The following is a 72,089-nucleotide window of genomic DNA, read 5'->3' as shown; positions in this document are numbered from 1 at the left end:
GCTCAAGCTCAACTCAACGAAAGCTCACGAGCTGGCTCAAATAATAGGAACATAATCTATAATTCTATATCAATAAATTGTAACTTATATATATATGAAAAAATATTAAAAAAATAAATTTAATATATTATCTATCTATCAATTATAAATTTTTTATTTATGTCCTACATTAAAATTATATATAAAAAATGACTATAAAATTTTAAACAATTAAAATTATTAATATATTAAATTATTAATACGCATATTCTATATGCATTTAATCTACACTTTTAATATTATATATATAATCGAGCCAGCTCACGAGCTAATAAGCTGAGCTTATCCAAGCTCAAGCTCAGCTCATTTAATTTATGAGCTCAAATCCAAGCTCAAACTTAGCTTATCGAGTTATTAATGAGTCGAGCTCGAGCTAGCTCATGAGCTGGTTTGACTCACTTCTAGCCCTACCTATGAGAATGACGATGCCCAAATGCACGGGTTTGGATTTTCACGCTAGAAATAGAATTTGTCCGTTGTAATTATAGTCCAAACCCAACAATTAAACATCAATCAAATAATAAATTCAATACAAAATAATCGAGAGTAATTCAACCTCAGGTCGTCTTTCTTATGAGTTGCAATGAAATGTACAATTAGTGGCTATGAGAGAAAGCATGGGGGATTGAGAATGAAAGCAAGAGAGCGAGAAATGTAAATAGCAAGGAAGCAAATGATCATGCAAGGAAGTAAAAGGAAAGCAATTAAAGCAATGGAAATGACAATTAAATACTAAAGAGGGCTCTTAGTGAGAATTGGGGAATTTGGGATTCCTATCCTAGTTATGGATCACAAACATGGCAATTGTGTGAAATCAATCCAAATTAGGCAATCCTCCTTAAGAATTAGTCAAAAGCATAATTGATCTCAATCCATAAGTCCTAGTCAACTCACTAATTACTTAGTGAAAGACTAGCGTCAATGGAAACCAAACCAATTAACTATTTTCACACAATGCGGAATGGACATCCACAACTCAATTTCTCCCAAACATCCAATTTCTCAACCAAGAGTATGGAAACTAATCATGCAAGAAATTAAACATCAAAGCAATAAAAGTCAAAGCAATTAAATACAAGGAAAGGAAACTTCAAATGTAAGAAAACATCTTGGCGAGTAATTGAGGGCTAAGATTACCTATCCTAGCCATTGACCACAAACACATGATGATTATGAAGAGTTAATCCTACTTAGTCAACCTTACATCGAAGATAAGTCAAATAGGCATAGTTAATTCTAATCCCTAAGTCCTATGTCAACACTAAGGGGTCACATAGAGTCAAGAGAGACCAAATCAACTAACTACTCTAATATATCAAACAAGAATGGATATCAATGACTCAAGGATCACCAAAGTCAATAATTTCAAGCCAAAAATGTAGAAAAACTAAGTAGAAACTAAGCCAAGCATTTTATCAAATACTTGGTGTGCATGAAAATAAAATAATATTAAATTACAATGAAATAAAATCCAAAATACCAAAAGCAAGAAAATGACAATAACAATTAAAGAAAGCAATAATTGACGTGGAAACATAAATTTGCATTAATTGGAATTAAAATAACAAAAGTGTTCATAATATGAAAAATGCCATAAAAGAGAAAATAACAAAAGAGATGAAAAAGATAAAGACAAGAAAGCATAGAAATATAAATGAAACTACATAAAAACAATAATTAAAGACAGAAATTAACTAAACTTAACCTAATTCTAGAGAGAGGGGGGAGCTTTTCTCTCTAGAAACTAAGAGAAAATATCATAAAAGCTAACCCTAATTGCCCCCTTCATCCTTCTTCAATTTGGCCTTAAATAGCTTCAAAAAATGAGTTGGATTGGATTTTGGGGGCCCAAAAATCACTGCTAGCGAGTTGCAATTAATGAGGTCACGTGCAGGGACCTGTGCGGACGCACAGATGTGTGCGTCCACACACATGCTGAATCATGACTTGTGTGTATGCACAAGTACCTGCACACTTAGACTTATGTCCACCATAGCAAATTGCATATCATTTTGAAGCTCCGGACATTAGCTTTCCAATGCCGCTGAAACTGCCTCATTTGGACCTTTGTAGCTCAAGTTATGACCAATTTAGTACAGAGAGGTCGGGGCTGGCAGCTTTCCAAATCCTTCATTTCTTGAATTCTTCCCTTTTGCATGCTCTTTTCCTCGCTTCTTCAACTCATACTTGCCTTGGAAACCTGAAAATTACTTAACAAATACATCAAGGTATCAAATGTGATTAAAGTGAATAAAAGTGACTAAATTAAACACAAAAGAGCATGTTTTCACTTTCAAGCACAATTTAGGAAGAAATCTCAAAAGCATGCTATTTAGGTGAATAAATGTGGGTTTATGTGATGGAATCCACTCAAATCAAACCAAAATATATCATAAAATATGGATTCATCAATTCTCCCACACTTAAACCAAGCATGTCCCCATGCTAAATCAACCAAAGGAGATGAATGAAGGGGTAATTATTAATGCAACTACCTACATGCATGTAACTATACTAAATGCTATCTATATATATCTACACTATGATTCCTATTGAGTTTGGCAAAAACAAACAAAAGAATCTCAATCAGTCCAAAGTAGGAACTTAGGGCCAAGACAAGAAAAATATAGCAATATGATCAATGTCCAAAGATTGATTTGAAATTTTTAAAATTAAGTTCAACAACTTGCAAAAAGATACAAAATAAGCAATGGAAACATAGAATTGAGCAATTGAAACCCTCACCGGATGTGTTTACACTCTAATCGCTCAGTGTGTAGGGTTTAATCACTCAATTCTCATTTAATCATATTTCTGAAAGATATGCAAGTCATCTAACAATCAACTAATACTTTATGAATGAATGCAAATATCATGAAGACTTCTGTGGGTTGTAATGGGACTTAGGTAAGGGTGGGATTAATATGGTTTAGTAGGCTAATAGATTGAATCTTTGATTAGCTCAAGTATCTCACCTAATCATATATCATCCCATATACATAACAAAACAACCTTACTACCCATTTATTCTCTTTCTCACATTCACTCATGCATACTCTTTCCAATTCAACTACATATGCATCTCTTATTTACATTCTTATTATCATTTCTCTTTCTTTTCTTTTTCTCTTTTTCTTTTTTTTTTCTTTTTTCTTTTCTTTTTTTTTTCTTATTATCAACAAAAAGAGATGCATATGTTTTAACCAATAGATGCATGAGTAGTTACCCATTTTGCCATATTTTCAATGAACACCCAAAGTTAACTAACTACCAATGTTTCCCACAAATTCCCCCCACACTTGATTAACACACACACACTCAAATCCAAGCTAATCAAAGATACAATCAATGGACATAATGGTTTTTCACTTAGGGTGAATGATGTGCTTATAATGAGAACAAAGGAAAATTAAAGGCTCAAAAAGTGGTTTACAAAGATAGATGCAAGGGTTGGCCATATGGGTTAGTGAGCTATACAAAGATGGCCTCAATCATAATAAATGCAATCCAAAACAATAAATATAGGATATATAGATTAAAGCAAATCTAAGATCACAATAAAAAAAAAGGAGTTTACAACACACAAGAACAAAATTTGTGATTGAAAATATGCAACCACACACTTTAAGCTCAAATCTCACTTGGTATTTGTTCAAGCTCTTTTCTATGTTCCATAAAAAGATACTTCAAGCAAGTTTAAAAAATGATTTTCAAATCTAATCAATGGAATGCCCAAAGAGAGATTTCTTGAAAATTCTTTGTTGTTTTACCAAACTTATTTAATCTAACATGCAACATGCAAGTATTTACTACCATAATAGTATAAGCACTAGGGAGATATATACAAACAAACCAAACAAAATAAAATGAAAACAAGAACAAAAATTGCAAAAATTAAAGAAAAAGGAACAACAAGGAAGAATGTTGCAAAGTGTCTAAGAAAAGAATTTTACCCCCCTTGAAGTTAGCGATCCTCCCCCACACTTAAATAATGCACGGTCCTCCGTGCATGCATATAATCCGGGGGTGAAGGACTGAGAGGTTCCACCTTCGGCGGGTGGGCTCCGAGGGTTCCGGTTGCTATATCAACACAAACAACAATCGAGGATAAGTTAGTTGTGTGTGGTGTGATGAAAGGCAATGTGTTTATTCTAAATGTGCACACAATTTAAAACACAGCACATTGATCAGTTAAAAACAGAACCCACACAAGCAAAAGAAATAGCATGTGTCCTCAATCAAGTAGTCCTAGGTTGAAAGTAATAAATAAGTAAAACTTAAGGCATAAACAACCTAGGTAACCACAACTAAAGTGAATTGAGTATAAAATATATTGGATAGTGAGATTGTGCAAGCAAAAGCGTAAAGTGAATAAAAAAAATGGCACAATCAACAATAGCCAATTCCATGATGAAAAGAGACTACTTATTCATCCTTAGGAATAAGAAAATAATCACATGTATAAGGTGCTTGTTAAAAAAAGGTGACAAGTCTTGATAAGAATCAAGTCAAGTCAACTCAAAAAAATGCAAAGCATTAACAAGGAACAAATACCTTGTTATGTGATTATATTCACTTAAGAACCATGATGACTAAGTAGTTCAACTCAATTCACTAAAGTAAAAGTGCACAATTCATAATGCCAAACAAGGATAAAGTCTAATTCATATGGTAGCTACAATATATGAATCAAACTCACAATTTATCTAGGCAAATAAATGAAACCTTAATGCTCAGTGCACATATTCATCAACAATTAAACCAAAATTCAAACAAGAAGCAATCAAAATCAACATCAATCAAACACTTACAATTTATTTAATCAAGAATAATTAAACTAAAACAAATATAATAACTAAAATGAAAATAAAATGCAATGGAAAGCAACTAGAATGAGTAGAAGAGACGGCAAAAGTAAGAGAAGAGAGGGGTGGAAGAGAGAAGAAGAGAAGAAGTAGAGAAAAGAGAAGAAAAGAGTGTAGAGGTGAGAAAACAGGGATGTGCGTATGATAGCAAGAATTGTTGTCGGTCTAGAATTCCTCCTGTAGAAATTAGAACTTCGTTGTAAGCATAGCTCCAAACCAACAAACAACTCTCACATCAAATTAAAAATATGGTTTTGTTACAAGTGCAAACCCCAATAAGAATTAACCAAAGTATTTGGACTCCGGGTCGTCTCCCTAGGAAATAATGTAGTGCTCAATTATTGGCTATGGAAGGGTAAAGGGGGGTTTTGGTTCATGAGATGGCAAGAAAGTAAATCAAGCAAGTGAATAAAGAGAGCAAAATAGAGAACTCTTGGCTAAGACTTAGGTAATTGAGATCACCATCCTTGTCAACAAATCGAACATTGATAATTATGAGAGGCCAACCTATTAATTCTACTTCCCGAAAGCTTTAAGTATGTAACATTTACTCCTAAGCTTGAAGTATGTCAAATAGATTTGATCACATCAACCCTTAAGTCCTAACCTACCTACTAATTAACTTAGTAGTAGGTTAGCGTCAATGGGTATCAAATTAATTACCATGGGTTCTCAATTCACCAATTCCATCATACCCAGTAACTCAAGTTTACCCAATTCCCTTGGCTTAGACCAAGAGTTGACAAAACTACTCAAGAACTAAAGAGAACATTTCATCAAACACATAGAGTGCAATAAAAGTAAACATCATAATTTTGCCAAAATAATAAAATCTAACAACTACTAAACGCAAGAAAAGTAAGATCACGACCCAATTCATCAATTAAAGAAACATCAACATCAAAATTGCATTAAATGTAAACCAAATCTAACATGAGTTCATCATCACAAAAGAGAGCATAATGAGAAATTAGCATCACAATTAAGGGAATCAAGATGTAGGGGTGAGAAATTATAAAAGAAACAAGATGAATCAAGTAATTGAACATGAATCCAAGATAATCTAACCTAATCCTAACCTAATTCTAGAGAGAAGAGGGAGCTTCTCTCTCTAGAAAACTAACTAAAGGCTCATGTTGGGTAAACTAATTGCTCCCCCTTTGCTTGGACTTCAATTCTGCATGAAATACACTCAGAAACAAGTTGGATTTGGGCTTGGACAGCTCAGAAATCGCCCCCAGCGTTTTGCCTTTAAGTGGGCCATGTAAGAGTACCGGCGCGTGCGCGCCATTTGCACGTGCGCGTCGATTGGTAAATTCTCCATCCGCGCGGAAGCGGCATGTACGCATGCGCGTCTATGGGCGAGACCACTTTTGTGCGTGCGCGCCTTGTGCGCGTGCGCGTCCTTCGATGCATTCCCAATCTTTGTTTCTTCATGCATTCTCCCTTTTTTATGCTTTTCTACTCATTTCTTCCATCCAATACTTGCCTTATAAATCTGAAATCACTCAACACACATATCAAGGCATCGAATGGAATTAAAGTGGATCAAAATTACCAATTTAAGGCCTAAAAAGCATATTTTTTTACGTTTAAGCAAAATTCAAGGGAGAATTACAAAATTATGCTATTTCATTGAATAAATGTGGGAAAAAGTGGTAAAATCCCTCAAAATAAGCACAAGATAAATCACGAAATCGGAGTTTATCTGCGTACGCACAGGTACGTGTGCGTACGCACACGAGGCTGAAAAGGAAGGTGTGCGAGCACACACTCTATGCGAGCGCTCTTGGCAGAAGAGGTAGTAAGAAGTGTGCATGCGTACAAGTGTGTGCACACGCACAGAAGAAGTTTTTTTTTTTTGGGAAGGATCATGTGTGTGCGCGCACAAGAGCGTAAGGGGCAGGGGTTCACGCGCACATACTGTGCCAACGCTGCCACTAGAGTGGTTGCAGGTTGGCGTGCGGACGCACATGTCTGTGCGGCCGCACAAGAAGTGCGAAAAAGGGTATGTGTGCGTACGCACGAGGGGGTGCGCACGCCAGGTCGCAGAAAGCAGGGGAACGCGCGTGCACAAGGCGTGCTGGCGCTATGAACAGAGGGCAAAATCATGTGTGTGCGTTCGCACAGGTCAGTGCGCACGCACAAGAAGCAGAAAATAGCTGTTTTGTGCGCACGCACAAGTACGTGCGTACGCACAGATGCCCTGTTTTGCAAAAATTTTTCTTCAAAATTCTAAGGTACCAAGCCTTAGTTCAATCAAAACCAAACACCAAAATATGCAAGAACCCATAAATTCATGATCCAAACCAAAATTAACTTACAAATTTCAAAAGTAAACTAATTCTAAGCTAACCGATCAAACAAACATGCAATAAATCAAAATATATACAAAAAGAGAAGAGTTAGAACAATGTTACCAAGCACTTTTATTTAATGTCTTTAAGTTAGACAATTGGGAGAGCCCTTGCTATGGTGGCTTGTGCTTGACTTCCCCACCAATGCTAGAATGTCCAATGTCCTCCGGGATCCCAATCCTAACAAAAGACAACCAAAAAGCAAGCTATTTACATATTAACATATATACAATAGCCACTAACTTTATACCATTGCAACTCCCCGGCAGCGGCGCCAAATTTGACGACGCCCAAATGCACGAGTTTGGATTTTCACACTAGAAATAGAATTTGTCCGTTGTAAGTATAGTCCAAACCCAACAATTGAACATCAATCAAATAATAAATTCAATACAAAATAATCGAGAGTAATTCAATCTCGGGTCATCTTCCCTAGGAGTTGCAATGAAATGTAGAATTAGTGGCTATGAGAGAAAGCATGGGGGATTGGGAATGAAAGCAAGAGAGCAAGAAATGTAAATAGCAAGGAAGCAAATGATCATGCAAGGAAGTAAAAGGAAAGAAATTAAAGCAATGGAAATGACAATTAAATACTAAAGAGGGCTCTTAGTGAGAATTGTGAAATTTGGGATTCCTATCCTAGTTATGGACCACAAACATGGAAATTGTGTGAAATCAATCCAAATTAGTCAATCCTCATTGAGAATTAGTCAAAAGCATAATTGATCTCAATCCATAAGTCCTAGTCAACTCACTAATTACTTAGTGAAAGACTAGCATCAATAGAAACCAAACCAATTAACTATTCTCACACAATGCGGAATGGACATCCACAACTCAATTCTTCCCAAACATCTAATTTCTTAACCAAGAGTGTGGAAACTAATCATGCAAGAAATTAAACATCAAAGCAATAAAAGTCAAAGTAATTAAATGCAAGGAAAGGAAACTTCAAATGCAAGAAAACATCTTGGCAAGTAATTGAGGGCTAAGGTTACCTATCCTAGCCATTGACCACAAACACATGATGATTATGAAGAGTTAATCCTACTTAGTCAACCTTACATCGAAGATAAGTCAAATAGGCATAGTTAATTCCAATCCCTAAGTCCTATGTCAACACTAAGGGGTCACATAGAGTCAAGGAAGACCAAATCAACTAACTACTCTAATATATCAAACAAGAATGGACATGACTCAAGGATCACCAAAGTCAACAATTTCAAGCCAAGAGTGTAGAAAAACTAAGTAGAAACTAAGTCAAGCATTTTATCAAACACTTGGTGTGCATGAAAATAAAATAATATTAAATTGTAATGAAATAAAATCCAAAATACCAAAAGCAAGAAAATGACAATAACAATTAAAGAAAGCAATAATTGACATGGAAACATAAATTTGCATTAATTGGAATTAAAATAACAAAAGTGTTCAAAACATGAAAAATACCATGAAAGAGAAAATAACAAAAGAGATGAAGAAGATAAAGACAAGAAAGCATAGAAACATAAATGAAACTACATAAAAACAATAATTAAAGACAGAAATTAAGAAGAAATTAACTAAACCTAACCTAATTCTAGAGAGAAAGGGGAGCTTCTCTCTCTAGAAACTAAGAGAAAACATCATAAAAGCTAACCCTAATTGCCTCTCCCCCCCTTATCCTTCTTCAATTTGGCCTTAAATAGCTTCAAAAAATGAGTTGAATTGGGTTTTGGGGGCCCAAAAATCACTACCAACGAGTTACAATTAATGAGGTCACGTGCAGGGACCTGTGCGGACGCACAGATGTGTGCGTCCGCACACATGCTGAATCCTGACTTGTGCGTACGCACACTTAGACTTATGTCCACCATAGCAAATTGCATATCATTTTGAAGCCCCGGACGTTAGCTTTCCAATGCCACTGAAACTGCCTCATTTGAACCTTTGTAGCTCAAGTTATGACCAATTTAGTACAGAGAGGTCAGGGTTGGCAGCTTTCCAAATCCTTCATTTCTTGAATTCTTCCCTTTTGCATGCTCTTTTTCTCACTTCTTCAACCCATACTTGCCTTGGAAACCTAAAAATAATTTAACAAATACATCAAGGTACCAAATGGGATTAAAGTGAATAAAATTGACTAAATTAAGTACAAAAGAGCATGTTTTCACTTTCAAGCACAATGTAGGAAGAAATCTCAAAAGCATGCTATTTAGGTGAATAAATGTGGGTTTATGTGATGGAATCCACTCAAATCAAACCAAAATATATCGTAAAATATGGATTCATCAGAGAACTAGCTCTGAAACAAAATTAAAGCCTACGATACAATGGGGAAGTAGTAAAATAGGAGTTCAAACAAAGAGATCTGGTCTTATGATGTAACGATATTAGCCCCTGCCCCGGGGAAGGCAAGCTAGCTCCCAACTAGGAAGGACCATACCGAGTCAAAGCCGTGATCAGAAAAGGAGCGTACAAATTAGAATGGCTTAACAGTACAGAGCAACCAAGGTCAGGGAACACCGCGAACATATGATGCTACTATCCTTCAGCAAACCACTCGTACTTGGTAACTTGGTATTTTTATTGTATTTTTAAGTCTAGCATTTTTTTCTTAAAAGGCACTCTTTCCTATCCAAAATAGCGGGAGATTTTAACAAGTCCCTCACATTGTAAACATTCTTCATTCCAATAAAAGTTTCTCATTGTTCTTACAAGTAAATCCAAAACAATAAGCGAAACTCGGCAAACGGCCATCCCAGGGATTGATCACCCCTGAGGGCAACAAAACAGATATTCAAAATTAATGACTAAAATATTAAAATGGCCCACCAAGAGAGCCAAGTCAAATACAAACGGCCCACACAAGCAAAAATAGCAGTTTATACAATGCCGAACACACGGCCACATAACTTGGAAAAAAAATGGAAAACAAGAAAGCTAATCTAGATTCATGATTTTTCTATCCTTAACAGTCCGAAAAGCCTCCAAGATGGACAAGTCCACATCGGGAGCCAACACCTGGACCTGAGCCTTCAGAGCTTTCTTGGTTGCCGAAATGGTGTTCTTAGCATCAAAAAGCAAGCCTTCTTAATCTTTTTCAACTACGCAACCTCCGCCCTCAAGGAGTCTACCTTAGAACGAGAGGGCATAGCGAGTTTCTCCACTTTGGCAGCCTGTTGTTGTGTCTTGACCACCTTAGACATGAGCTCAGTCACCTGATCTGACAAATGCTGGATCTCCAAGCCAGCATCATCGGCCTCCTTTGCAGCCTTCAACCTAGCAGCCTTGACCTCGTCCAGCTGCTTCTTCAGCTTGGCAACCCCTTCCTGAGACTAGCAAAACTTGCCATCTAAAAGAAGCACATGAGATAGCATCAACTCCACCTTTCGAACAATAGTAAGGGATCGAAGGAGAGCGTGATACACAGACTTGGCTTGGCCCGAGAGATCGCAATACTGGAAAAGTTCTTAGTTCCTGGCATTAGGTGCTGGTCAATGAAAGCAGGGCCATTGAAACCATGATCTATCACGGAAGGGACAATTGCTTCCTTTCCGATGTTCTCCCCGCTACTCCCTCAGCCGGCCTTTTCTGTTTCTTATCCGGCTCAGGAATGGGGATCTCCTCGACTTCGTCATCCCCCTTAGCCACCTTGGCAATAGTGACTTTCTAAGAGACCATCTACGAACTAGGATGGGAAGCCTTCTGAGGATTAGAAGGAGACGCCTCATCACTACCATCTCCCGAGCTGTGAAGGAAAGCAACCTTCAGCCAAGAAAGAGTAGTTTCCCCACCAGTCATCCCAATTGTAAAACACAAATGAAAACACGTAAGTTAAAAGCTCAGGAATTTAACACTACAAAGAGAAACAATGCAGTAATAAAAGACCTATCAAAATGGGATCTACCTGCCCCTTATCCCCATGACATCCCAAGGATTCAGAGGCCTATCTCCGAAGATCGCCAACAAAACGTTGACTATGTCTTTGTTCTCAGGAGATAATCTTTCATAGGTTCTCGAGAGACGCTCCCCTTCCAATGTCATCCAAAAAGGGTGATGACCCCGTGCAAGGCAAACATTGAAATACTCCTCCTTGAAGCCGTGAAAGGAATATTCAAACAACCCAAAAACTTGGCGGCTTGGTTAAGCACGGAATGAAAAAGGATATCGCACCCGCAATTTTGTGAACATGGGTTGATGAACGGATTTTTGACGGTTTAGAATTTTACAATAAATTTTCGTTGCTAGTATAGTTTCTAAACCAACAAAGAATCCTTTCATACAAATAATTATTTGTCACAAGCGACAAACCCCTATAAAAATAATAACCGAAGTATTCAAACCTCGGGTCGTCTCTCAAGGAATTGCAGGAAAGTGTACTTATAATTGGTTATGAGATTGTATCTTTTTGGGGTTTTAAATAAGGAATAAGAAAAGTAAATTGCAAGAATTAAACTAATAGCTACTAAAGCTCTTGGCAAGGTATGAGAATTAGAAGTCCTATCCTAGCTATCCTTATCAATTGTGACATCAATTGTCTATTGCTCCCACTTAGTTAACCTCTAACTATGATGGAAAGTCAAGTGGATGAATCAATTTGATTTCTCAAGTCCTAGTCAACTCCTAAGGAAAGACTAGCTTTAGAGGGATCCAAATCAACTAGTAACTTTCAATTATCAATCAACAAAGGAGTTTGATAACTCAAGAGTCTCCAATTACTCAACCAAAGCCAAGAGGAGAGAAATCTACACTAAAATCCAATCAAGCATTCTATCAAACACTTGGAAGGCATAACATAAAAACATAGAAAACTAGCAAGGAATATTAAATCCAAACAACAAATTACAAACATCAATGACTCAAAAATAATAGAAGAAGTAATAAATATGAAATACCTCAAATTGCATTAAATAGAAAACTGGGTCCAAAACCAGCCCAAAATCGCCCCCAGCGTCTTCTGTAATTTCTTCACGTGGCGCATGTCACGCGTGCACGTGGGTCACGCGTACGCGTCACTTGGCAAAAATCCTTGTCACGCGTACGCGTCAGTCATGCGTACGCGTCGTCCACACGTACGCGTCGCTGCCAGCTTCTCTAAACTTCATTTTCTCGCGTTCCTTCCACTTTTGCATGTTTCCTTTCCATCCTCTAAGTCATTACTGCCCTATAAAGCCTGAAAACACTTAACACACAGATCACGACATCGAATGGTAATAAAGGGTAATTAAAATTGATAGTTTAAAGGTCCAGGAAACATGTTTTCAACTATATCACAAAATTGGGAAGGATTTGTAAAATCATGCAAATTGTATGAATAAGTGTGCAAAGACTTGATAAAAACCACTCAATTTAGCACAAGATAAACCATAAAATAGTAGTTTATCATGGGTTCATAAACCCACATCCAATCGGTAACTCGCCGGGGAGGGGAGTTCGAGTTAATATAACAAACCTGCTTATTCTCCTTGGAAAGCACCAATTCATACTGTGCTCCGCCTCACTGCCCCCGCATTTTGTGTCGCCGTCGTACAACTTTTGAAGATCCTCCTCCATCATCCAAGAAGCTGATACATCAGATATAACCTAACGATAACGATTAAAAATTCCCCCGCCGAAAAAATAGGTACCCTAGCACCCTGGTCGGGCCTCTTCCTCGTGATACCTATAATAAAAAGGGGACCACTGTTAGCCCACTCCTCGAAAACTCAAATCATGTAGAAATCCTATAACCAACTCACTATACTCTAACTATGCTAAAGCAGTGGCACCCTCCACCTACTACTATCGCTAGACTCTTAGATAGTGGGACTCCCTTATCTCAAGATAAGATAACTTACGCCATCTATAAAAGAAGAGCTCAACTGCTCTCCCAAGTATGATCACCTTTCACTCTAAACACTTACCCCCTATTTCTCTAGATCTCTGACTTGGGCGTTGGAGTACCTTTGTAGGTTCCACCCAATTTTGCTATCTTTTCGAATTAATTAGGGATGGAAATGGGAAGGGGAAGGATGCCTCCATACTCCACGTCCCCGCCCTGATCCCCGCCATGGGGATAATCATCTCCATCCCCATTGCATGCGTTCCCCATATTTTCCACGGGCCCCATTCCCCATCTCCCTATATTTAATATTCATATGAAAATTATAGTAAAAAATATAAAAACAAAAAACAAACTAAAAAATACTATTATAAACACACAAACATATTTTATCCAAGATTATAAGTCCAAAAATACAACATAGCAAATTATAGTCCATAAAATAAATCTTAAAATACAACTTCCATTCTAAAAAAAGGCAATAAAGTAAAGTCTTTAACATCAAGCATTCTTTTATTGTCAGCATACAACTTCCAACAAACATCTCCATGTTCTCTGTTAAAATAACACAAACATAAATATAAATATGTTAACATACATCATAAACAAGAATTTTACACATTAAATAAAAATTTGACATAATAAAAAAATAATTACCTAAATTAGAAAATCCCCCATATCCATCTGATAGTCCCAAAGAATTGATATTTTTGACCCTGATTTACCTATATTATATCAATCAACAAATTACGAGAGTTAAATTTAACATGAGATTAAACTTTAATACCAGATAAAAATTTGAGTTATTAGTACTTTTACCTGAAGAGTGTATCCAATGCTAAGTGCAAATTAACGCCTCAACAAGTTCATAATGTAATTTATTGCAATGTGGATGTAAAACTCGACCACCGGTACTAAAAGCGGACTCGGAGGCAACAGTAGAAATGGGAATGGCCAAAAAATCTCTTGCAATCTTTTGTAAGGTTGGGTATTTCACTCCAATGTTTTTCCAATAGCCTAAAATGTCAAATTTTTCAAATTTGTTTAATCTACCATAACACTCTCTTCCAAATAGAAATCCAACTCAGTTTTTGCAACACAATCTTCATATGTATCGATAAACCACTATTTTATGATATATTTTAGACTGAATCGAGTGGGTTTTGTCAACTATCCTCATACTTATTCATGTAAATTGCAGGTTTTTCATTTCCTTCCCAATCTTATGCTATGATTGAAAGCATGCTTCCTAGGCCTTAAAAGTGTTGAATCTTAATTCTCCTTTGTTACCATTCGATGCTATGATGTGTTTGTGAAGTATTTTTAAGTTTACAGGGCATGAATGGCTTAAAGGATGAAGATGATGCATGTCAAAGTGGAAGGAACACAAGAAACTAAAGAGCTGAGAAGCGAGGAGCGACGCGGACGCATGGCTGACACGTGCACGTGACTTGGAGCGTCTTACAGTGACGCGTACGCGTGACTGAGCGTCACGTGCTGCACTTAACAGAACTCGCTGGGGCGATTTTTGGGCTAATTTGGACCCAGTTTCAATCCCGAAAACACAGACTAGAGGCATGGGTGGAGCTGAGACTGGACACACTTCAATTTTCACTTTAGTTTAGTTTTAGTTTTGAATTCTGGAGAGAAAAACACTACTTCTCCTAGGGTTTATGATGTTCTTAGTTTTTTTTTTGAATTGGATCTAGAGAGAGCTACTACTACCTTCAATTAGAGTCATCATTCTTATAGTTTTCTTCTCCATTACTTCTATTACTTTTGTTTTTCCATGTGATTGCTCTGAATTCATGTTTGGATCTTGTTATTTTTTAATCTATTAATGCATTGAATTATTTTTACACAATTTTAGTACTTGTTTGAGTATGCTTAATTATTGTGCATGCCATTTTTTATTTAACTGATTTTTCACAATTATCATGTCTTTTATTTACTCCTATTATATTTTATAAAAATGGCATTCATGTTAATGGAGTAGATATTCCAACTTGGCTTAGGGGTTGATTAATTAGGGTCTCTTGAGTTATGATACTCAAGTATTAATCTTTATTAGACATTGTTGGCTAGCTCACTTCTCACCAACTCTAGTCATTCCCCATGGAGTGATTAAGACTTGTGAGCTAGAGTTAGTGAAGCCACTTGACTTTCCTTCAGTTGTTAGAGGATAACTAAGTGAGAGCAATGAACCTTTATGATTGTACTTGGAAAAGACAATAAGGATAGAAACTCCAATTTTCTCCCCTAACTAAGGCTTTTTATTTCAAATACATAGCACCTCTTGTTATTCATTCATTACTTTAATTTCTGGTTATTCATTTTTCCGTTCTCAACCTCAAAAATATCCAGAAAATTTCTGACCAACAATTTACATCATTGTGCCAACTCTTTGGGAAAACGACCCGGGATTCTACTCCCGATTATTTATTTTTAATTGTGACATATTCTAAATTGATAGTGGAATTTTCGTCGGTTAAGACTGTACTTGCAATGCCACTTTTATCAAAGATTCTTAACCGGCATTTTTTCACCCATCAATTTTTGGCGCCGTTGCCGGGGAGTTGCATATGTGTGCTAAATTATTGGTTGGTGTAAATATATTTATATTTACATAATTGCATTCTTTTTATTTTTATTTGTGTGCTTTTTATTTATTTTTCTTAGTATATTTTATTACCATGAGCTATATGTTTCTTTCATTGAATGACGCGTTCATTACCGGATCCGAGCCTAGCCGCATTTAATCCTGAAATTAAAAAGATTATTTCACGTATTAGGCGAGCTCGGCATCAGTTAGCCTCTGAGGGTGGTGAAGGAGTTTCATCCAATTCACCAGTCTTATCTGAGGTTGAGTCTGAAGCGTCATTTGAGGAAGAAACTAACTCCTCTCCTACTAATTCCATTGACGTCTCTTCTGTTGATTTAGGTGCATATACTATGGCAGCTCCAAGGAGAATTACTCTCAAGGAAGCAGGAGCTCCGGATTTTACACTACAACCATATTGATGAGCGGATAATTTATACGCTTTTTGGCATTGTTTTTAGTATGTTTTTAGTAGGATCTAGTTACTTTTAGGGATGTTTTCATTAGTTTTTATGTTAAATTCACATTTCTGGACTTTACTATGAGTTTGTGTATTTTTCTGTGATTTCAGGTATTTTCTGGCTGAAATTGAGGGACTTGAGCAGAAATCAGATTCAGAGGTTGAAGAAGGACTGCTGATGCTGTTGGATTCTGACCTCCCTGCACTCAAAATGGATTTTCTGGAGCTACAGAACTCAAAATGGCGCGCTTCCAATTGCGTTGGAAAGTAGACATCCAGGGCTTTCCAGCAATATATAATAATCCATACTTTGGCCAAGTTTAGATGACGCAAACTGGCGTTCAACGCCAGCTCTCTGCCCAAATCTGGCGTCCAGCGCCAGAAAAGGAGCCAAAACCAGAGTTGAACGCCCAAACTGGCACAAAAGCTGGCGTTCAACTCCAGAAAGGACCTCTACACGTGCAACACTCAAGCTCAGCCCAAGCACACACCTAGTGGGCCCCAGAAGTGGATTTATGCATCAACTACTTACTTCTGTAAACCCTAGTAGCTAGATTATTATAAATAGGACCTTTCACTATTGTATTAGACGTCTTTTTGACCATCCTTGGATTATCTTTTGATCTATTGATCACGTTTTGGGGGCTGGCCATCTCGGCCATGCCTGGACCTTTCACTTGTGTATTTTCAACGGTAGAGTTTCTACACTCCATAGATTAAGGTGTGGAGCTCTGCTGTTCCTCAAAGATTAATGCAAAGTACTACTGTTTTCTATTCAATTCATCTTGTTTCACTTCTAAGATATTCATTCGCACTTCAACCTGAATGTGATGAACGTGACAATCATCATCATTCCCTATGAACGCGTGCCTGACAACCACTCCCGTTCTACCTTCGACTGAATGAGTATCTCTTAGATCCCTTAATCAGAATATTCGTGGCGTAAGCTAGAATGATGGCGGCATTCAAGAGAATCCGGAAGGTCTAAACCTTGTCTGTGGTATTCCGAGTAGGATTCAATGAATGAATGACTGTGACGAGCTCCAAACTCGCGATTGCGGGGCGTTAGTGACAGATGCAAAAGGATAGTAAATCCTATTCCAGCATGATCGAGATCCGACAGATGAATAGCCGTGCCGTGACAGGGTGCGTTGACCATTTTCACTGAGAGGATAAGATGAAGCCATTGACAAGGGTGATGCCTCCAGACGATTAGCCGTGCCGTGACAGGGCATTGGATCATTTTCCCGAGAGATGACCGAAAGTAGCCATTGACAGTGGTGATGTATCACATAAAGCCAGTCATGGAAAGGAGTAAGACTGATTGGATGAAGATAGCAGGAAAGCAGAGGTTCAGAGGAACGAAAGCATCTCCATTCGCTTATCTGAAATTCTCACCAATGAATTACATAAGTATTTCTATCCCTATTCTATTAATTATTATTCGAAAACACCATTATCAATTTATATCTGCCTAACTGAGATTTGCAAGGTGACCATAGCTTGCTTCATACCAACAATTTCCGTGGGATTCGACCCTTACTCACGTAAGGTATTACTTGGACGACCCAGTGCACTTGCTGGTCAGTTACACGGAGTTGTGAACTGTGGTTTTGGCATCATGTTTTTGGCGCCATTTCCAGGGAAAGAAAGAGCAATGAACTTTACATAACTAAAGTGTAATCACGATTCCGCGTACCAAGTTTTTGGCGCCGTTGCCGGGGATTGTTCGAGTATGGACAATTGACGGTTCATCCTGTTGCTCAGATTAGGTAATTTTCTTTTTATTTTATTTTCAAAAATTTTTAAAAAATATTTCTAAAATTTTCTCACCTGTTTTCGAAAAAAAAAATTATTCAAAATTTTTAAGAATGAATTCTAGTGTTTCATGGAGCATGTGAAGCCTGGCTGGCTGTAAAGCCATGTCTAAATTCTTTTGGACTGAGGCTTCCAACCATCAGCTGTTATACGACTGTAAGGTATGTCAGGCATGTCATGTCTGAATTACATGCTGAAGCTTGGCTGGCCATTGGCCATGTCTAGTGTTTTGGACCGGAGCTTTCATTGAAAGCTTGGCTGGCTAGTGAGCCATGTCTAATTCCTGGACTGAAGCTTTAGACTAACAATGCAAGATTCCTGGAATTCATATTAAAAATTTTGGAATCCTTATTTTCCTTTTTCAATTAATTTTCGAAAAAAACCAAAAAAAATTAGAAAATCATAAAAATCAAAAATATTTTTCTATTTCTTGTTTGAGTCTTGAGTCATATCATAAGTTTGGTGTCACTAGCATATGCATCTTGCATTTTTCGAAAATTCATGCATTCATAGTGTTCATCATGATCTTCAAGTTGTTCTTGGTAAGTCTTCTTGTTTGATCTTGATGATTTCATGTTTTGTGTCTTTTCTTGTTTTTCATATGCATTCTTGAATTCTTAGTGTCTAAGCATTAAAGAATTCTAAGTTTGGTGTCTTGCATGTTTTCTTTGCATTAAAAATTTTTCAAAATTATGTTCTTGATGTTCATCATGTTCTTCATAGTGTTCTTGGTGTTCATCTTGACATTCATAGTGTTCTTGCATGCATTCCTTGTTTTGATTCAAAAATAAAAGAGAAAAACATGAAAATGATGTTTTTAATTTTTCTCTCTCATCATAAAAATTCAAAACTCAAAAAAATATCTTTCCCTTTTTTCTCTCTTAAAATCTCGAAAATTAGATTTGACTTTTTCAAAAATTTTTAAAATCTAGTTGTTTCTTATGAGTCAAATCAAATTTTCAATTTGAAAATCTTATTTTTTTCAAAATCTTTTCCAAAAATCAAAGCTTTTTCAAATTTCTTAGTTATTTTCGAAAATTCCAAAAATATTTTTCAAAAATCTTTTTCTTATTTTTATATCACATTTGCGAAAATAACATCATCAATTAATGTTTTGATTCAAAAATTTCAAGTTTGTTACTTGCTTGTTAAGAAAGATTCAAACTTTAAGTTCTAGAATCATATCTTGTGATTTCTTGTGAATCAAGTCATTAATTGAGATTTTAAAAATCAAATCTTTTTCAAAAAACTAATTTCAATCATATCTTTTCAAAAATATCTTCTTATCTTATCTTTTCCAAAAATTTGATTTCAAAATATCTTTTCTAACTTCTTATCTTCTTATCTTTTCAAAATTGATTTTCAAATTTGTTTCAACTAACTAACTAACTTTTTGTTTGTTTCTTATCTTTTTCAAAACCACCTAACCAACTCTCTCTCTCTAATTTTCGAAAATATCTTCCCCCTTTTTCAAAATTTCTTTTTTTTATTTAATTGATTATTTTAACTTTTGATTTTAAACTTTTCAAAAAAAATTACTAACCTTTTTCAAAAATTATTTTCAAAAATCCTCTCCCTCTCTCATCTTATTCTATTTAATTATTCATCTACTAACATCTCTTCCTCACATCACTCACCAAATTCAAACCCCGTCTTCTATCTGTGTTCGAATTTTTTCTTCTCTTCTTCTACTAACAATAAGGAACCTCTTTACTGTGACATAGAGGATTCCTCTTCTTTTCTTTTTCTCTTCTCTTTCTTATGAGCAGGGATAAAGAAAAAGGCATTCTTGTTGAAGCTGATCCAGAACCTGAAATGACTCTGAAGAGAAAACTAAGAGAAGTTAAATTACAACAATCCAGAGACAACCTTATTGAAAATTTCGAACAAGTAAAGGAGATGGCAGCCGAACCCAACAACAATAATGCAAGGAGGATGCTTGGTGACCTTACTGCACCTAATTCCAATTTACATGGAAGAAGCATCTCCATTCCGGCTATTGGAGCAAACAATTTTGAACTGAAACCTCAATTAGTTTCTCTAATGCAGCAGAACTGCAGGTTTTATGGACTTCCATCTGAAGATCCCTTTCAGTTCTTAACTGAATTCTTGCAGACTGTGATACTGTTAAGACTAATGGAGTAGATCCTGAAGTCTACAGGCTCATGCTTTTCCCTTTTGCTGTAAGAGACAGAGCTAGAATCTGGTTGGACTCTCAACCCAGAGATAGCCTGAACTCTTGGGATAAGCTGGTCACGGCTTTCTTAGCCAAGTTCTTTCCTCCTCAAAAGATGAGCAAGCTTAGAGTGGATGTTCAAACCTTCAGACAGAAAGAAGGTGAATCCCTCTATGAAGCTTGGGAAAGATACAAGCAGCTGACCAAAAAATGTCCTTCTGACATGCTTTCAGAATGGACCATCCTGGATATATTATATGATGGTTTATCTGAGCTATCAAAGATGTCATTGGATACTTCTGCAGGTGGATCCATTCACCTAAAGAAAACGCCTGCAGAAGCTCAAGAACTCATTGACATGGTTGCTAATAACCAGTTTATGTACACTTCTGAGAGGAATCCTGTGAGTAATGGGACGCCTATGAAGAAGGGAGTTCTTGAGATTGATACTCTGAATGCCATATTGGCTCAGAACAAAATATTGACTCAGCAAGTCAATATGATTTCTCAGAGTCTGAATGGAATGCAAGCTGCATCCAACAGTACTCAAGAGGCTTCTTATGAAGAAGAAGCTTATGATCTTGAGAACCCTGCAATAGCAGAGGTGAATTACTTAGGTGAACCTTATGGAAACACCTATAACTCATCATGGAGAAATCATCCAAATTTCTCAGGGAAGGATCAAAAGCCTCAACAAGGCTTTAATAATGGTGGAAGAAACAGGTTTAGCAATAGCAAGCCTTTTCCATCATCCACTCAGCAACAGACAGAGAATTCTGAGCAGAACCCATCTAGCTTAGCAAACTTAGTCTCTGATCTATCTAAGGCCACTGTGAGTTTCATGAATGAAACAAGGTCTTCCATTAGAAATTTGGAAGCACAAGTGGGCCAGCTGAGTAAAAGGATCACTGAAATCCCTCCTAGTACTCTCCCAAGCAATACAGAAGAGAATCCAAAAGGAGAGTGCAAGGCCATTGACATAAGCACCATGGCCGAACCTGTAAGGGAAGGAGAGGACATGAATCCCAAGGAGGAAGACCTCCTGGGACATCCAGTGATCAATAAAGAGCTTCCCTCTGAGGAACCAAAAGAATCTGAGACTCATCTAGAGACCATAGAAATTCCATTGAACCTCCTTATGCCATTCATGAGCTCTGATGAGTATTCCTCTTCTGAAGAGAATGAGGATGTTACTGAAGAGCAAACTGCCAAGTTTCTTGGTGCAATCATGAAGCTGAATGCCAAATTATTTGGCATTGATACTTTGGAAGATGAACCTCCCTTGTTCACTAATGAACTAAGTGATCTGGATCAACTGACATTGCCTCAGAAGAAACAGGATCCTGGAAAGTTCATAATACCTTGTACTATAGGCACCATGATCTTTAAGGCTCTGTGTGACCTTGGTTCAGGGATAAACCTCATGCCCCTCTCTGTAATGGAGAAACTGGGAATCTATGAGGTGCAAGCTGCTAAAATCTCATTAGAGATGACAGACAACTCAAGAAAACAGGCTTATGGACAAGTAGAGGACGTGTTAGTAACGGTTGAAGGCCTTTACATCCCTGCTGATTTCATAGTCCTGGATACTGGAAAGGAAAAGGATGAATCCATCATCCTAGGAAGACCTTTCCTAGCCACAGCAAGAGCTGTGATTAATGTGGACAGAGGAGAATTGATCCTTCAAATAAATGAGGACAACCTTGTGTTTACAACTCAAGGATCTCTCTCTGCATCCATGGGGAGGAAGCAGAAAAAGCTTCTCTCAAAACAGAGTCAACTAGAGCCCCCACAGTCAAACTCTAAATTTGGTGTTGGGAGGCCACAACCAAACTCTAAGTTTGGTGTTGAACTCCCATATCCAAACTCTAAGTTTGGTGTTGGGGAGTTTCAACAATGCTCTGAACATCTGTGAGGCTCCATGAGAGCCCACTGTCAAGCTATTGACATTAAAGAAGCGCTTGTTGGGAGGCAACCCAATGTTTATCTAATTTTTATTTTCATTGTTTTTCATGTTTTATTAGGTTCATGATCATGTGGAGTCACAAAATAAATATAAAAATTGAAAACAGAATAAAAAACAGCAGAAGAAAAATCACACCCTGGAGGAAGCACCTGCCTGGCGTTCAACACCAGAACAGAGCATGGTTCTGGCGCTGAACGCCCAAAATGGGCAGTGTCTGGGCGCTGAACGCCCAGAACAAGCATGGTTCTGGCGTTCAACGCCAGAAATAGCCAACAAATGGGCGTTGAACGCCCAAAATGGGCACCAACCTGGCGCTGAACGCCCAGAGTTGTGTGCAAGGGCATTTTACATGCCTAATTTGGTGCAAGGTTGTAAATGCCTTGACACCTCAGGATCTGTGGACCCCACAGGATCATCTCAGGATCTGTGAATCTCACAGGATCCCCACCCACCTCACCCTCTCTCTCCATTCATGATCATCCCTTCTGTTTTCCATTCACCACTCACATCCATACACACATCCCTCCATCTCCTCCATATCTTCTTCTTCTTATTCTATTCTTTCTTCTTTTGCTCGAGGGCGAGCAACATTCTAAGTTTGGTGTGGTAAAAGCATAAGCTTTTTGTTTTTCCATAACCATTAATGGCACCTAAGGCCAGAGACCCCTCTAGAAAGAGGAAAGGGAAGACAAAAGCTTCCATCAAGGGTCTATAGCTCAGTGGTAGAATATTTGACTGCAAATCAAGAGATCCCTGAGATACCTCAGGGGATACATTTTCTTCCACACAATTATTGGAAGCAACTAAGGGTGGAACATCAAGAGCACTCCATCATCCTTCATGAAATCAGAGAAGATCTAAAAGCAATGAAGGAGGAGCAACAAAGGCAAGGAAGAGACATAGAAGAGCTCAAGGACATCATTGGTTCCTCAAGAAGGAAACGCCACCATCACTAAGGTGGATTCATTCCTTGTTCTTAATTCTTCTGTTTTTCGTTTTCTATGCTATGTGCTTATCTGTGTTTGTGTCTTCATTACATGATCATTAGTAGTTAGTAACTTTGTCTTAAAGTTATGAATGTCCTATGAATCCATCACCTCTCTTAAATGAAAAATATTTTAATTCAAAAGACTAAGAAGTACATGAGTTTTGAATTTATCCTTGAACTTAGTTTAATTATATTGATGTGGTGACAATGCTTCTTGTTTTCTAAATGTATGCTTGAACAGTGCATATGTCTTTTGAAGTTGTTGTTTAATAATGTTAAATATGTTGGCTCTTGAAAGAATGATGACTAGGAGACATGTTATTTGATAATCTGAAAAATCATAAAAATGATTCTTGAAGCAAGAAAAAGCAGCAAAGAACAAAGCTTGCAGAAAAAAAAGAAAAAAAAATAAAGGCGAAAAAAAATAGAAAGAAAAAGAAAAAGCAAAGAGCAAAAAGCCAATAACCCTTAAAACCAAAAGGCAAGGGCAAATAAAAAGGATCCCAAGGCTTTGAGCATCAGTGGGTAGGAGGGCCTAAAGGAATAAAATCCTGGCCTAAGCGGCTAAACCAAGCTGTCCCTAACCATGTGCTTGTGGCGTGTAGGTGTCAAGTGAAAACTTGAGACTGAGCGGTTAAAGTCAAGGTCCAAAGCATAAAAAGAGTGTGCTTAAGAACCCTGGACACCTCTAATTGGGGACTTTAGCAAAGCTGAGTCACAATCTGAAAAGGTTCACCCAATTATGTGTCTGTGGCATTTATGTATCCGGTGGTAATACTGGAAAACAAAGTGCTTAGGGCCACGGCCAAGACTCATAAAGAAGCTGTGTTCAAGAATCATCATACTGAACAAGGAGAATCAATAACACTATCTGAACTCTGAGTTCCTATAGATGCCAATCATTCTGAACCTCAATGGATAAAGTGAGATGCCAAAACTATTCAAGAGGCAAAAAGCTATAAGTCCCGCTCATTTGATTGGAGCTATGTTTCATTGATAGTTTGGAATTTATAGTATATTCTCTTCTTTTTATCCTATTTGATTTTCAGTTGCTTGGGGACAAGCAACAATTTAAGTTTGGTGTTGTGATGAGCGGATAATTTATACGCTTTTTGGCATTGTTTTTAGTATGTTTTTAGTAGGATCTAGTTACTTTTAGGGATGTTTTCATTAGTTTTTATGTTAAATTCATATTTCTGGACTTTACTATGAGTTTGTGTGTTTTTCTGTGATTTCAGGTATTTTCTGGCTGAAATTGATGGACTTGAGCAGAAATCAGATTCAGAGGTTGAAGAAGGACTGGTGATGCTGTTGGATTCTGACCTCCCTGCACTCAAAATAGATTTTCTGGAGCTACAGAACTCAAAATGGTGCGCTTCCAATTGCGTTGGAAAGTAGACATCCAGGGCTTTCCATCAATATATAATAGTCCATACTTTGGCCAAGTTTAGACGACGCAAACTGGCGTTCAACGCCAGCTCTCTGCCCAAATCTGGCGTCCAGCGCCAGAAAAGGAGCCAAAACTAGAGTTGAACGCCCAAACTGGCACAAAAGCTGGCGTTCAACTCCAGAAAGGACCTCTACACGTGAAACACTCAAGCTTAGCCCAAGCACACACCTAGTGGGTCCCAGAAGTGGATTTATGCATCAACTACTTACTTCTGTAAACCCTAGTAGCTAGATTATTATAAATAGGACCTTTCACTATTGTATTAGACGTCTTTTTGACCATCCTTGGATTATCTTTTGATCTATTGATCACGTTTTGGGGGCTGGCCATCTCGGCCATGCCTGGACCTTTCACTTATGTATTTTCAATGGTAGAGTTTCTACACTCCATAGATTAAGGTGTGGAGCTCTGCTGTTCCTCAAAGATTAATGCAAAGTACTACTATTTTCTATTCAATTCATCTTGTTTCACTTCTAAGATATTCATTCGCACTTCAACCTGAATGTGATGAACGTGACAATCATCATCATTCCCTATGAACGCGTGCCTGACAACCGCTCCCGTTCTACCTTCGACTGAATGAGTATCTCTTAGATCCCTTAATCAGAATCTTCGTGGCGTAAGCTAGAATGATGGCAGCATTCAAGAGAATCCAGAAGGTCTAAACCTTGTCTGTGTTATTCCGAGTAGGATTCAATGAATGAATGACTGTGACGAGCTCCAAACTCGCGATTGCAGGGCGTTAGTGACAGACGCAAAAGGATAGTAAATCCTATTCCAGCATGATCGAGAACCGACAGATGAATAGCCGTGCCGTGACAGGGTGCGTTGACCATTTTCACTGAGAGGATGAGATGAAGCCATTGACAAGGGTGATGCCTCCAGACGATTAGCCGTGCCGTGACAGGGCATTGGATCATTTTCCCGAGAGATGACCGAAAGTAGCGATTGACAGTGGTGATGTATCACATAAAGCCAGCCATGGAAAGGAGTAAGACTGATTGGATGAAGATAGCAGGAAAGCAGAGGTTCAGAGGAACGAAAGCATCTCCATTCGCTTATCTGAAATTCTCACCAATGAATTACATAACTATTTCTATCCCTATTCTATTAATTATTATTCGAAAACACCATTATCAATTTATATCTGCCTAACTGAGATTTGCAAGGTGACCATAGCTTGCTTCATACCAACAATCTCCGTGGGATTCGACCCTTACTCACGTAAGGTATTACTTGGACGACCCAGTGCACTTGCTGGTCAGTTACACGGAGTTGTGAACCGTGGTTTTGGCATCATGTTTTTGGCGCCATTTCCAGGGAAAGAAAAAGCAATGAACTTTACATAACTAAAGTGTAATCACAATTCCGCGTACCACATATCAAGCGCGTCATCCGAATTTGACTGCTGATTTGAACTGAAGACCGCATTGATTAATCTATTGCCTAAATTCCATGGTTTACCTGCTCAAGAGCCTATCAAGCATCTTAGAGATTTTCAGACAACTTGTTCAACTACTAGGCGGCATGGTGCGGACGAGACTGCCGTGTGGTTATATGCCTTCCCATTTTCTCTTGAGGAAAAGGCAAAGGAGTGGTTCTACACTCAACCCGAAGCTGTGGTTACTAATTGGAATTTGCTCATAAGGGAATTCTTGGACAAATTCTTTCCAGCAGAGGTTACAGATAAATTGAGGAAGGAAATTTCCTGCATCATTTAAGGTGAATCGAAGACTCTCTATGAGTATTGGAAACGCTTCAGGAATCTCCTTGACTCGTGTCCCCATCACATGATTGACCAGTTGGTGTTAATTAGCTACTTCTGCCAAGGCATGAAGCCTCAAGACAAGACTCTCTTGGATGCTGCAAGTAATGGTTCTTTGACAAAGTACAAGATGGCGACGGAGGCATGGCAACTCATCACCGATCTAACTGAGTCAACCCGACATGCAGGACAAAGGAATAATCATCCCAAGACTATTGCGAAAGTTTCTTCCAGTAGTGAGACCGCGGCTCTCACCAAGACTTTGGAAGAGATGACCAACATACTCAAGCAACTCCAACTCAATCAACAACAACCTCCGCATCCTCCACAACAACAATGTCAACAGTTAGTCCCTTAGAGAGTATGTGAGATTTGCGCTTGCTATTCCCACTATACTGATGAATGTCCACAACTCCAAGAGGACAACACCTTGGTGGCTACCAATGTTTACTACAACCGTCCGAATCAAGGGTACTATCAACAAGGCGGTAACTATAATCAAGGTGGTAACTACAATCAAGGTTGGCAAGACAACCCAACCAAGAATGGAGAGACAATTCCAACCAAGGATGGAGAGACAACCACAACCAATGAGGTAGAGACAATGGTAGAAATCAAAGGTGGAATAATAACTATCAACAAAACCCTCCTTACCAATAACAAAATCAAGGCCAAAGTTACCGACCACCTCACCAAAGGCAAGCTCAAGCACCTCAACTCAACCAACCATAAGCCCCCCAAATCACATACCCTCCTCCTTCCTCCAACCAAGATGAAACACTTCACTATATTCTTCAAGGACAAAAAGAGCTTCAAACTTCACTCACCTCTAGCCTCACCGGTCTTACCTCCACTCTACAAGCCCTTATATCCCGTATGGAACCACCCTCTACCTCCACTACTCAACCCCCAAGCTCCAGTACACTCCCTTCTTAACCTTTATCCAATCCCAAGAGTGGAATCAATGCCATCACTTTGAGGTCCGGCACTACATTGCAAGAGAGGAGTCCCACGGAGCCAAGCTTAAATGAAGCCACTCAAGATGAAGAGATTGTTGAGGTAGAAGATGTGGAAGATGAAGATGATGTACAAGAGGCATTTGAAGAAGAAGTTGCTCAACCAAGGGATGGAGTTTCTAAGGAAGATAATGTGTTGAAAGAAGTCATTCCTATTCCTTTTCCACACCTTGCTAGGAGGGCTAAAAAGTAAGTGGAGCTAGATCCCAAGATGGTGGAGATCTTCAAAAAAGTTGAGGTAACTATTTCCCTTTTTGATGTTATTTGCCAAGTTCCTAAATATGTTAAGTTTCTAAAGGATTTGTGCATGCATAAGGAAAAGATCAATGATTTAGAAACTATTTCTTTGGGTAGCTCGATTTCTGCTTTAATGGGTGCTATACCGGAGAAATGTGGTGATCCCGGTCCTTGTATGGTTACTTGCACTATAGGGGGTGTACAGTTTGTTGATTGCATGTGTGATTTAGGTGCATGTGTTAGTATTATGCCACTATTTGTTTATGATGCTTTGAAGCTTCCACCGTTAAGAAGGTCGGCAGCTCGTTTTGTTTTGGCGGATAAGAGCATAATCTCAGTAGTTGGAATTGCGGAAGACGTCCTGGTGAGCATTAAAGGGTTGATTTTTCCTATTGACTTCTACATTCTAGAGATGCCCCCTAATGACTCAGGAAGACCATCATCCATCTTGCTTGGAAGGCCATTTTTGAAGACTTCTCAGTTTAAATTGGATGCCTTCTCGGGTACATATTCATTTGAGATTGATGGAAGAGCAGTGAGCTTCAACCTTGATAAAGCTATGAAGCACCCACCGGAAGACCACTCTATCTTCCAGTGTGATATTATTGATGAGACTGTGGCTGAAGTTCACTAAGAGGCAGTTGATGAGAAGAACATGACTCAAGGTGCAAGTGTGGGGAAGCCATCTGAGTATACTGAAGAGACCTTGCCACCTCCAGTAGTTTCGGATGATCAAGTGCCAAGCCATGAGCTGAACATGGAGTTAAAGCCCCTTCCACCTCGCCTCAAGTATGCTTATCTAGAAGACAATCGAAAGCTCCCGGTGATTATTTCAAAGGAACTTACTTCCCAACAAGAGGAGCGACTGCTGAATATGCTGAGAAGAAACAAGAAAGCTATTGGGTGGAGTTTGGCGGACATAGTAGGTATAAGTCCTCAGATTTGTGAGCACTGCATCTTTCTAGAGGAGGGAGCAAAGCCTATTCATCAACCTCAAAGGCGGTTGAACCCCACAATTCTGGAGGTTGTGAAGAAGGAAGTGACCCGACTGCTTGAAGCCGACATTATCTATCCAATCTCGGATAGCGAGTGGGTTAGCCCAGTACAAGTGGTTCCGAAGAATTCCGGCAACACAATAGTGAAGAATGAGAATGAGGAACTCATGGCTACAAGGGTGCAGAATTCCTGGAGAGTGTGCAATGACTACAGGTGCTTGAACTTGGCCACTCACAAGGATCACTATCCATTACCTTTCATCGATCAAATGTTTGATCGCCTATCAAGTAAATCGCATTATTATTTTCTAGATGGTTATACTGGTTATTTTCATATCCACATTGCTCCAGAAGATCAGGAGAAAATAACTTTTATATTCCCCTTTGGAACGTATGCATATAAGAGAATGCCTTTTGGCTTATGTAATGCACTGGCTACGTTTCAAAGGTGCATAATGAGTATTTTCTCAGATCTTTTTTAGCATTGTATGGAAATATTTATGGATGACTTTAGTGTATATGGTTATTTCTTTGACCTTTGCTTGGATAATCTGTCTAGAGTTTTAGAAAGATGTGCTAGTTCAAACCTTGTGCTTAATCTTGAAAAATGTCATTTTATGGTAAAGCAAGGTATTGTTCTAGGCCATGTTGTTTCTAATACTGGTATATCTATTGATCCAACAAAGGTTAATGTTATTTCTGGTTTACCTTATCCCTCCTCTGTGAGAGAAGTCCGTTCTTTTCTTGGTCATGCAGGTTTCTATCGGCGTTTTATCAAGGACTTCAGTAGGGTTGCATTACCCTTGTCCCGTCTGATGCAGAAAGATGTGGAGTTTGACTTGAGTGAAGACTGCATGGAAGTATTTGACAAGCTAAAGATTGCCTTGACCCAAGCTCCTATTGTGAGAAGGCCTGATTCGAGTAAGCCATTCGAGATCATGTCCGATGCATCTAACTATGCGGTAGGAGCGACGTTGTCTCAGCATGAAGGTAAGGATCCTTATATTATTGCTTATGCTTCTAAAACTCTATATGGAGCCCAGTCTAATTATACTATCACTGAAAAGGAACTTTTAGCCATCATTTTTACTTTGGATAAATTATGAGCTTATTTACTTGGAACTAAAATGGTAGTATATTCAGACCATGCAGTTTTAAAATACTTGCTAGCTAAGAAAGAGTCTAAACCAAAGTTAATCCGTTGGATATTGTTATTGCAAGAGTTTGATTTAGAGATCAAAGATAGGAGTGGTTCCCAAAATTTGGTAGCGGACCACTTGAGTCACCTATAACATATTAAAAGTGACTCCACTCCTATTAATGATGCATTTCCATTTGATAGCTTGCAAGTAATATCTGAGGTGGTTCCTTGGTATGCACCCATAGCTAATTATTTGGTTATTCGTACCTTTCCTCCTAATTTTTCTAAGCATCAAAAGGACAAGCTTAAAAGCGAGTCCAAGTATTACATATGGGATGACCCATATTTGTGGAGATGTGATGCTGACTAAATAATTAGGTGTGTTTCACAATCCAAAATCCAGTCAATTTTAGAGGCCTGCCACTCTTCTGAGAGTGATGGACACTTTGGTCCTTAAAGAACTGCAAGAAAAAATTTAGATTGTGGATTTTGGTGGCCCACACTTTTTAAGGATGCTAGTATTTTCTGTGACTCTTGCCACCAATGCCAAAGGTTTGGAAATATATCCAAGAGGTATGAGATGCCCCAACAACTAATGTTGTTTTGTGAAATTTTTTATGTTTGTGGTATTAACTTCATTGGTCCATTTCCAAACTCGAATGATTTCTTATACATTCTGTTAGATGTTGATTATGTTTCTAAATGGGTTGAAGTAATTCCTACCCGTGCTGATGATGCTAACGTTGTTGTTTTTTTATTAGGAATAATATTATTTGTTGCTTTGGATCACCATGAGCAATTGTGAGTAATCAAGGCTCTCATTTTTGTAACAGAAGAATGACAGGTTTGTTGAAAAAACATGGGATTATTCACAAGGTGGCGATGACTTACCATCCCCAAACAAATGGCCAAGCCGAGGTGTCTAATAGAGAGATTAAGCGCATACTGGAAAAGATTGTTAAACCTCATCGGAGGGATTGGAGTACTAGACTTGCAGATGTGCTATGGGCTTACTGGACAGCTTACAAGACACCCATCGGCATGAGTCCATTCTGCCTAATCTACGAAAAGGCTTGTCACCTACCGGTAGAAGTGGAACATAAAGCTTATTGGGCTGTGAAGGAATGCAACTCAGGATTAGGAGGAGCCGGAATTGAAAGAAAGCTGTAACTGGAGAAATTGGAGTGCCTTCGACTGGAAGCGTATAAGAACTCAAGACTCTACAAAGAAAAGGTGAAAGAGGTACATGACAAGAATATCAAGAGAAGAGAGTTTAGAGCTGGGGATCAAGTTTTTCTCTATAACTTAAGGTTGAGGTTAATGTCGGGCAAGCTAAGGTCAAGGTGGGATGGACCCTACATGGTGGAGATGGGGGAACCATATGGAGTTATCCACCTAAGTCACCCCTCAAATCCAACCTTCTTCAAAGTCAATGGCCATCGTTTGAAGCTGTATCACGGTGCGAAAGTGAAGAACAATAAGGAGTTAGAGATCTTCCTCTTGAAGGATCCAACAAAGGATGAGGACTGAGCCTGTGGACCGTCCAACTTAAGGACGTTAAAGAAAAGTGCTTGGTGAGAGACAACCCACCATGTTTTGATCTTCTTTTTTATTGGTTCTAGTTTATTTATGTCTGTGTTAGTTTTCACATCTGCATGTTTACCTTCATTTTGAGTTATTTTTATAAAAAAAAAAAAACAAAGAACCTTCCACGCGTGCGCATGGATGACGCGCATGCGTGAGATCGCAGACAGGCCCCATGCAAAAATGGTGCTTGAATGACGCATCCTCACAGCCAAACAGAAAGTTGTGCTAGGGCCGTGCGGGAAAGGGGCAAAGGGCACAGGCACGAGTCACGCGTATGCGTGGCCTACGCCTACGCGTCAACACCTATTTTCAATTTGTGCTGTATTTGTGTTGGGACAATGCCACAGCACGACTTGGATAGAGAATTGTGCCAGGTTCGTGCTAAAGAGGTGCCAGGCGCGCGACGCTTCCCACGCGTAAGCGTGGCCGACGCGTACGCATCCCCCCGTCCCCAAAATTTGTGCTTATGTGATGCTGGAACTGTGCCTCTCGCATGGCTCGAACAGTGAGTTGTGTCGAGCCCATGCGAGTAATGTGCTAAACGCGCAACTTCACCTCACACGTACGCGTGGGTGACGCGTGCGCGTCACTGTCGTTTTTTTACGATCCACGTGTACGTGTAGACGACGCTTACGCGTCACTACCCGATTTTAAAATCCCGTCACGGAGACCTAGTCTGCACCGTTATTCCCCCTCCCCCTTCTTTTGTTTCCTTCTTTTCTCCTCAATTCCTTCTTTGTTCTTTCTTCTTCCCTACTCACTATTCTTCCTCCCCTTTTTCCGGCAGACCTCCACCGGCGACTACCGTTCTTCGGCGTTCTTTTTTCTACTATTCTTCTTTCTTTCCCATATTCTTTCATTACTTTCACTTACCACTACTTCTTCTTGCATTTTAGGTTTCATTCTTCTATCATTATCTTCTCTATTTTTATTTAATTTAGTTACATCTAATTAAGTTATTTTTCTTTTTGTTGCACTTTAAGTTCTTATTTCTTGCTTAATCGTAGTTATTTTCTTTTCAATTTATTGTATGTTTGCAATTGGTGTTGGATCACTATTCCATTTATAAACTCATTGGATTTATTGGTGCTACTTGCTCTATTGAATATAATTTTTTTTAAGGGTGTTATATGTTGGTGCTGTCAACTTGCTTGTTGAATTATACAATGCACACTAAATGTTTGTGAAAAAGTTCCAATGAACCCTTATTTTAAAATTGCTTTTATTCTTGCATTCTTTGCTACTTTTTCACTACACCTATCTTATAAATGCATTCTTCACTATACTTACAAGCTTCTTTACAATTCTCCTCTTCCCTCTTTTTCAGTATGACAACCGCGAAAGGAAAGGAGAAATCTTCTAAGAAAATAATTTTTAAAAGGCAAGCACCAAAGTCACCCACAAATCAGCAGCCTTCTAAAAAAATCGAAAGTGGATATCCGCATTGATGAGTTAGACAAGAAGATTCCTGCTAAGGATACAGCGTGATTTGCCAACCGCTATTGTGAAAGGATGCATGCTAATATTATGGAGCAGAACCTCCACTGTGAGCACCTCCTCTTTGTACTGGATCACTTAATACAATATGTGGAGGATAGAATAAAGAAGAGACGTTGGGGATTCTTGAACCGAGATTCAATTGAAGTCAACTTGTCTTGGATCGACGAATTTTATGCTAACTACCACTCTCTGACCCTTGACTCAATCTACATGCATTGGAAGTAAGTTCCTATTTCAGAAGACGCTCTTCACCGAGTGCTTGGCATCTCACCGAATCCGGAAGGGTTGGATGCATTCCAAGAAGTGGAAATTTTTCACAAAGGTTATACTTTCGATTGGGACCCCGTCCTTAAGGCCATTGCTAAGCCCGGAAGCACTTGGATTTATGGACAAAGCAAGGTTAACCCAAAGGGGCTTTCAGCTAATTGTTTGACTGATGAGGCTCGTCTATGGCAACAGATCATGTCCCACTATGTCTGGCCGAGCACTCATGAGTCCTCTATCACCGGGGATATGGCCGTGCTTGTATGGTGCATTTTAACTGAGAAGCCGCTTAACATCCCTAGACTCCTCTGCCGGGCCATGGGCCGCGTTCATACAGTTGGTAACATTACCTTCCCAACCTTGGTCACTGTACTAGCATCTACGGCTGGCGTTCCATACGAAGCAGATGACGTAAAGAGTAAAATCCCCTTAGCGGATGAACTGGTTCCCCATGGAAAGTGGATCATGCCACAAGTGCCATCCAAGAGCCTTAATGACGGCCCGTCTTTGGAGGCCCCACCTTCATCAACACCCCATGAACCACCACCATCTAATAACCAGTTGCTCCTTGAAATCCTAGAGAAGATAGACCAGCAAAGATGGCGGATTGAGCAAATTGAGCGCCGCAACAAGCGTCGCTACAACTACTTGAAGGAGCTCATTAGTTCTACTCACCCACCTCCAGAGGACCCCGACACCTCGGACTCTACTTCCATTAATGGCGATGCGAGCGATCAAGCTATGGACACGGAGGCGCCACTGTCCCCACATCATTTGGCCATTGGAAGTGGCGATCCCGGGCACACCTTGCGGATCACTGACGGCACGGAGGACCGTGCCAAGTATTAAGTGTGGGGAGGTCGGTAACTGACTTCCGAAGGTAACGACTCTCTCTCAACACTAATATTTTAATTTTCCTTTGTTAGATAGGATAACTTGCATGATAGTTAGTTGCTTGCATTTAGGTACTACTTAGTTGAAGTGATAATTTCTTTTTTAAGACACTGCTTTGCAGTATTTCACTAATTTATTTGAATTCATATTTTTTTGAACTTGCCTGAAGAAATTTAATTTGGAACATGGTTTTAGAGCTTGAACACACAAAATCAGTGAGATTGGACCTAATTGATTGGTTGTATCTATCAACTAATGTTTTTTTTGTTCTCTCTAAAATTGTGATCTTTGTCTTGCTTGATTCTATATTTCCATTGTTTGATGTATGCATATACTTATATGATTGAGGCCTTGTTTCACTTAGCTCACATACCCATATGGCCTTACCCTCTCATTTTCCTTGCAAACCAATGTTGAGCCATTTTACCTCGTTTATTTTTATTTTAGCACATCATTAGCTCTAAGCGGAAAACAATAAATGTCCTTAATTTGAATCCTTGATTAGCTTAGACTAGTGAGGTGTACATGAATTAAGTGCGGAGAAATTGAATTGGGGAATATATGTTTAGGAAATTGGGTATTTTTATATTCTTATATGAAAATGTGAAAACAGTTGGGCACTTGTTCATGCATCTAACACTCTAATCATATGCACTACCTCCTTTATGCATATCAAAAAAAAAAAAGAAAAGAAAAAAAATAAAAAAAGAGAAAAAAAAGAGGAGGAGGCAATAAAAAGGGGACAAAATGCCCTGAGTGAAATAATTAAATTAATACATATGATTTGTATTCAAAAGACATCAAGGTGCATGGATTTGTGGAAACATAGTTAATGGGTGGCTAGGCTTTGCATTGTGATAATATGGAATGTCTTAAGTTAGGTGGAAAGTTTAGGTTAATCAAGAATTCAGATTTTAGTCCACTTAACCAAATACATTCCTACCTTGAACCTAACCCCATTACAACCCTTGAAAATAACTCTTGATAGGTGTATTTGTGCATTAAATTATGTCGATTGGTAGAAGAAAAGCAAGATTAGTAGAGAGCCGAGAGAATCAATCCTCAAACACTTGAGTGATTAGAGTGTATACACTTCTAGCGAATGTTCGAGGCTCGATTCTTTGTTCCTGGCTTTCATGAGCTTTCTTCTTGCAAGTTTACTTGTACTTTATTTTGAGATTTAAATGAGTGGAATCTAGTTATATTTGTTCATGGAGAATTTGTTTGCTTTAAACTAAGTAGGTAGAAGTATTTTAGCATGTAGTTGCATCCATATAGATAAGTTGCAATGCATAAGTCTCACTTTTTTCCCCTTCACTCTTGTGGTTCCCTTGAGCTTAGCATGAGGACATGCTAATGTTTAAGTGTGGGGAGATTTGATAAACCACTATTTTATGATATATTTTGGACTGAATTGAGTGGGTTTTGTCAACTATTCTCACACTTATTCATGTAAATTGCATGCTTTTCATTTCCTTCCTAATCTTATGCTATGATTGAAAACATCCTTCCTAGGCCTTAAAAGTGTTGAATCTTAATTCTCCTTTGTTACCATTTGATGTCGTGATGTGTTTGTGAAGTGTTTTCAGGTTTACAGGGCATGAATGGCTTAAAGGATGAAGATGAGGCATGTCAAAGTGGAAGGAACACAAGAAACTAAAGAGCTGAGAAGCGAGAAGCGACGCGCACGCATGGCTGACGCGTGCGCGTGATTTGGAGCATTTTACAGCGACGCGTACGGGTGACTAACACGTACGCGTGACCAGCGCAGAAGTTCAGCGACGCGTACGTGTGACAGAGCGTCACGTGCTGCACTTAACAGAACTCGCTGGGGATGATTTATATGCTGATTTGGACCCAGTTTCAAGCCCGAAAACACAGACTAGAGGCAAGAGTGGAGCTGAGACTGGACACACTTCAATTTTCACTTTAGTTTAGTTTTAGTTTTGAATTCTAGAGAGAGAAACACTACTTCTCCTAGGGTTTATGATGTTCTTAGTTTTTTTTAATTGGATCTAGAGAGAGCTGCTACTACCTTCAATTGGAGTCATCATTCTTACAGTTTTCTTCTCCATTACTTCTATTACTTTTGTTTTTCCATTTGATTGCTTTGAATTCATGTTTGGATCTTGTTATTTTTGAATCTATTAATGCATTGAATTATTTTTACACTTAATTTATTACTTGTTTGAGTATGCTTAATTATTGTGCGTGCCATTTTTTATTTAACTGATTTTTCACAATTATCATGTCTTTTATTTACTCTTATTATATTTTTATGAAAATGGCATTCATGTTAATGGAGTAGACATTCCAACTTGGCTTAGGTGTTGATTAATTGGGGTCCCTTGAGTTGTGATACTCAAGTATTAATCTTAATTGGACATTGCTGGCTAGCTCACTTCTCACCAACTCTAGTCATTCCCCATGGAGTTATTAGGACTTGTGAGTTAGAGTTAGTGAAGCCACTTGACTTTCCTTCAGTTGTTATAGGATAACTAAGTGGGAGCAATGAACTTTTATGATTGTACTTGGGAAAGACAACAAGGATAGAAACTTCAATTTTCTCCCCTAACCAAGGCCTTTTATTTCAAATACATAGCACCTCTTGTTATTCATTCGTCGCTTTAATTTCTGGTTATTCATTTTTCCGTTCTCAACCTCAAAAATATCCAGAAAATTCCTGACCAATAATTTATATCATTGTGCCAACTCTTTGGGAAAACGACCCGAGATTCTACTCCCTGTTATTTATTTTTAATTGTGACATATTCTAAATTGATAGTGGAATTTTCGTCGGTTAAGACTATACTCGCAACGCCACTTTTATCAGAGATTCTTAACCGGCATTTTTCCACCCATCATGTACCTTCCACAAATTGCAATTAAATAGAACTAAATTTTCTCTTTGAAGATCCATCATCATCTCCAACATTCAAAGTAGAAGTTGAACTATCATCATTTGGAGCTCTTCTTTTAACCCTAGTCTTGAGTTAATATTCACATACTAATTCTTCCATCATTTTCTTGACCTTGCTCAATTGAAACTCACTTTGAGATCCATATATTTTAGGAAAAAAAACTTCAACAGCTTCATCTTATATCTAAGGTCTAAGATAGCTCCCACAGCCATAACTTCATTAATTTGATCCCAATACTTTTCAAACTTACTAATCATATTTGTTGTCATTCTATGAATCATGTCATTAGAACTAACCAGCCATTCATTTAATGTCAATCTCATTTCACACACCTTAGGAAAGTATAAATTTGTGGTTGGATATAAAGTGCCAGAAAATAATTCAGTCACACTATAAAAGAATTCTAATTTATCAACAAGTTCATTTGCCATTTTCCACTCATCATCAAATGGTACATATTTATACAGAGATTTACGGTGTCTTAAACGCTCAAAAACTTCTCTATATGGTAATGCAGAAGCAAGCATCAAATAAGTTGAATTCCATCTAGTTCTACAATCAAGTGCAAGCTTTTTCCTATAATTAATATTCAATTGCCTACAAGTTTCTTCAAATTTTTCTTCCCTCTTCTGTGTTGCAACCCAAAACAAAACACTCTCTCTGATTTTTTCAATGGAAACATATATTACATTCATGCCATCTTCCACAATCAAATTAACAATGTGAGCACAACAACGCATGTGAAAAAATTTTTCTCTCTTAATAAAGTTTGATGGTGAAATCTTATCAAGTACAAGATGAATCATGGCATCATTTGTATTACAATTATCAACCATTAAAGTTAAAAATTTTCTATCTATATTCCAATCATACAAGAAATTCACCAAAACATCACTAAGAACCTCAGCATTATGGGGTGCAGGCACGTATGCAAACCTAAAGTAATGTAAATATAATAAACACTCATGACATTATTAATTCAAATATATAAAAGATACAAAAAGCACAAATGAATTAGAATAATATCACACAAGCCGACTTTGCAAGTTCCAATCATCATCAATAAAGTGAGCCGTAATCACCATATAGCCTTTGTTTTGACAATTGGCACTCCATATGTCAGTAGTAATAGCAATGCGGCTTGAATTTTTTTTCCAAAAATTTTAGAAGCTTTGCCTTTTCAGCTTCATATATCTTCTCAACATCACTTCTCAATGTATTTCTTGTATAAAATTTGAAGAAAGATTGAGTCTCATCCATAAACTCATGAAAACCCACTTGCTCAACAAATCACATAGAGTGTTCGTCCCTAATAACCCATTTTGTAAGTGCTCGTCGTGCTGCCTCTCGACTAAATGTGAAGCTTCCAACCAAAAGTGAATCTGTTGGCCTTCCCGTTCCTGTCGAACCTGATGATTGCTGCACTATTTTTAATATTGATTGCTTTGGTCCCCTAACAGTGCGAATCAGGAAAATTTTAATGTGATCATGCAAGTGCTTAGTTCCTTGCTTCGTGTCACCTCCAATCTTTCTTTTGCAATATTTACATATTGCCTTCCACTTTCCATTTATTTGCTCCATCCTAAAATGTTTCCAAGCCTCAGAAGTTAATCCTTTTTTGTTAGGAGTGTTTTGCACGCTTTGGCTAACTTCTTGTCCTCCCTCTTGTGTTTTTTCTTGTCCTTCCTCTTGTGTTTCTTGAACATGTGCTTCAATAATTACTTGACCCTCATCATCTTGAGTTGGTTCTGTCTCATTATTATTTTTAATAGGAGTCGAGATAAAACTATCCATCCTATACAGTAAGATTTAATATAGAAACACTAAATTAAAAATCAATACATAAATAATAAATCACAGAATCAACTCAGAACAAGCAAATTGAACCCAATAACTCAGAATCATGCAATCAGATATTAACAAAATGAATCACAAAATCAACTCAAAACAAGCCAAAATAAATTAAACCCATCAGCTCAGAATCAACTCAGAATTATTAATAAATTAAATTACAAAATCAACTCAACAAGTAAAAATAAATTAACAAAATCAGTACATGCAGAAATAAATTAACAAAATCAGTACAAGCAAAAATAAATTAACAAAATCAGTACAAGAAAAAATAAATTAACAAAATCATAAATAAATTAACAAAATCAGTACAAGCAAAAATAAATTAACAACATCAGAAGAAGCAAACTCAAATTAACAAGATCAGTAAACAAACTCAGTAACTCAGAACTACATAATCAGAGTTTTCAACTCAAATTGAATCACAGAATCAACTCAAAACAAGCAAAATAAGTACATGCAGAAAATCAGAAATTAACTAAACCCTAACCAAATCTAGCAACTCAGAATCACAGAAATTATAATTAACAAAATCAAACCCTAACTATTTCATAATTATAAACCCTATATGTCTAATTGCTTCAGATACATAGAAGGAGAGAAAATCTAACGTGAAGTTAAGTTGATGGGAAGGAGGAAGAGGACTGGAAGGGGGACAACCGGTGGCTGTTGCAGCGTCAATAGCGATGCTCTCCAGTAGACGACGAGCAGGGAAGAGATGGTGGAGCAGTAGGATGCAACGCGGTGAGCAGCGAAGAGATGGAAGCAAACACGTAGACGGAGGAGTGGAGAGGGGAAGGATGCCGCACCTGAAGAAAGAGAACAAGCGGTGGCGAGTGGCGCAGGAGTGGCCGGTGGCAAGAGTGGCGACCGACGAGGGTGAATGGTGATGTGGGAGTTCTACCGTTTGAACAAAGTTGGGGGTTGGAAATAGAGAGTAGAGTAGTAAATGGCTTAGCAAAGTGAAAGGGAAGAATGAGATACTAAATAATAGGGTTAGGATTTTTTAATGGGTGAAATTTCTAAAACACCCCCTATATTAGTAATAAAGTAAAGGTATTTAAGTAAGTTCAAAAATTCGGGGAATTATCGGGGATGGGGCAGGGATCCCCGCTCGGGTCCCCGCGCTTGTCTCGGAGAAATTTTGCTCTCCATCCCATCGCATGGAAAAAATTTTCCATCATTGGGTCCCATTCAGGGCGGTTCCCGTGGAGATCCCCGCCTCCTGAAAATTTTTGACACCCCTAGAACCAACGAGTACCCGATCTACCTTCATCAAGAACAAGCAACTCTCTAAACCTTCAGGTATCGTCCTGTACAAATGTTTGTTACAACGTTGCAATAACAACATTATAATGTTTATTTAATGGATTTAATAAATTATACAAGTGATAATATTTTACTGATCTTTGTATCATTTCATAAATTGTATCTAATGCAAGCTTCAATTTTAAATTATTTTGTAGAAGTCAAAAATGATACCCAAAATTAATCCATTAGAATTGCTCTAAAATCTCCATTATCACAAATTAAGGGGCATAAAATTAAAAGCACTGAATACATGGACAAAGTTTTTTTCGTCAAATAGATAAATAGATAAATAGTCAGAACAGAAGAGAAATGTTAGAAAGCTAGCGTAATTTATTATTTTTTATTAATAATTAACTATTAATATTTAAAAGTATAGGCTAAAAGTATGTTATTGAATTATTAAATTAAAATAATTAAATTGATGACTAAATTAACAAAAAATAATAAACTCTGCTAGTTCTTGAGCTTTTCTCATGCCAAAATGCTGCCAATAATTGAATATATTCGAAATAACACACTAAGACAGAGGAACAATATATCAAGGTGGAGTAGTGGCAAAAATTATTACTTTTTTTTTTGGGTCACATTAATATTGTTTGGTCCTGTTTTTAAAATATATTTTTAATTTTTTGAAATGTTGTTTTAAGAGCTTTTTAAGAAGTAAAAAAATATTTTTTTTTCTTCTAAAAGTTGTTTTATCACTCTAATTTATCAAAAAACTATTTCTGTTCACTGCAAAATAAAGAGATTATTATATTATCGTCCATTTTATTTTTGGTTCTTTAAAAAATGTTTTTCGTTTTTGCTGAAAATACTGGCCCTTCACTTGTAACACCTGCTGCATATGTCTATGCGAGGTTTTTTATCACTATTACTCTATTTTTATTATTAAATTTATATTTTACTTTGTGTGTCATATGATATCACATTTTTAGTTCCATTTTTTTCATATCACTTGATTTTGTCTTTATATAACTTGTTATATCTTTTGTGTTTCTTCATGTACGACATTCATGTTTGTTTGGCTTTTGTTTTATGTTTTTGCGTAAAAAAATTATATTTTTTGAGTTATTTATCTAAATTCTATAGTTTTAAAATAAATATTTTTGTAATTAAAAAATTAAATATAAAATAATTTATTTATAAATTATTTTTAATATAAATTTTATATCTTAAATTTTTTATTTAAAAATTTTTAATTAAGTTGTTTATCTAAACTCACCTAATTAATTTGAGTTGAAAATAAATTTAACTTTTAAGAATGAAAAAAAAAAATCATAAAACACTCTTATTATTTTCCCTCTGAGTTTAACTTAGACCCGCTCAATGTAATAAACTAATAATAGATTGGAAGAGTTTTAAGTGTACCGAAAATACCGATATTTCAGTTGTTTTAACCGTTGATTTAAATTACAAAAAATATATATAATATATATTAATTGAAATTAACGGTTAAAATAACTGGAACATCGGTGTTTCCAATATATTTAAAATTTTTTCTAATAGATTTAATTTGTAATAGTTCAAGTAGTAGACACTCTCCATTTTGAAAAGGATGAAAAAAAATTGTTAACTAAACATCAATTAAAAATGAACTATCGTAGAAATAATAATAATAATAATAATAATAATAATAATAATAATAATAATAATAATAATAATAATAATAGTTAAAGAACGATTTTGATTCCTAAGATATAAGTCAAAAGATTTTTCCGTCTTTAACTTTTTTTATACAAAATTATCTATAAAATTTAACATAGTTTTAAAATCGTCATTTTATTTAATTTTAAATTTTATTATCAAATTACCCTTAACTAAAAAAATTATAAAATAAAAAAAAGAAAGAACGGATGAGAGAGAAGAAAATCGCGCGAGGGGGGAGGGAAGAAGAAGGAGGAGAAAGGGAAGGTAAGAAAAAAAAGGGGAAAGGGAGGGTGGCGACGATGTCGACAAAAGAGGACGGATGTCAACACCAGCAGATAGGCGAGGAGGACGTTTGCCACGTTGTCGTTTTGCTCATCCTCCTCGCTAGCTCGTCGGTCTCTGCTGTTCCTCGTCGCTCGTCGCTGCTCCTCGTCGTTCGCCACTGCTTTGCATTCTCGTCGCTGGATCTCGCCGCTACTTCTCTTTCTCGTTAGCTCGCGGCTGTTTCTCGCTGCTCGTCGCATGTCACCGCTGTTCCTCGTCGCTCGCCGCTGGGCTCCAATTCTGTTTTTGATTAAGTTGATTATTCTGCTTTTATTTTTAATTTTGTTAATTAAGTTGATTATTCTGCTTCTGTTTCTTTTGTTAATTGCATTGTTAGATTTGTTGATTTGTTGATTTTGTTAATCACATCGTTGTTGTTGACTTTGATTCTATTCTGATTGATTCTATTGTTCTTTTGTTTTGGTTTTGCTTATGATTTTATTCCATTCTTCTATTTCTGATATTTGTTAGTTGAAATTCTATTTTCATTTTGTGATATTTGTTAGTTGAAATTTTGTTAAAAATAGTTAAAAAAAAAAGAAAAAAAAAGGAAGAGATGCTGCTGTGATAGAGAAGAAGAAGAACTGGGTATTGTGGTGAAGAATGAGAATGATATTTTAGTCCGAAAAACAATTTTAAAACTACGTTAAACCTTAGAGACGATTTTATATACAAAAAAATATTAAAGACAAAAAAAAATTTTGATCTATATTTTAAAAACCAAAATCGTACTTATTCCTATATATATATATGAATATAAATAACTGTTAAGCCTACACGTGAATAATTAATTAAATCGGATATGATAAAATTCAAATCCAGCTCATTTTATAAAGAGATTAAATTCATGATCCGATAATTATATATTAGGTGATCATATTACGGTAATGCTAGAAAAATAAAAAAATCGTCAAAACTTGTCTTATATATTAATAAAGGCATGCATGCATATTTTTTGATATTTTCTTATCTTTTCTCTTATTTATTAGTATATATGATTGTATTTAGAAATGAGATTAAAATTAAGAGACAGATATTAATAGGCAAAAATTGAGAAATATAAATTAAAATATAAAAATTAAATTAAATTTATATTTTATGTTTAGTGTAAAATATACGGAATAAATTATTTTTTCATATTATATTTAGTTTATATATTTAGTTTAAAATAAATATAGAAGTGGAAGAGATAGATTATAATTTAAAAAAATTAAATAAAGTACTTTTTTTTAATATTATTAAAATTTTAAATTTTGACCTTAAAAATTTGACTTCTTCTATTTTTTTTCTTTTTGAAAGTACCGAAACAATTAAAATTTTATATTTTGAAACTGGAATTTTATCAGGAAACACATACTATACTCAATACCAACAGTTGACGAATGAAAATTAAACAAGAAACCACACACAAGCTAACTTGACTCTTTCCAAGCAAACAAATACAAGTCTTACCCGTAACATATAATAAAATTCATATAGCAGTGCCTATAAAAGAATCTATACAGCTACAGCGTGGAATAATTAAACATTGCCGCGTTTTATTTTCAGAAGAGAAGACATGGCTCAAGAATTTATCATAGTAGCTGTTTCCATGTTTGGTGTTTTCATCATTCTAGCATTTATATCCACTCTCTTGTATCGTTGCCACAGCCACAGCGATGATGGCGGTGATGAAGAAGGTGGTGGTGATATTGGTGAGGGTGGTGGTGAAGATGGTGGTGATGATGGTGGTAGTGGGGGTGGAGGTGATGATCAACATCATCATCATCATCACAACCATCATACACATGACCAAGGTGGTCATCATCATCATCATCATCACAACCATCATACACATGGCCAAGGTGGTCATCATCATCATCATCATCACCATGCACACCATCATGTTGCTGGTGATTTTGGACACCACGGTGGCGGCCATCATCATATATCTTATATGTAATGTGAATGATGCGAGGAATGCTGTTTTCATGTATAGAAGTTGTATCTGTTTTTTATATTAATATATTTCATCTTTTAAGTGTATGGTGCAAATTAAATTTAATTATTTTCTAATACCTCAGGCTATATGAAAGGTATCAGGCTTCAGAAGCAGAGTTTAAAGGAAGAAGGGTATAAATGAGGGTTTGAGAAGGATGAGGTGAGTCTTGAATCTCATTATGCAGCAAAATGAAAAACTGAAGCTGTGTTACAAAAGGGGTGACTAACTACTTAACCGTGAGAACCTTCTAGCACATGGTTTAACTGACTTAACAACTTAACAGCTGGCACATGCTGTAACTAACTAGAGACTAATCTTAGCTTGCTTCTAGGAGCTTCTGCAAGTACACAGAGAAATTGAAAGAGAGAGGCTAGAAATAGAAAGAGGGCTGGCTTGGACTCTTGCTGGGCCTGATGGCTTCTGTCTTCATACACATGGTCTCTAACATTATCTCTAGTTTCCTTTGCTTCTGCTTTTCAACAGAAAAAGAACACTGTTATCTTACATCATCTCTATGTTCCTTCGTTTTTCATTCTGCTGCTGCTGATCTTGACTAGTGTTGTTGGCTTTCTTGACAAATGCTTGTTGGTCATGAATGTTGAGCTTGTCTCGAAGATTAAGAAAGGCTTCTGAGGGTATGGCTTTAGTGAGGATATCTGCTACCTGTATGGTGCCTGGGATGTGGCTTACTTGAATTTGCTTGCTGTTAACATGATTTCGGACAAAGTGGAGGTCTATTTCGAAATGCTTGGATTTGGAGTGAAGGATAGGGTTCGCTGCTAGGAGCACAGCGCTCAAATTGTCACAGTAAATCAGGGGTACTTCAGGGGTAGGTAACATCAATTCAATCATCAAGTTTTTGATCCAGACTAGCTCAGCCACAGTGTCTGCCATACTTCTGTACTCAGCTTCAGTGCTAGATCTGGCCACAGCTGTTTGTTTCCTTGAGGCCCAAGAGATTAGGTTGGAGCCAAGAAATATACAGTAACCACTAGTTGATTTTCTATCATCTGGATCTCCAGCCCAGTCAGAGTCACTATAGGCAACAATCTTCATAGCTGTGCTCTGATCAACGTTTCTCTTCATGTGCAGGCCATAGCTAGCAGTGCCACTTAAGTATCTCAGGACTCGTTTCACCATTCTCCAGTGAGAGTCCAATGGAGATTGAACAAATTGTGCTAATTTGTTAACACAGTAACAGATTTCAGGTCTTGTGATGGTTAAGTACTGTAAGCTTCCAATGACAGATCTGTAAAGACTTGGATCATTGAAGCTTGCTCCCCCAAGAGCTGTGATCTTGGTTGTGGAAGGGAGTGGAGTGTTACATGCTGCACAGCCTGCCATACCAGCTTTCTTCAAGAGCTCACCAATGTACTTCTGTTGGGTAAGTACTAAGCCTCCATCTATTGTCTTAGTTACTTGTATCCCCAGGAAGTAGTTCAGGTCACCTAGGTCTTTGAGGGCAAACTTCAAATTTAGCTGCTGTATTATTTCCCTGACAGTCTCAGCTGATTCACCAGTTACAATTATATCATCTACATATACAAGGATGTAGGTTTTGACATTTTTATCATTCCTAATAAACACTGCTACATCTGACTTTGTGGCTGTGAATCTAAGTTCCTTGAGGCCATTAGCAAGTTTATGATACCACTCCCTTGGAGCTTGTTTCAGTCCATAGAGAGCTTTGGTGAGCTTACACACTGTTGAAGGATCTCCTTGTTCATAGCCTTGAGGCTGCTTCATGTACACTTCCTCTACCAGATCACCATGTAGGAAGGCATTGTTGACATCTAACTGCCTAATTGTCCATGATCTTGATAGAGCAATTGACAATAGCACTCTTATAGAAGTAGGCTTCACTACTGGACTATAGGTTTCTGAGAAATCAGACCCTGGCTTCTGAGCAAACCCCTGAGCAACTAGTCTTGCTTTGTGCTTTTGCAGGGAGCCATCTGCATTGTACTTTAACCTGAAGACCCACTTGCTTCCAATGGCCTCTCTTTTTGGGGGAAGTTTTACCAGCTCCCAGGTTTTATTTTTCATCAATGCTTCATATTCAAGATCCATAGCAGCCTTCCATTCAGGTATTTTGAGAGCATGTTTGACACTTCTTGGTTCAACACTTGCCAAGAAGAGTTTTGGTTTGACAATTCCAGCTTTGCCTCTTGTTATCATAGGGTGAAGGTTTTGTGTAGGTATTGTGGGATGTGGTTCAGGTTCACAACTAGGGGGGACAACTTCAATGTCACTGATAGGGATAGGGACTGGTGTTGATGATTCTGCTATGGGGCCTTGCTGGTTATGATGGTTGGGTGAAGAACTTAGTGATTGAAGAGTGCTGTCATTTGCAGGTTCTTGTTGATTGCTTGAGGATTGGTTCTGATAGGAGGGATGGCTGTTTTCAGGTGAGTTTGATAACAACTTTGGTAAAACTGGAATTGTAGGCAGTGAGAGTTCAGTTGCTGAAGCTGGTTGGTTAGCTCTGAAGGTATTTTGCTTGAAAGGAAACTGATCTTCGAAGAAGACTACATTGGGAGTTAGGATAACTTTGCCTTGTTGAGTAAGGCACTTATATCCTTTATGTACTGATCCATAGCCAATAAAGGTGCAGGGAGAGGATCTGAAGTCTAGTTTGTGCCTATTGTATGGTCGCTGGTGTGGGAAACAAAGGCAACCAAACACACGCAGGTTTTCATAGGAAGGCCTTCTTCCAAACAGCTTCTCTGCAGGGGATACACCACCTAGAACCGGTGTTGGGAGGATATTGATGAGCTTTGTAGCAGTACAAAAAGCTTCTCCCCAAAATTTGATAGGCATGGAGGCTCCAGCTAGAAGGGTGAGTCCCATCTCCACAACATGCCTGTGTTTTCTCTCTGCTGACCCATTTTGCTGATGAACATGTGGGCAGGAGAATCGATGCAGCACTCCTTTTTCCTGCAATTTCTTTGATAGACTAATGTACTCAGCAGCATTGTCACTCTGTAACATCTTGAGTTTAGTGTTTAGTTGCAATTCAGCTGTTTGTTGGAAATTTTCAAAAACTGTTTTTAATTGAGCTCTAGATTTGATTAGATAAAGCCAAGTATATTTAGAAAAGGCATCAATAAAATTGACAAAATACCAATTTCCATTACGATCTGACACAGGAGCAGGCCCCCAAATGTCTGAATACACAAGTTCTAGCGGGTGTGTATACAATGTTTGTGAAGAAGGAAATGGTAGTTGGTGAGACTTTCCAATGCAACAAGCTGAGCAGTTTATTTTCTCAGGTAAGACAGCAATATTACAGGCTTTCAAGATTTTTGAAATAGCTAAATGGTTGGCATGTCCTAATCTAGCATGCCATATTACAAATTTATTTGTGTTTCTTAAAGAAGAGGTATAGGCGGCTGGAGTTGTTTGTAGGTTGTGTAGATTGATAAATCTATAGAGACCTTTGTTTACAGTGCCTTGAAGCACTACCTCCCCTGTGTCTTTAGCCTTTATACAACACCTATCATCATGGAATTCAAAGAAAACTTGATTGTCACAACATAATTGATGCACACTCATCAAATTCTTTGTAATCTCAGGCACACATAACAGTTTTCTCAAGTGCAAAAGTCTAGAGCTCAAGTTAGTTTTGAAACATGAATTTCCAACAAAAGAAATCTGCAAACCTGTACCATTGCCGATCACAACTTCCTCTTTGCCACAGTATTCTTCTTTCTCCATCAGGTTCTTTGCATCATGTGTCATGTGGTGTGTTGCCCCTGAATCAGGATACCAGCTGAGATCTTGCACCATTGCTGGTGTTGCTGTTAAGTTGCAGAAGTTTGCCGCAGGCTGAGTCACTTGGCTGTTGTTGTTGTTATAGGCTTCAGTTCCATAATCCTCTTCATCATACCTGTACCAACAGGTTCTTGCAGTGTGGCCAATTTTGTTGCATAGCTGACACTGTGGCCTACTATTATTTTCCCTTGAGTTGTACATTCTTTGGCCTCTGCTGTATTGACCTCTTCCATTTGCAAATTGTCTATCATCATTATTGTTGAACTGTCCACTATTTGCTCCTTCTTGCATTTGTCTTCCTACAGCATAACCTCTGCCTCCTCTGAATGATCGACCTCCTCTTCCTCTGAATCCACCTCTGAAGCCTCTTCTTGCTTGATAGTTCTGATCATAGTTTCTGAATTGTGCTATATTAGCTTGCATAAGTGCCTCAGGTTTTCGAAATTTTTCAAGCATGCTCTCATGAGCAAGCAATACTGCCTCCAACTCTGCCACTGTAATGCTTTCAGATCTAGCAAGCACTGATGTATATACCGAAGAGTATTCCTCAGTTAATCCATGCAAGATTGCATTGACATGATCAGCTTCTTTTACTGATTCACCTACAGAAGCCAGCGCATCAATTGTGCTCTTGATCATCAGAACATACTCTGTTACTGAACCTCCAATTTGAAGAGTGCTAAGCTTATTTTTCAACTGCATCACCTTAGCTTTGATCTGTGAGGAGAAGTGATCTTCCAATCTTTTCCACACTTGATGTGTAAACGTGCAACCTACTATTCTTGTGGTGAAAGGTTTGCTCATTGAAGCCAATAACCAGGATTTAAGGAGTGAATCTTGTCGTTTCCATTGTTGATAAGCTGGATTGATTGTTGTATCTGTGCTGTTTTCTGAAGCTATGAACTGTTGAGGGATTCCTCTCCCTGTGATGTGACTGAGCATATCATTTCCTTCTATGGTTGCAATTGCTTGATCCTTCCACTGCAAGAAGTTGTCCTCTTCCAGCTTCATGGAAATCGGTGTTGCAACGAAGCTTTGTGCCATTGTTGAACAGCTCTTAGTTACTTGTGCTTTGTGAACGTAGTGAAGCCAGAAGCTCTGATACCATGAAAGGTATCAGGCTTCAGAAGCAGAGTTCAAAGGAAGAAGGGTATAGATGAGGGTTTGAGAAGGATGAGGTGAGTCTTGAATCTCATTATGCAGCAAAATGAAAAACTGAAGCTGTGTTACAAAAGGGGTGACTAACTACTTAACCGTGAGAACCTTCTAGCACATGGTTTAACTGACTTAACAACTTAACAGCTGGCACATGCTGTAACTAACTAGAGACTAATCTTAGCTTGCTTCTAGGAGCTTCTGCAAGTACACAGAGAAATTGAAAGAGAGAGGCTAGAAATAGAAAGAGGGCTGGCTTGGACTCTTGCTGGGCCTGATGGCTTCTGTCTTCATACACATGGTCTCTAACACTATATTTAAAAATATTATTTATATATTAAAATTAATTATTAAATTAATTATTATATATTTTAATATAGATACATGTATATTTTAATTTATTTTTAATATTTATTTTATATTTTAATATATATTCTATATTAATAATTAATATTAATGTACAATCCAATATGATTGTATGTTGTATTATATTATTAGTGAATATGTTAATTTAAAAGTTATTATTTTTAATCATTATTTTTAATTATTAATTTAATTTTTTTAATTTAATAATTTAATAATATATTTTAACTTATATTTTTAAATATTAATAATTAACTATCAATAAAAACAATAAATTTTTTGACGGCGGTCTAGCATTTCTCTTGTAATTATTTTCTCTTGTCAATTTTCATTTTGAACGCATACTATACGTACTGTAGTACTCTAAAATGAAACGCACACGGATAACATTTTCTACACAAATATTTCATCAGAGAGAAAATATACAAGTTTAGAAGTTGAGAAAATATTTAATTTAGTCTCTGGAATTATATACTCAAGTGTTAATTTAATTTTTGAAGTTTTAATTGTCTCAATTTAATCTTTAAACTTTTCAATTGTTTTTGTGATGAAAACCATTGCAGAAACTAACATAATTAAAATTAAAAAAGTTTAAGGATTAAATTAAGACAATTGAAACCAAGAAGCAATAGCTCAAATGACATAGTCTCTCCATACTTAATTAAGAGGTTGCGGGTTCGAGTTTCCATATCTTTGACAAAAAAAATTTAAAACAATTAAAATTTTAAAGACTAAATTAAAATTTATAATTTTAGAGACTAAACTGAATATTTTCTCTCCTATCAATCTTAAAGCGGTGTTATTTAATATTTTTTTATATATATTTGATATAGCTCTAAGATTATTTGTTTTGGAGTAATCAAAAGGTACAATAAAAAGAATTAGACGATTAGCAATTAGTCAATTACACAAAATAAGAAAGGTTTATTTTTTTTCTCAATTAATTATTAATATTTAAAAATATAAAATAAAATATATTATTAAATTATTAAACTAAAAAAATTAAGTTAATAGTTAATAAAAATATCTTCAATAAATTATTTTTAGAATAGTATCACTTTTGATACTTTCAATAAATAAATTAATTTAGAATTAAAATTTATATTAAAGTTAATTTATGAAATGAAACCGGTGACACTTTAAAAATATAATATCATCTTGATGAAAAATTAATAAAATTTTACCACTCGTATAATTATGTTGATGAAATAATTTAAAATAATATAAAATTTCAATTGAACTGATTCTAAACATTGGAGGAATAAATTTCACTTTTAGTTTTAAATTATTATTTATGATATATGGCTCTACAAATATTTTATAGGATCCAAAATAGAATAAAATTAGAACTAATATTAAAAATATTCTAAATAATAGACAAAAATAATAAATTTTAATAATTTCTTAATATTTTTTATAAAATAATTAAAAAGTCGTCACTAATTTATTATAATTTGCTACCGTCTAATAACAAATGATTTCATCGTTAATTATCGTTCTGCCTATAATATAAAAATGAAAGTATTAAATCAAAATTTGATAAATTATTTTATCATTCTAAAAATTTTAACATTTTATACAATTTTCCCATAATTGACTGAAATTATTGAATTGTTAAATTTGTTTTCAAATATAATAACTTCAAACCTGAGGTTGTTGGCCACAACCCACAAGATAGCTTCGAATTAGCATCAAACTTAATTGCGGCAGAATTTTTCGTGGGTAAGATTTTGATTTGTTAGCTTCGCATTACCATCTTAACAAATTATATATCTGTCAATATTACAATATGAATTAATTTTAGACTAAATCACGCCAAAAAACACTTTCAAAAAATTTAGACATCGAACAAAAATACATTTAAAAGATCAAAACAACAAAAACAACTCAAGAGATTTAAAAATATGATAAAAAATAATAAAAAATATTATTTTTTATAAATAACAAATAACTATAAATTTAATTTTAATGCAACATCAGTATAAAATAGTTTTACACGTATATTTCATTACGTAATATAATATCAAATAAAATAACTATTTTTTATATTGATCGCGTGATTGGTCATCTAAATGAATGGATGTAATTATATGACTGTATAAAATACTTTACACTATCAATATATCAAAGTTAAACTCAATAACTATTGGATTTGACAAACTTTTGATCTGAATTTTTGTAAAAATATTTAAATTTAATTTTAATACACAATCATTATAAACTTTTAAACATATATCTAATTATATAATACAAATTAGTAAAAATAATTATTTTTTATATTAATTGCAGGAATAAACATGCATGATATATCTATAAAAAAAATCTAAAAAATTAATTAGAGTATCAATCAACTCCTGTCAATTACATTGGACTGCAACAAAAAGACCCGATAACACATAAAAATACCCCTAAATCTAATCCTAAAATTGAAAAAAAAAACCACACATGCAACGCTTGTTCCTCTCTCACTCCTACTCGTGTCACTTTTTGTCTTCCTCTCCCACCACAACACCTTCCATCGCGATTCATAGTGCCGCCAACCATTGCCATCTCTCCGTTGCGATGTGCAGCGCCTTCGACCACCGTGGATCCCTCCTCGCGTTGCACATCTCCATCGAACACCGTAGATCCCTCTGTCCGATGTTCTGCAGCTCCTTCTCTCGCGTCGCGCCACCGAGCTAACAACCATATCGCGCGCTCCCTCCTCACATCTCACGATTCGCAGTGCCACTATCATCGCAGCGCCCCTCCGTCCCGATGTACCACGGCTCCCTCTCTCGCATCACGCCACCCAGTCGACCACCACGACTCCCTCCTCGAGTCGTACATTTCCGTCGATTTGCAGTGCATTCTTGTTTTTTTTTGTTTTTTTTAATTGTTTTTTCAATGTTTCTTTCCAATTAAATGGATGTTTTTATTACATGATTTTAGATGTTTCTTTTCGAAATTCTTTTTATGTATTAAATAAATTTTTTTACAGGGTATCGAATGTTTTTTTCTGAGTAAATAGATGATTTTTTTATGTAGAATACTAGATGTTTTCTTCTTATATTTTAAAGAAAATTCCACTCTCCTCCCTACGAGATATTAAAATGACACTCCACTCTCCTCTATTTTATAAATGTACATTTTTCTCCCTTCTAACTTTTAAAAAACCTCCTCTTTAATCCATTTTAAATTTTTTGTGTTAACTAATGTTAACTTTATCCATTTTTTAAGAAAAAATAAATTATTTTTTAAAAAAATACCCATTAGCAAAAATTTTATTTTTTATCATTAAATTTTGCTTACCAAAATATTCTTTAATAAATTATTCTTTTATTGATTAAATTGTATTTTTTAAAATTTAATAATTATATTTATTTTAAATATCCTTCAATAATTTTTAATTATTAAATTATAATTTTACTAAAATTTTTGTTAACAATTTTTTTTATATTTTACTATTAATTTTTCGATATCTATATATATTATTTTAACATTAAATAAATAATTTTAGTAAGATTATTTTTCAATATCAAAATATATTAATTGTTATATATATATTAACAGTGGTAAGATTTTTTTATTTGATGTTAAAATAATATATATTGATATCAAAAAATTAATAGTAAAATATAAAAATAATTGTTAACAAAAATTTTGGTAAAATCACAATTTAATAATTAAAAAATTATTAACGGGTAGGTATCTTAGAAAAAAATAATTTAATTATTAATTTTTATAAAAGTATTTTAATAAAAATACAATTTAATCAATAAAAAAATAATTTATTAAAGAGTATTTTAGTAAACAAAATTTAATAATAAAAAATAAATTTTTTGTTAATGGGTATTTTTTAAAAGAAAATTATTTTTTCTTAAAAAATGAATAAAGTTAATATTAGTTAACATAAAAAAATTAAAATGGATTAAAGAGGAGGTTTTTTAAAAGTTAGAAGGGAGAAAAATGTACATTTATAAAATAAAAGGAAGAAACATGTCATTTTAGCATCTCGCAGAAAAAAAAGAGTGAAATTTTCTCTATATTTTATAATGTTTCTTTTCAAGAGGAGGATGGCGGCCCACATTTTTTAAAATTAATTTTTTTTTAAATTTAAAAGTTGGCTAAGTTAACTGATACCCAATTAGTTACCTAGTGAAATTATTATAAAAATAGAGATTATTAAATTACAATGTGAAAATTAATATATCAAAATTACACTTATTTAAGAATTATTTAAAATGGGTATAAAAAATCAGATAAAACATTTGTCCATTCACCAAATGACGAAAAATTCCCTTAACACAAACAAGAGGGAGAGGAACCAATTAATAGCTATTAGATCTACATCAAATTGAACTGAGACGTACAATTTAGGGCAAATCATGATAATAAGTTAAGGGGAGTAAAAATTTTCGCAAATCAGCCAAATTAAAAATTGGTTCATGAATTTACCAAGAGGCATTTCTATATAGTTTGAATCTACTTAATTTGAACTGCGTTTTCATGTAATTTGAATAATCCTATTCGAATTACACACATCCACACACTCACTAATTCGAACTAACCTGATTTGAATTACACCCACACTAATTCGAATCAGGGTGATTCGAATTACTCACACACACGTGCACATAGTAATTCGAATTGGGCAGATTCGAATTACTCAGTTAAAAAAAATTATTAAAAAAATATTAAACATTTATATTTCGTGAGTAATAATTTAAAAATTAAAAAATATATATTTTATTTCATACATTAAAAAAAAGCTAACAAAATATTTAATTACGAGATTTCTTTAAAATATTAATGAGCTATCAATTTGAATTCCATACAATACTCTTTTACCCATTTTTAATAGCTCATGAATATTTTTTAATAAATTTTTTTAATAAATTTATTTAAATTATATGGTGAGATATTACATGATTCGAATTACGCATGGGAAAGTTCGAATCACTCTTATTCGAATTATATGGTGAGCAATTCGAATTCTAAACAATACTCTTCTGCTCATTCTTGATAGCTCATGAATATTTTTTAATAAATTTATTTAAATTATACCACAAAAAAATATTTTATTCTATACAAAATAATTTAAAAAAAATAGCTTAAAAGATGTTAGGAGTACTGTAAACATTTGTAATGTCCTAATGACTTAGGACATTAAAGAAATACTCTACATATTCAATAATAATTTAAAAATTAAAGAAAATATATTTTTATCATGTATTTACCTAAATCACTAGAATATTACATATTTTTATAATACTCATAACATCTTTTAAGCCTTTTTTTTAAAATTATTTTGTATGGAATAAAATATATTTTTTAATTATTTTGTATGGAATAAAATATATTTTTTAATTGTTTTGTATGGAATAAAATATTTTCTTTAATTTTTAAATTATTATTGACTATGTAGAGTATTTTATTTAAAATTTGAGTATATGCATGTATTTACCTAAGTCATTAGAACATTACAAATTTTTATAGTACTCCTAACATTTTTTAAGCCATTTTTTAAATTTATTTTGCATAGAAGAAAATATTTTTTGTAGTATAATTTAAATAAATTTATTAAAAAATTTATTAAAAAATATTCATGAGCTATTAAAAATGGACAAAAGAGTATTATATGGAATTCGAATTGATAACTCATTAATATTTTAAAGAAATCTCGTAATTAAATATTTTGTTAGCTTTTTTTTAATGTATGAAATAAAATATATATTTTTTTAATTTTTAAATTATTAATTTTTTAATAAATTTTTGTAATAAATTTTTTTAAATTATTACTCACGAAATATATATTTTTAAATTTTTTTAATAGTTTTTTTTAACTGAGTAATTCGAATCTGCCCAATTCGAATTACTATGTGCACGTGTGTGTGAATAATTCGAATCACCCTGATTCGAATTAGTGTGGATTCGAATTAGTGGGTGTGTGTAATTCGAATCAGGTGATTCGAATTACATGGAAACGCAGTTCGAATTAGGTAAATTCGAACTATATAGAAATGTGAATTGGTAGATTCATAAACCAATTTTTAATTTGGCTTATTCATGTAATTTTTTTATCCCCTTGACTTAAATAAGTGATTTGCCCTACAATTTAATTATAATTTTGTTTTATATCTTTTCATGCTTACTTTTTCTCTCCCAATTAATTATATTTTATTGTTTTGATATTTAAAAATATTTCTGTTGAGAACTAAGAGTACATCTATTTGTATTTTTATTTTTTATTTGTATTTTTATGTTTTCAATTTTCAAAAATTAATGAAAAAAAATGAAAAAGAAAGTAAAAACAAAAAATATAAACCAAACACACTTTACATTTTTAGGTCATTCACTATTCCAATTACATTATATTTAAGGAATTTTTAAAATAAATAAAATTAATACATTATTTACCTATATATACCATTTCTAAAAAAACAACTTTTTATACCTTATTATACGGTTTGTTCATCATGCAAATGAGATACATATACACCTATATCTCATTTACATGACAAACAAGATAAATAATAAAATTTTGTTATTTATCTCTTCCGGTAATAAAAAATAACATATATATCTTATTTGTACTATAAAAAAATATCCACACTCCTTTCTTGTTTTTACTCGCCTTTCTTTTTTTCTGTGTACAGCCCTTTTTCTTTTTTCTGTTTGTTTGTTATTGCTCCTGTTATTTTTTTTCTTATTTTTTAGAGATTTAGATCTGAGATCCAGTCTAGATCTACAATAATCTTTTAAAGTTGTTCTCTTTATTTTCTTTGTGGTATATTGATATTTTTTATTGATGTTTTAGGTATGGTATTATAGATTTAAGATGAAGATTCAAAAAAAAAAACTTTTCATCCATAAAACTATTTTCAAATTCGAAAAACCTTTAAATTTCTTCGGAGAAGAAGATAAGATATTTTTCTATGTTACAGCACTTTTATTGTAAAATTAAAAATAAAAGAGATTGTGATTTATTTCTGTTTGACTGTTTTTGTCTTATATGATTTTTTGTAATTGAACTTGATACTTCCTCTTAAACCATAATTCAATATAGAGTTTATCTATTTCTTACTTAATTTCAAATCTAATATGTATTCTACAATTTGTAAATGCTACTTAGCTATTTCTTTAAATGATAGTTTTTCTGTCATAAAAAAATGTATATACATATACTAATGATTTGGCTATATATATTGGTTTTTATTTGTTTGATATCATTTTAGTGCTCTTGGCTCCTTTCTTGAGCATACCTCGGTAGTAAAATGGTCTGTTTCGCAAAAATGACATAACATATTGATGGAATGTTGAATTTTGAAAGGAATTAGGGGATTTTGATCTAATACCAATAGAAATTGCTGGTACAAACTCATCCTTATTATTGTTATTTTTGGGTGAAATATGCTGCACCGAATTAGAAGGCCCACCACAATTCTGATCTCGCCAACCTCAGCATATAATTTCATCACTTCTATGTTGGGGTAAAATTTTCACATAAATATCAACATGATAATTTTTCTCAAGCCAAAAAACTCGATATAAGAATCATTAGTTTCTCAGGATTGTTAGGAACAAGTATCTTGAGAATTGCAATTTCTTTTAGACCAAGTCTCTATATTCATCAATATAAGATTTTCAACCTAGCTAGAAATTTCTCGCAAAGAGTGCATATCAGTGTAACACCAACAAATTCAAATGGAATATCACCCTTGCTAGCCATTTGTAAAAAAAAAAAAAATGATAGTGATACTAGTTTATGGTTAATATATATAAATAGAATTTAAAATTTTGTCTAATATGATCTCATTTATACAATAAACAAACAAAATAAAATTGACCATATCTTATTTTTAAATGAGGTAAATATTAGTGGATTTAGGAATTGTCCAAAAGCCCAACTTGTTTGGCAAGCTTTAGGGATCTCCGATCAACCAGTGGATTTGATGAGTTGGTTCTTACATAATAGCAAATAGCGCCCCTATAGATTCTTTTCTGGTCTCTGGTGGATTTGGTGTTCGAGAAATAACGAGATCTTTCATCCTCACGAGTATTGGACCACAGACAAGGTGATTGGTATGGCTTTATCCTTAGAAAAGGAGCTCCAAAATATTTTTGAGTTGCAACGACTATCTATCCCCTCAACCATTAGTGGCTCTTGGATTCCCCCTCAGTGGGTACCTTCAAGATTAATTGTGATGCTAGCTATCCTGACAGTGGTGCTCGAGTTGGTTTTGCTTGTGTTAGCAGAGATTGGAAGGGAAGGTGGCAACGAGGCTGTCTGGGAATAATTGAGAGTCATAGCATTTTGCAAGGAGAGTTGTTTGCTATTTGGAGAGGCTTTCTTTTAGCATGGGACTCGCGACAAAGAGACATTATATGTGAGACAGACTGTGTGGAGGCTTTTACTATTGTCAATAATTTACAAGATTGTTCTGGGTTTATCGATCCTTTGGTGTTAAAAATCCGATATATCATGTCTTGAAAATGGCGTGCTGATCTCCGGTTGATCTTGAGAGATGTAAATACAGTAGCAGACATCATGGCAAAGATGCAATGAGGACTATTTCTCCCCAAGTGGAGCTTCCATTGCCTTGGAAGGAGTTTGAGAGTAGTATTCAGCGGGACTGTCTTTCTTAAGCAGTTTCTTATTTTTTTTTCTCTTAGTTTTTGTTTATTTTTTTAAGTCACAAAAAAAATGAGGTAAATAACAAATTTGTATAGAGTTGAAGGACATACGAGATGAATAATTAAGTTTAAAAATATGGAAAAATCTAGAAACTAGAAACTTTATTAAATTCTGACCAGCATGTAACCAGCAAAAGAAAAGTGAGAAATTCTACACCATTAGATAAAATCTCGCACCATTAAAAACATCATTGATGGCTACTTAATAGCTACAAATCACAAAAGTTGCGGCCCCTTAGCACTCCTCTTTATAATTTCAATTGTAATTCCATTTAGTAGTAAATACTAAATAATATATATTATTCATTACTTGACCTAAAACAAAAGTCAGCCCGCTTAAAAGGGTGGCCTCTATCGCATTACGTCAAAAAGATGCAGCTTATACTTATCTAAAAAATAACTCTCTCCTCGAATCTCTCCAATTATCTCGATCTTCGCTAAAAAATAGACCATAACAAACTCCCAAGATAAAGGGAATGGTTATCCATCAATAAAGATGGAACAAATCCAACAAAGATGGTTATCTATTTGACTAGATATACACTAACACTCCTCAGGTCACGTTCTAATCTACTAAAAACCTGTTTAAAACCCTTGCTAACTTAAACATCGAAGTCTCTTATAAGTACCACCCTAATCTCCTCACAAGGAATTTGGTCAGGCAACAAGCACCTCGACACGAGAACAAGTCGGACGCTGCCTCCTAAGAAGTCTGAACCTCACATTCAGGCCCAAATCAACGTTTCAGGTAACTCTCAAAACACACACACATATAAATAATTAAATATAGGGACGGATCCACTCCTTAGGGTGTGGGGACAAGCGCCCCACTACAATTTAGAATTTTATTGAGTAGTATATAATAATAATATTTATTTGCCCCACTAAATTATTAAATTTGACCCCGCAATAATTTTTTATTCAATTTTTGACACTTGATAGCCAATTTGAGAACTTCATATTAGATGTCCATTATAATGATCAAGTTTCAAATTTAAATAAGATTGATGTTCTTTCTTAGAAATCGACTCGAAAGAATATTATCTATCCATTTGTATTTCTTCTTTTAAAATTAGTTTTAGATTTTTTCATAATAACTACACTAATTAAATGAACTTTTTCAACTGTGAATATCATCAAGAGCTAATTGTATGAAAGTTGAGTTTTAAATAATTGTTTAACGACATATATAAAAAAATATTTTAATTATATTGTTAAGGTTTTAAAATATGAAATATAAAAAATTAAATTTTAAATTATATGTTACTTTTTAAATTACTATTTTAGTATTTTAATTTGTAATTAGATATTTTGAAACTTAATTATATTTTACAATAACAAAATATAATTATAACAACAATTATGTTACGTGTATATAAAATAATTGCTTGTACAGAATAAATCTTAAAATATAAATTTTGAAATACAAAATATATATTAAAAATAAGTTAAATGATATATGTATTTATACACAAATTTATATTAGATAATTTAATAGCTAATTTTTTATGTAAACATATTATTTTTATTATAAAAATTATTATAATGTTATATATATTTTGCCCTCGCTATCAAAATTTTCTGGATCCGTGACTATATATATAGATATTAAAAAATCCTATTTTTTAAAAGCTAGATGGACGTAAAAATAATAAAAAGAATGAAAATGGAAACTAGAGCATAATCAGGATATCTCTATCCATGTCCAAATAACGAAATAATCCAACCAACAACTATCATCTTGAATTTGCTGAAAACCATAAATATACTCATACACACAAACACAAAAAGCATTCATTCATTCATTCATTCATTGATGATGGCTTGGTGCCGTATTCACTTCAATCTTAACCTCTCTTCCCCTTCCGATTCGGCGCTTATTCCTCACACATGTCACTCTCACACTCCATCCTCCTCCTCCTCATCTTCCCTCTTCAGAACTACAACTAGAAAGGCAATTAGTTACTATTCTCAATTCTCATGTCATTCACGTAATTCTTATTCTTATTTAATTTTATTTAAAAAGAGTGAAATAAGCTGCCTTAAAAAAAGAACTTTAATTACTTTAATTTTAATTTTGTTCTTTTGTTGTTGTCATTGATTATCAGTATCTCAATTAACAATTATGCCCCACCGTTTTATTTTTAATTTTTAATATAAATTTAAATTTAAATTGTTGTTATTTATATGCGCCCCTTTTTATTGATGTTTGTTGTTGGTTCCACTCAGATCTCTCTCTCCAGTGCTCAGCGCCGTTCGTGTGTTGCTGTGAGCTCTCACATGACCATGGAGGAGAAGCCTGTCTCTGACAACCGAATGCTCGTTAGTCTTTCTCTTCTTCTCATTCCGGAATTCTTTTATTTATTGCTTTTTTAATTTTTCTTTTGGGGACGGGGTGGTTGTGTTTTTATTCCTTTTGCTAAGAGAAAAAATGGAATGAAAGGAGCCAAAAGTCTTTGATGGTTTGATTAGTTGATTAATTTGTCTATTGTGTGTGTTTGTGTGTGTGTGTGTGTGTTTTTTTTTTTTTTTTTTAATTTGCCATTTTTGTCTTTGGGTTCTGGGTTTATGGGGTTTATCTACCGAGAGGGGAAATAAAGGTTTCTCTTTTTTGTGATTTCTCTTTTTAAATGTGTGTTTTTGGATTTAACTTGCTATGGTTTCAACAACTATCAAAAGACTTCATAATCAAAGGGAAAACAAATATTTCATTAAAACAAAAACTATTTCCAAACATGCACTAAATGGCTAACTAATATGCTTATTATTTTTCAATTCTTATTCCTCTTGTGGTTTTGGATTAAGGCTTTATTTGTTTTTGGTTTGTTATGCCCTGATAAACACCAAATAGAGGGAATGGAGCTAATTTTCCTTTTGATGAGTTTGTCTGTGTTTTGTGATAGCTTAATTGGTTGTTTTGATCTGTTTGGCTTTGAAGGTGTATGTGCCTCCACACCCTTTGATCAAGCATTGGGTTTCAGTTCTGAGAAATGAGCAGACTCCTTGTCCTATCTTCAGTGAGTGTCAAAGTTTTTAATTTATTTTAGCAACATCCTATAATGTGGACCTAACATTAACCCGATTTTGATCAGTGTACTGTAACGGTATAACCAATGTTGGAACAGCTGAACAGCCTCATCACTTTATTTCGCTAATAGCTACTTCCTTGGTTAATGGTTAATGGAAATGTAGCTTCCTGACAAACTCATGCCATACTCCTAGAAGATATTTAATGTGTTCACTAGGAACATTCACAACCATTGATCTTCTGGTTTTTATATAATCTAAACCCTTTATAAATGAAATTATGTGGTTGTAGATTTTCCTGGAGGATCATTAGATTTGCTCCAAGAGCATGACTTGATATAATATTATTTATATTCATATTTATTTGGCATTTAATGCTTCTAATGTAGGAAATGCAATGGCTGAGTTGGGGAGGCTACTAATGTATGAAGCTTCAAGGGATTGGCTGGTTAGTTAAAGGGGCATAGCTCATGCCCTTGCCTTAAAAATTTATTTTCCCCATGCTTCAACTTTTTAACTTTTTTGTATTTAAGATTTAACTTTAAACTAAAAAATTTAAGGCATTACATGTATGTAGACTCTAGAGGTGGTCAGGTTAAAGTGACATTCATTCTATAAATTATTTGAACATCTTCTATCAACATCTTCAAAATATTGCTTGAGCTATTTGTTTTGTTCTCGATGGATTCCTCACTCTCTGTCTAAGGTAGGACAAACAAATTCTTAGTATTCATGGGTTAGGATTATGGTGTGGGATTACTGGTAAAAGGCAGATGTGCCGGATATGAAGACACTGAGTGTAATTTAGGGCATGAATAAATTCGGATGCCATGGGTTTTAACTTTTCAAGTTAAAATAGGCAGCTGAGTCAGTTGCCATGAAACCATATATAAATTATGTGTTTCTTGTGTAAGAATTGATCACCATTTTAGGAATGTTAATGGCATTTATTAGAACCTTCACAGCATTTACCAACTTCAATTAATTAAGAAGAGTCTGAGCTAGCATCATGTGCAGGGTAGTTAGCCAGCTGTCAAGCGGTTATCACATTTTGGGTAGTTATAGGAGCTTTGCTACTGTAGAGTGCATGCCCTAATCATGCACCTTACTAGATGTATAAATACTTGGTTTACCTTCAATTCTTAATTCTAATAATCAATAACAGAAAATCATATTTGTCTCTATTTTCATTTCATTTTCCATGTTATAGTCGAGACTTTGGTATGATAAATTAGGTTTATTTGCAACTAACAACCAGAAATAGTAACCTTTCTGTGCTAATTTATTCAACTGGATACTCACCCTAAAGAAACTATATCTGCATTTAAATATAGATCTTAGAATAGATTATTTTTCAAGGATTTGGAACTAAATCCTTATCTTGCATTGAGACTCCAAATTAGGATAGATATATGATAAGCCCCTAAAGACAATTTCAGGCATATTCAGTATTAAAGTAAAACTTTTCCTTTAGAAAAATAATTGCATACTAAACTAGAGTTGAAATGTTCTTTTTCTGTATAATGGCCCAATTACATCTCCTGGTTAAAGTAACACTGGATCTATGCCTATGAAATTACCAGAGTATTGGCTTTCTGAAACATAAAGCAATATTATGAGTTCTTTAGAATACTGTATTCAGCATTATATTTTTGACTTATCAAAAATCCAAAGGCAGATTGATTTTGAAGTCTATAGCTTTCTTAGTGCAAGTGCATCTGCACCATGCTTTCCCTAATACAGGAATCTAGTTGTGAACTTGTGATGATGACTTGTATTAAATAGTTATGCCTTTGATGTTATTTAAAATTCCCATTTAATAATCTTTCTACATTTATTATGACACTCAAGCATGTGGATTTTCATTCTTTTTTCCTCTGTGGTGCTTTAATTGTTTTTCAGCCTACTGTGGCTGGGGAGATTCAATCACCTATGGGTGTTGCTTCAGTGGAATTCATTGATCCAAGAGAGCCTGTGGCCGTAAGTAGCATATTGCTTTCGATGTTTTTTTCTATAATTGAAGTCCGCATGGTCTGACAATTATATTGTTATATTCATACTGAACTAAACTGATGTTATACCTTTTTCCCCCAATTTTTTTCCCCAGGTAATTCCAATCTTGAGAGCTGGTCTTGCTCTTGCCGAGCATGCGTCGTCGATCTTGCCTGCAACAAAAACATACCATCTAGGTCATGACAGATTCTTATTAGTACTTAATGAAATAATTGGATGCCTATGCTTGTTGTTGCTTATTATGTTATTTGAAACCTGGCATTGGAGGCAAATTGAAAAAGATCATTTAAGCAGGAAAAATCTGGTTTTGCATATTTGTATATTTCCACGTCTGATTCATTGAGATAAAATGATCACTTGTTTAAAGCTTGTGAATTTTGTTGATGCTCATTTTTAAAATTGCAATATGTATTCTCAATTCTTAAATTGAATAATAACTTCTTTTATTCCCCTTTCATTTGCAAAAGGAATAAGCAGAAATGAGGAAACACTTCAGCCAACCATATATCTGAACAAGTAAGAAATTTATACTTGAAAGGGTAATATGTTTTGTTACCCTTGTTTTTCCTTCACTTGTATGGGCGGCTTTGTGACCATTTCAGCGAGATTCATAAGGGCTGCCCTATTGTTTGACCTGGTTCTGTATCTTTTATTTATTAATTTATTTATTGAACTGTGAGTTGTGACATGTTGAGCTCCTTCATTTATGTATTCCTTCATGCAATTTTCAGGTTACCTGAGAAGTTTACAGAAGGATCTAAAGCATTTGTGGTTGATCCTATGCTGGCAACAGGTATGTATTCACTCATGTTTTGCATTTTGATATCAGAAGATCAAGACTGAAACCTTTCTACTGCTGCCATTATCATAGAAGGAATTTCTTCTTATTCATTTTGCTCAATAGGTTACAAGTACGAAAGAAAAACATTTCCTGTTAATGAACCTATTACCTTGCTTTCCTGGTTCATATGATGCAATTTCGTTATCACACGTGTATGCTCTATATTATTCATGTAATCCTCAAAGCAACATTTTAAAAGCAGCTGTCATAATAACAGATATTAGGATCTCAATGTTAAATATTTAGTAGAGATTCAGCCTGCCTCTTACACAGGCTGCATATGAATGTGATTTGGTTCATCTCTTTGGCTTCAAAATTATTTTACTACATTTTCAATTTGGTCATTGTGGTTTGAAAGTTTGTAATCAATTCCTTGTATTATACAAAAATTTTCAATCAGATCCTTATAGTAAACACTTCTAATGAAAACCTATATTGCACAAATGCTTTTTGGATGAAAGCTCTATAATTTAAAACTTTGTAATCAAGTTCTTATGTTACACAATTATTTCAAAAAACTTGTGATTATCATTCAGTATGGAGACTTGGTCCCCAAATTTTTAAATTTGAGACATGATTGAAAAATGCTTGTAATATAGGAACAGGATTAGAAATGTTTAAGCTATAGGGACTTGATTGTAATTTATAAACCTTTAAACTATAGGACATAGGTAAACTATAGGTATCTAATTGAAAATTTAGTAAAACTATGAATCTGCAGAGTTAAACCTGAAAGTGATCGTTGAGGTTCACCATTTGCACTGAAAAGATTCCCGAGATACCAATTGTATCGGAAACGTCCCCAAGATTGGAAAAATTGCACCACGTTAGTCCTTCACCTCCTTTTGGTCAATTTCCTCCAGTGTGGCACGTATATGCCAGGTCAATCACGGCATCGAGGAAATTGATGGAAAGGAGGTGGACGACTAACGTGGTGCAATTTTCCGATTTCGGAGATGTTTACAGTGCAGCTGGTATTTTGGGAACCTTTTCGATGCAAATGGCAAATCTTAGGGACCACTTTAGGGTTTAACCCTGAATCTGCACAATAATTAACTTCTGTCTGTTTATTTCAAATGTTTACTAGTTACAAATTATTCATAGAGACTGAATAATTTTTTTAATTTCAACGAATTATAACCACTGATTCTGGGGCCTGGGAGTGAATGTTATATTTTGGACACAATAGTGCATTGTAAAATATCTACTGCACCAAAGTTATGTTGCATATGCTTGAAAATCTATTTACGCCATAAAGTGGTCAGATTTTTTTTAATTATTATTATTATTATTGCTGAATTTCAGGTGGTACTATAGTGGCAGCCCTCAATCTATTAAAGGAACGTGGAGTAAGCAACAAGCACATTAAAGTGGTTAGCAACAATAATCTAGAATTATATTCCAATAATCCCAACATCATGCTTCACTATCCAATAATCTGGTCTCTAGCTCTAGCAACAATAATAATGTTAAAACAGCTTCTGTTTATGCATTACCCTATCCACATTATGCATGATACATATATATATTCTCCTAATTTGTTAATGGAATGGATGACATTGCAGATATCTGCTGTGGCTGCTCCTCCAGCCCTTCAAAAGCTTAGCGAGCAGTTTCCTGGGTACTCACATAACTCTGTTAACTTTCTTAATTTTGTTTTCCTCAAGCCTTTTGTTAAATGCACTCCCATCCAAAAGAATTGTCATTTTGGACAAAGTGGTAAATTACAAAATTTATGTATATCATTTTGTCCAAATTGATTGTTATCTTGAAATAGAAAATGCATGTACTTTCTAACTAAATCACCTTTTTTATTTTTCAGGCTTCATGTATATACTGGAATAATTGATCCTACAGTTAATGAAAAAGGGTCGGTGCCTCCCCACATCATAGATTTATAGTTATGATTTTTATTACTTCATATTATTGAAAGCTAGCTTGCTTTATATATTAATATCTACATGATTAATGTTTATAATTTCACTTGTCTAGGTTTATAATTCCTGGTCTTGGAGATGCTGGGGACCGCAGCTATGGCACTTAAACTACATGAAATGAACAAAAATACATGTGTCCCGTACCTGCTTCATTTCCATTTTTGAGGCACTATAATTTTCTTTCTTTTTTTTCTTGATTTTTTATGGCTACTGGATTTCCAACATCATTTGATTGATTTGACCAGTAGCCCTCTTAGAGGCCTTTTTTCCTTTTAAAAAAGTTAGTTTTGATTTTAATTTTAAATTTTTAACAAAACAAAAAACTCTGAAAATTGGCTAGTGTCTATATTTTTGTATAATATGCTAACGTTAGCGTTCTGGTCTTTGGTAGTAGTATCTATATAATTATTCAATTTGAAAAGTTTTTATTTATTTATTTTAGTGTCAAATATCAATCAATTTTATATTTTATTTTTTTTCATTTTTACAGCTTTTATTTGTTTTTTTCCCCTAAGAAACACTTTAATCTGTTTTAAATTATCCGTGACTAAGGGTTTGTGTTTATGAAGGTAATTTCATCCAAACCTATGAAGACCTTCGCTTCTATTGTTGAAATTAAATTCGTAAGTGTTACATGTCATGATATACTATCTTATAAGGCAATACATAATCACTAAAATTACTAGGTCGTTTTAAAAGATGATTTAACATTGCATATACTAATTCGAAGATCTATCTGATAATATACGCCTGTATAATTATGTAACATCTTTTACATCAACGTCTATGCATCAGAATTAAATTTATAATTCATTTAATTAGTGTTGCACAGAGTTAACAGGGAGTTTAGTATCTTTATTTTATTTATTTTTTGGTCTGGTAATGGGATTACCGGATTAGTATCTTCTTAAAATTGAAATAATAAATTCTCGATTTGGTTGAGTTTTCTTTTTCTTTTTTTTTTTTGGTCATCAACACCATTCACACACACATCCCACACACACACACTAACCTGGCAACTACACTAGGATTCGAACTTGGTGTGGCTTCATTTGGTTATGAGTTTTCTTCTTCATATTGATTATTGTCTGTGTTTGTGTTTTACTGGATCTAAACTACCCGGATATGAATTTTACTGGGCTTTTACTATTACTCATAAGCTGATAAACCTAAGCCCTAAGGATAAACTATTTATTTGTTTTTTTAAACAGAAGAACTCAGCACAATAATAAGGTAGAACAATATAATAAGAAAAACAAAACCTAACCATCATTGTCTCTGGGCCGATTTGTGTATGATATATTGATATGCGCTACACCTGATGTTTTGTGTTGGAAAATCTTCGAATTTTTTTCAACCAGGTATTCCAAATAACAGGAAAAAACCAAATGAATTACTTCTTGCAATTCTCTTTTCTACTAGACACACTTGTCCAATTCTCAAAGTATTGATTGATTGTACTTGAAAATTGAAAATGTCCAATATCTACCATATTCACTTGTCAAGTAAATTACAGCCAAAACATAAATGATAAATATTTTTAACATTCTTATTATGTAAAGCATAAATATTATAAATATTATCACTCTGACCAATAGTATTTAGTCTACATATTCTTTTTTTAGTGTTGACTCTATCAACTAAAATAAACCAAACAAACAGTTCAACTATTGGTGGCATTATTCCTCTTACTATAATTATAGTGAAGTTATAATTTATTATATCCTCCAAATTATTTTTGTCTGTAAAAGCTGCACAAAAAAAATTAGTAGAATAAATATCTTTTTTTTCTATCAAATTTTTATATTACCCTATTCTCTCTGTTTGATGTTAATTTAACTAGTTACAATATTTTATGAAATTGGTTTAAAAGTTCTAGTTCTTATTAGTATAGTTCTCTCCTCTATTAAAAATTTTATATCCACTCTAACTGATTTCAAAATTCACAATCCTCTATGATAGATCATTTTTTATTTAAAACTGAGAACAACTTTAAAAATTTATCTTTTAAAGTACTACAATGTAGCCAAAAAACACCCAAAATCATATTCTTCTTCCATCTCTTACCTTCGTAGACAATCTACTGGTCATATTATTTCTAACATGTTTCTTTTTTTTTTTTTTTTTGCCGTTGGTAATATTCTTTCATAAACCATCTCTAGTAGGTAGTGATTAAGCTATTAGCATTTCATTTGGATTCAAATTATCACACAAACACATATAAGGGATCAAACCTTTTTTCTATTTTTTCCTTTTAAAAAAGAATTGAACCAAGATTGTTTAAGGAAATAAATGTATGAGTAAACACTCACAATTGATATCCAAACAATTTTAAATCGTACTTTAGTCTCCAATAAATTTTTATTCATTAGACATTTTTGAAAATATATGATATAAAAAATGTTACGTATACATAAAATTATTGATTCATGATCTTGAACATGATGTTTTGGTCTTGTGTCATTTTCAAATAATATCTCTCTAAAATTGTTGGATATGTGAAGATGATTTTAAGATACGATTAGATTATTTTCTTTAAAGAAATATTTATCCTTATATTTAGTTGTTATAGGATTGATAACAATATTCTTACAGATACAATAAAATTAATAAATTTTTTAATTAATAATAATAAAAAATTTTAACTCTCTTAAACAAGAAAATTAGAAGCACACTTTTTATCTTCTTTCGTTGCACTTTACAAACAGTGGGTTACTATATATATATTATATATTTGCATGGATGGTGATCGAAAGTCTCGAGGCTATTTAATGGTTGTGACTTTTTCAATGAATTTTAAATTGGAAAATCTAGGGCCAGCAATTCATTGTTGATGGCTATTTGATAGCTACAAATCATAAAAATTACTGACTCCTAACACTCCTCTTTTAAATTTAACAAACATATCAATGTACATGTTATTTTTTTTATAAAATACACGCAAAAAATCTTTTTGTCAAACAATACAATAATTCAATACACAAAGTATTACCATTATTGTTTGTACCATGCTAAACGATTAATAACCATTAATTACTTTATTAATATTAATAATAATATTACAAATTTGTAAATACCCTTCTTTTTTCATTACAGAAATTTTCATTAGCCAAAAAGTTGATAGTAAGGATTAGTATTGGTATGAATATGCATAGTACGACATTTTTATAATTAGAAGAAGAAAAATTATTTTACAAGTAAGTATTTGTATTTGATCTCTATTGTTTAAATAAAATTTTAAATATAAAAATAAATAAATTATTATATATTATTTTATTATTTTCGTTACGTGTTATGAATATTTAATAATTTTTCATTTATTTGTTATAGTGTATCATTCATATTTCTTAAATGTAGTATCAACCAATAATAATAATAATAATAATAATAATTTGCTAGTTTATACTTGTTTTCCATGATGTATATTGTATTTTAATATATTTAGGAAAGATGCCGGTAGAGTAGGTGGAGTATATATGAGTTCTAAACTTTTCTGCGAATAGGTATATGATGATGAGGTGTGACTTTTAAAAACGTGCGAATTTTGTTAAAGTGTGGAGTGCTAAAATAGATTTAAGGTTAAGAAGGAAATCAACCTTAAAAAAAAAAAGAAATTTGAAAATTTGTTTCTTGGCTAATGGAGTAAAGGTGGCTAAGAATCTTTGGTTACTCTGTGAATGGCTAATTGGCTGCCTATATATGAATCCCCAAAGTTGTAAGAACTCTAACTTTTAAAGTTGAGAACATGCATGTGTCATGATAATATCTTTTTTGTTGTCTAATTATTTTTACCAATTTTAATTACCTGTATAATTATATTTATTTGAAGGCAATTTGCTTGCTACCTTTACAACTTTTTTACACAATAATCACTTTTATATATTTTTTTTTGTTCATTTTTATCCCTAAAATTGTGACTTGATGGGCATGGCGTAACAAAGATAAAAAGAATATGTAACTTTCTTGTATCTTGAAGGTCATCAGTTGATATTATCCTATACAAAGGCATAATAAACAAAATAAATGGGGTAATAAAAAAAGGTTGGAAATAATATGTGACTTAAGGAAAGAACACTAGTCTTCGTGTATTATACGGCCAACTCTTTCCAAATACTACTACAACTCTTCTTATATGTCTCCTTCACAAAAAAGCAAATTCAATTGACTCAATCATCAGCATATATTATTGTTTTAAATCCATAAATCATAGACACAGGACACGATATAGGATATAGGATATAGGATGTGTGAATACATAAATTTTAATTTTTTACACGTACATAACATGATACATATATAAAATATAAAATATTTTTTAGATAAATTATAATAATATTTTAATATTTTATTCATATTAAAAAGTATATTATATATTTTAACTATTTTTAATATTTTTTTAATTATATAAATTATTTAAAATAATTTTTTGTATTAATAAATAATAATGTATATTATTTTTAAAACTCATTTTAAGAATATAAATTAAAAATAAAATTGGACACAATTGATACTTAATAATATTTAAATATGTTTAAATATATTTAAAAAAATATTTTATATTTTTTATCAAAACATAGAAAACATATATATTAAACAAATATCAACAAAATATCATGTATAAAATATATCCGATACATAAATACAGTCATTCAAAAGAGTATCCTCATTCCATCATTTTAAATTGAGTTGCATTTGTTACTATTACAAGCAGCGGAAACTCTTTTCTTTTATTCTAAAAATGGTATGTAAGGGTGTTTTTGTAATAAAACAATTTTAAAATTAATTTGAGGTGATTTCAAGAGAATTAAAATTAAATGAATTGAATTGGAAATGAATTAAGCTAAGTGTTTGGAATCAATGTAAAATAAGAGTTTTTTTGTTGACTAAATAGAAGTTCATTTAATTTACATATTAACACAATAACACTTATGTTTGGATTACAATTTAATAAGAAATTATTTTATTTGAATTTATGATTTTCTATTTTTATCATTAATTAATCACATAATTTTCTATCACGCCAATAATTTTCAGTTGCCAGAGATTATAACCATTACAAAAAAAAAAAAAAGTCTATGGTCACGGTAAAAAACCGTGACTATAACTAATAAAAAGGGTGACTATAGATCTATGGTCACGGTTTTGGACCTATGGTCACGGTTTTTTACTGTGGCCTATTTTCTCGTGGCCATAGGTCTATGATTACAGTTTTTTTATCTGTAGTTACGGTTTCAATTTTCAAATTCTAATAGTTTAGGCCACATTTTTTTCACCGTTACCATAGGTTAATTTATGGTTACGCGTAAAAACCGTAACCATAGCCTTTAGTGGGTAACCAGATTGCCACTGACCCTCTACCATTTCTTCGTCTCTTCAAAACTTTTTTTTATATTAATATTTAAAGGGTAAAAGTATCTTTTTATTTTTTTAGCATACTAAATTATTTTAATTTTAACCAAATCTTTTTAAAAAAATAAATGAATTTGAATTTAGTTATAATGTAAATTTATGAAATGTATAAATTAAATCAATTCATATTTTGTATGTATTCTAAATAAAAAATTTTATTTTTAAATTAAATCAATTGTAATTTCAAAATTTTCAAACATACCCTAACCGTACCGCACGATGTGATAATATTTTAATTTGCATAATCATGTTGTATGTGTGATAACTGATAATAAACTATAGTAACCAGTGTGATAGTATTTTATTAAATTAAATGATTCACACTAATTTAAACACTATAATACTAGTCGTTATATTAGTATATTCATAACTTAAATTTATATCCTGACGCAAAACATATTAAATTTATATCCTAATGCAAAACATACACGTCTAAAAACGATGTATATGATGCATGCATGTAATGTGAAGAAATCTTTTATAAATATTAAAATAGAAATCAATAATATGATGCATGAACACAAGTTACACAACACTTCTCCATACATAATAATTTAGTAATCAATAATTGCCCAACAATGATTTGCTATTTGTATAATGATATTATTGTCGTGAATCAAAAGAGAGATGACCACTTAACCCAATTTAGGATTACATAAAATGAATATTTTTTTATTCTAAATTTAGACTTTAGAATCTATTTAAAAGTCACGTTTGATGTTTATTACTAGCTAGATGCAATGATAATTGATAAATTTCTTTTTATATTTTGAAAAACGTTGACCACATATTTTAAAAGAAATAGAACCTTGCAATAAAAATTAAAATTTAATTTTACACAAACAATTAATTATATATTACTATATAAGTCAAAATAATTAATTTTTTAATTTATTATTTAAAAAATGATCTAAAGACATAAATTTAAATAAATGATTG

General features: G+C 34.4%; 1 protein-coding gene, 1 long non-coding RNA gene and 1 other non-coding gene across 3 annotated transcripts; 2 read left to right on the top strand and 1 right to left on the bottom strand.

Annotated features, from left to right (window-relative positions):
* Nucleotides 1-20,238: 20,238 nt before the first annotated feature.
* LOC112731106 (small nucleolar RNA R71) lies at nt 20,239-20,346 on the bottom strand. Its single transcript, XR_003166898.1, has one exon. It is a non-coding gene; the product is annotated as a small nucleolar RNA R71 (small nucleolar RNA).
* Nucleotides 20,347-43,511: 23,165 nt separating this feature from the next.
* LOC140177343 (uncharacterized) lies at nt 43,512-44,653 on the top strand. The gene is made up of 2 exons (XR_011869179.1): nt 43,512-43,770; nt 43,819-44,653. It is a non-coding gene; the product is annotated as an uncharacterized lncRNA (long non-coding RNA).
* A 14,908-nt stretch (nt 44,654-59,561) lies between these two features.
* Nucleotides 59,562-66,173, top strand: LOC112727812 (uracil phosphoribosyltransferase). Its single transcript, XM_025777716.3, has 12 exons — nt 59,562-59,877; nt 60,153-60,245; nt 60,862-60,940; nt 61,340-61,398; nt 62,853-62,930; nt 63,058-63,139; nt 63,431-63,479; nt 63,695-63,756; nt 65,110-65,177; nt 65,370-65,425; nt 65,627-65,674; nt 65,797-66,173. The coding sequence occupies exons 1-12, from the start codon at nt 59,740-59,742 to the stop codon at nt 65,846-65,848; spliced, it is 864 nt and encodes a 287-aa protein (XP_025633501.1). The 5' UTR covers nt 59,562-59,739; the 3' UTR covers nt 65,849-66,173.
* Nucleotides 66,174-72,089: the final 5,916 nt, after the last annotated feature.

This window comes from Arachis hypogaea, chromosome 12 (assembly GCF_003086295.3).
Source record: "Arachis hypogaea cultivar Tifrunner chromosome 12, arahy.Tifrunner.gnm2.J5K5, whole genome shotgun sequence".
Classification (NCBI taxonomy): domain Eukaryota; kingdom Viridiplantae; phylum Streptophyta; class Magnoliopsida; order Fabales; family Fabaceae; genus Arachis; species Arachis hypogaea.
This window is presented reverse-complemented; position numbering and strand designations above follow the sequence as displayed.

Excerpts from the sequence above, each read along its gene's own strand:
- LOC112727812 (XM_025777716.3), top strand. The coding sequence starts at position 59,740 with ATGATGGCTTGGTGCCGTATTCACTTCAATCTTAACCTCTCTTCCCCT. Across the intron at positions 60,246-60,861 it reads TCTCTGACAACCGAATGCTC|GTGTATGTGCCTCCACACCC; the intron begins GTTAGTCTTTCT and ends TTGGCTTTGAAG. Across the intron at positions 61,399-62,852 it reads AAGCTTCAAGGGATTGGCTG|CCTACTGTGGCTGGGGAGAT; the intron begins GTTAGTTAAAGG and ends ATTGTTTTTCAG.